This window comes from Manis pentadactyla, chromosome 4, assembly GCF_030020395.1.
Source record: "Manis pentadactyla isolate mManPen7 chromosome 4, mManPen7.hap1, whole genome shotgun sequence".
NCBI classification, from domain to species: Eukaryota; Metazoa; Chordata; class Mammalia; order Pholidota; family Manidae; genus Manis; species Manis pentadactyla.
Window position 1 is genome coordinate 148,253,582 of NC_080022.1, and position 71,906 is coordinate 148,325,487.

At 47.2% G+C, this 71,906-nt stretch overlaps 1 long non-coding RNA gene across 1 annotated transcript; it reads left to right on the forward strand.

Annotated features, from left to right (window-relative positions):
* The first annotated feature begins 6,382 nt into the window (after window positions 1-6,382).
* LOC118914678 (uncharacterized) lies at window positions 6,383-53,887 on the forward strand. Its single transcript, XR_008997254.1, has 4 exons — window positions 6,383-6,719; window positions 51,468-51,509; window positions 53,167-53,279; window positions 53,693-53,887. It is a non-coding gene; the product is annotated as an uncharacterized LOC118914678 (long non-coding RNA).
* The last annotated feature ends 18,019 nt before the right edge of the window (window positions 53,888-71,906 follow it).

Below are 71,906 nucleotides of genomic sequence, written 5' to 3' on the forward strand. Positions count from 1 at the left end.
CCTAGGACTCAGCAGGCCGGAAGTCTGCTGTCAGGTTTGTTGCTGATGACTCTCTCTTTGATCTTTGCCTTCTCTGGGCCTTACTGTCCTAACCTGTGAGTGGCCCTGTGAAGTTGATGTCCCATGGCTGCCCCCTAGTAAGGGCTCTGGTTCCCTAGTCATGACCTGACTCCTGTAGAAACGGGGGCTCAGAAGGACCCCCTTTGTCAAGGGCAGGCCAACTCTGAGGGATTTCCAGGAGAGCCCTCAACAGAGCCAGGCAGAAGCCCACTCCTGCCCTCCTGGAGGTTCCTGGGCTCAAGCAGACAGGAGTAGAGTCCAGCTGATGCAAGTGTTCTCATAGCTGGTGCTTGGGGTGAGTCCTGCACTGTGTGAGGGGTCTGAGATGCAGACACGGAGGTGACTTGTCCACTGAACACTCAGAGAACTAGTGGAGATCATCACCAATCCATGGGCACATCTTGCTTCTTTCTGGATGAGGGGTCAGGGGCTCTGACCCTGGAATCCTGGGTCCTGAAACCTGATGGGCATGGCTGTTTGGATGGAGGAAACTCAAAATTGGATGGGCCATCAGGTAACCCTGAGTCAGCTGGCTTCAGAATCTCCTCTGAAATGTCAAGAGTTCCCTGCTCTGTCCAACAATTGGTTGATGGCATCCAGTTACCAATAATTCTGACTCAGTACGGACCCATTATGTGCCAGGAACTTTTACACATGCTGCCTTATTTAAGTGTAATTGCAGCCCTGTGGTATTATTCTCCCTGCTCTGCAGATGAAGAGACTGAGGCACAGAGAGGGTAATTTACCCATGATTGTCAGGTAAATTGGTCAGGATGTTTGGAACCCAGTCAAGGCCATCCCTAGAAGGACTTGCTTTTGAATGTGTATGGAGCACTGAGTATATGCCTACCTTTGTGTTAAAACCTGAAGTGATACTCAGATCCTTGCAAACATCAACTGAGGCAAGAATGGTTCTTCCCCCTAACCAGAGGAAGAGACTGTGGCTCAGAAGGGAAGCGGTAGAACTGGGATTCAAACCCAGGACAAGCCAAGAAGAAACTGCTGTGTCAGGTCCCTGGCCTGGCTGCTGGGGTTGGCAAACGTTAGCCCCTGCTCACAACAACAGCTTTTAAGGGTTGGTTGATAGTGTTCCTGTTGGTGTGAGCGTGGGTCCTTCCTACAGACACATTCCAATTCGGTGAAAGAGCAATGGAAATGGGTCTTCGGGCTGAAGGCAGCGGAGACATCTGTCTTAAGGAAATGCTCTGCTCTCTAGTTTGCTGTCCTTGGCCAGATTTCCCCTGGGGTTCCCCTTGCTCCGTTGGCTCCCTTCCAGTAATTGCTCTGCCCACTTCTCCCCTACAGGCAGCCTTGAGGGTGCAGTGCTGTGCCCACTTGCTTATTTCCCCCACACTGGACTAACCAGGACTAGAGCATTTGGACTTGGGCTTCAGTTGCAGCAGGAGGGATTCTGGTTCGATTCTAGGAAGCAGTTCCAGGCAAATTAGGAATTGTGGGAGGGTGCATGTAGGATGGGAGTTTTTAAAGCCCAGAGACAACCGTCAGGACAGTGAGAGGGGTGTGGGTGGGGAATGGGACATGCCCTTTGACTCTGTGCTAGGGGTCACCTAGCCAGGGGTTACCTCTGCCCTCTGAGTCCCACTTACATGTGCTGGACTTGGAACCCCCTCACCGACACCCCCTCCTCGGAGCCTTTTAAACAGCCTTTGACACCCTTTTAAACAGATTTCTCCCAGCCTCAGGCCTGGGGGGTGAGGTTCAGGGTTCTAGAGACAACCCAGCAGAGACACCGCTCCCTGATACCCTTCCTGTGTTTCCAAAGAAATGTTAGCTTTCCTGAGCACAGCAACTTCCTCCCCTGACTGCCTGTGGGGGGCAGCCTTACCCCACGCACCTGCTGCAGAGCTTGGTGGAGCCCAGTTGCTCAGAGGGTTAGGTGGGGGCTCTGGGAGCAAGAGGCAGAGCTGGACGCCCTCCTTCCTTCTCCTGGGCCTGTAGGTGGGGAGCAGACAGAGGACCTTGGCCTGAGGGTAACCAGGGGTACAGCTGGGCACTTGGGTGTGGGTGTCAGGATTCTGAGGGGCACCTTAGGCTGAGCTAGGGGAGAGGTCCTCACCCATAGTCCAAGGCTCTCCAGTGCCAGGCTGTGGCCATGCTAGGCCCCCCTCTGCAGGGCCCTGGTGGGTGTTCTGAATAGGACAGGCAGTTTGGATGCGGCAATGGGGAGAGGAGGTAGAGAGCCAAGCAGCTGGCTGCCTGGCTGGGAGAGAGGGGAGCCCTGTGGCGGGGTGTAAGGCAGGGAGCGGCCTACATCCAGCCTCTGGCCGCCTCACTGTCACCCTGCAGGGTGTCCAGTCCCAGGCACCCAGAAATGCAGGGGGTGGCAGGGTCTTTGGGCTCAGGAAGACTAGGCTAGGGTGGAGCGCAAGTAGCAGGGAGAGGGGAACAAAAGGCGGAGCTCTAATCCTTACCAGCCAGGAGACCTTGGGCTTGCTGGCCCTCCATCCCCTGGGGTGCCAGTGCATGTGAGGATGCCTGTCCCCTGGGGCTGCTGAATTAAGTGAGAAGTGAGGAAAGTGCTGGACACATAGTAGGTGCTCACCAGGGGCAGCTCCCCCAGGCTATCTTGTCTGGAAAGGCCTACTTCCTCATCTCCATTCTCTCCCTCCTGTGCTTCCATGGTTAGAGCAGAGCAGCACACAAGCTTCTGTCCTGCTTCACAGGCCTGCTGCAGCCACCCACCAGCTGGATGTTCTCAGGCAACTTATATAACTTCCCTGTGCCTTACTCTTTTCATCTGTAAAATGGGGCAATCATGGTTCACACTTCAGAAGGTTGTTCTGAGGAAAAAATAAGCTTTAATATACATAATGCGCTTAGAACAGTGTGTGCCCCATGTGAGCACTCTAGGGTGTATACCATTGTCACTATTAACTGTCATAGTCCCATACATCTGCACAACCCTCACCTCCTTGGAGCTGCTTGAGTTCCCCACAGCAGCCTCTCAGACTACCAGGAGTCCCACCCATTTTATGGGTGAGCAGATGGAAGCTCAGAAGATGAAGTGACTTGCTCAAGATCACACTGTCCCCTTCCTGTAAAAATGACACGTAAGTCCTTTTCAGTGTGTGTGTGGACTTGAGTACCCTCCAGCTCACGTTCAACCTGGGGCCTCTGATGAGCCCAGGCCCTGAGGTCTGGGCCAGTGAGGATGGCTCTTCTTCCTCCCAGTTGCCCAGGGGTGGGGCTCTCAGTGCCTGCAGACTTGGTGAAACGGTGGTGGTGGGGGCTTGGTGGCTGGAGCAAGAGGTCAGGGTGAAGTGCACTGCGGGGCAGTGTTGGGAGTTCCAGCTGCCCCTGAGGCCCTGGGCTTCCTTTTCATTATCACTTACAGGTAGCTGGGCACCCGCCTGGGACGAGGCTTTCATGACAGGTGAGGCTTAGCTCTGGAGGCCGAGAACTGACTCTGTAATTGACCAGGATGTTTCACCTTTGATGGTGTCCCCTGGCGGTCTGAGTCCCCATGTGAGGGTGCAGCAGGGCCCTATTGGTGTCAGGCAAGCTTCTGGTCCTTTGAGTCATGGACTCACACAGAGCCTCAAACCCACATAACGGGGCTGGGGGGGGGGGTCACTTCATGGTGGAGGTGGGGTGTGAAAGCCCAGGCAACAGGTGTGGATAAGAACCTGTACTCTAGAGTCAGGCAGGCCTGATTTGAGTACCAGCTCTGCCACTTAATAACTGTGTCACCCTGGTCACCTTCATTAACCCCTCTGATCTTCCATTTCCCTGTTGGAAAATGGGGCTAATGGTATCCTTGTGACATAGTCATCATGAGGAGTAAATAGGACAATGGGTGTAAAATCTTGGTGCAGCTCCCTGCACCCTTGTAAGTGGCTGATTAAAGGTTGGCTACCCACAGCCTATGAATGTGCTGGGCTCTGAGTACCCAGACAGTGCCCGGCTCCAAGGTGATTCTGCCCTTGGCCGCTTTGCAGTGCTCGATCTACAAAGGCTCGAGAACCACCCTTTCTGGGGGCTCCTACCCCAGTGAGAGGGAAAACCGCTTCTCCACCCAACTTGAGCACCACTGTGTGCTGGCACTGTGCATGCCACACTGAGTAAGACCCTGCTCTGCCAGCAAGGAGCTCAGTCTCCTGAGCCTACAGCTATATCACAAGGTGATGGGGATGGCAAAAGAGGGGCCTCAGAGGGCACTGAGTGGGGAATGATGAGCCCCAGGGGTGGTTGTAACTTAACGGAGCCATGAAGCCATCCACATTTGTGCTGTGGATTGAAGTGTTAAGAGAGATTTTGGGGTAGGGTGTGTGGAGTGGCTTTCCCAAAGACGAAACAGCATTTACAAAGACCTGGAGGTAGAGAGTCTAGGCAGGTCCTCCTCTTTCCCAAGAACACTCAGAAAGGCTCCACCTACAGCACAGGGACACATCCCGGGCTGGGGCGTGCAGAGCTGGGTGGGGCTGTTCCGGGAAGGCCCCTTTTCTTCAAGAGGCAGTGGAAGGCCAGGTTTGACAAGACTGGTAACGGGATCAGAGAGCTTGGGGAGGGGCTCTTCTGTTTGGCAGAAGGAGGTTTTTTAAACAAAACAGAAACAGGAACTTGTGGGCAGAGGGGGAAAGCAAGTCCAGTCTCTGCCCCCTCCTCCTGTGCTGGGTCAGAGGGTGAGGACTAAGGGGGGTACCTAGCTCCTTACCTCTGGTTGGGCTGCAACCCTGGGGATGAGGGTGTGCAAGATGCTGAGATACTCACCTCATGTGGCAGAGGGGCACCTGCCAACCTGAGCCTGGGAGCCCAGTGTTCAGGGGAGTGAAGGACCCGCTCCTGGAGCTGGGAGGGCCTTTTAATTAGCTTTACAAGAGGCCTCCATCTCCACATCTCTCTCCTCACCAAGATTCCCTGGGGAAAGAAAGTATGGAGGGGAGACACCTGCAGCTATCCAGAGACTTCCTCCAGATTCTCCCGCTTGCAGCATTTGCCTAGGTCCTGCTTTCTCACCTTGCCTCTTGTCTCCCCTGGAATGAGACCCTCAGGACCAGAGCTGTGGGGAGGAAGAGGAAGTAGGGGTAGGGTGCCTGCCTGCCAACTGCAGAAGCTGGATGTTTGTGTGGAGGGGATGCTGGGTGGCAGGAAGCATGAGGACAGGTTGCCATATACTTCCTAACATGGCCACTTACTAGCTGGTAGAGATCTGGGCATGGCCATCAAGCCTCTGAGCCTCAGTTTTGGAATCTACAAAATGGGATAATAGTGCTCACTATCCAGAGTCATTTCAAGGATAAAACAAGGTGTAGCTAAGGCATCTAGCAGAGTCCAGTCTTCAGCTTTGACTCATGCTGGCCTAGATGATGTCTAGAAGTGTCAGGTGAGGGGTTGGCCCTTGAGAGCTCTGTTAACAGGTGAATGTGTTACTAGATAAGGCCACCAGCCTTTAGAGTATATGTATCAGTTTTCAAATCAGCAAAATAGGATTAATAGTACTACCTGCCTCATAAGGTTGTGTGGATGAAATTAATTATATGTAACAGTGTCAGGCTCATAGTTCTTAATAAATATTTGCCATTGTTACTGACTTTATTATTACTGTTAGTTAGCTATTGAGGCAAACTTATGGAGCCTAAGGATTTGGCTGAAGATATCAGAATCGGATCTGGAATAGGACTTGGCCTCAAGGAGGCAGGAGGCCACAGAGACCATTAACTGGAGCAGGCATCCAGAACTTCCGGGTTGTGCAAAGGCCAGGATGGGTTGTCAGGTCTGGGGTTGGTGTGCATGGGGCTGGACTGTGGCTCACCAAAATTCCCTCCCGTGCCCTCAGAGTTCTGCCAATGTATTTCCTTCTCATCTTGGGTTCCAGCCAGAAGGGGCAGGTTAAGGTGCCCATGCCAGGGACATCTGTATCCAGGCATCTCCACACTGGGCTCCCTCTTGTCTGGGCTCAGAGGAGCAGGCCCAGCTCTGGGGGGAGAGGTGATGTCAGAGAAGTGGACCTTTCATCCCATCTAGGACTTTACTTTTTCCCCACTCGAGGCCGCTCCCCTTCTCATTTTAGGGGCTGTGCTGGGAGAGGCCGCTGGTGGCTGCCAGTCAGGACTTGGGAGGGAGACAGCAGCCTCTGGGTCAGCTGAGGCTCAGATCTAGCTGGCGTTTGTGATAATGACCCTTCTTACACTAAGCATCTGTTTGCATTCTTTCATTTATGGAACAGTAAGACTTTGTGTGGGTGGGGGGGTCACCCAAACCCTTAACTCTGTCCACAATTGTGGATAATTCAGAGTTGTGTCTGCTGGACCAGTGGAAGGGGCAGTGGAAGCCAGGATGCTGGGGGCAGTGGGGTCCCTGAGAGAGAATTCATCACAGGGGCTGAACAGGTCTGCTCCTGTGGTCTGGCTGCTGCAACATGCTTGATGGCCCGAGGGCAGTGGTTCTTGAACAGGTGTGTGGCTCGTCCTCAAACCCTGCTAAACCCAATGACGTTATAGCCTGAGTGCCTACAGACAGAAAAAATCAAGAGTGTTGACTGAAAAAATCATTTTATTTATTCTCTAACCCTTTGCAGCCCAAGCAACACTTTGGTGGGACCCCTCCTACTGGCACCTGAGCATAACATGAATGAAGGGAACATTCTTCCAGCCTTGGAGGAGAATGCTGAGCTCTTAAAGCACAGTGCCTGCTATGAAGTAGGTGCTCAAACTTACTTGGTTAAAATAGTGATAAGATTTAAAAAAACCCACCTCATTCAGCAAAGTGTTTGTCATAGCAAATGTACAGAGCAGTTGAGAGAGTGGAAACCCAGACCTGTCCACAAGTGAGACACTCCTTGGAGCTCCCAGATGCGGCAGGGAGTTTGCAGAGGACTGAGATCCCGAGTGGCAGATAGCTGTTAAGAACTAGCAATATCTGGATATTGTTGGTGCCACTCACCCTCATAGGCTGGTGAAGAAGGGCCCTCTGAGTGTTTTCGGAATGAAGGAAAAGGGTGGCTTGCCAAGAGGAGAGTTGGAATCTAGGTGGGGGAAATGCAAATCATTTGGTAATGCTGATGGAAGCATTACATCTTTGTGATCCCCTTGTTTATGAACTCTTCCTTTCTCTTTCCTGCTAGGCTCGCTGATACACTAGCCTAAGTGTGTTCATGTGGCTCTTGATATCTGGTTCATTGGTCCCCCGGTGAGGGAGGATCACAGGCTATCCAGGGGCCAGCCTATGGGAATCATCTCTGATGGAGACTTGCAAGTCCAAATAGGCCAGAAAAGAGTTATTTCCCATCTTCCTTTCTCATCTTCTGGTATCCCAGTGCCCTCATCATCTTCTCCCTCTCCTTCTGCTCAGCAATATGATATCAAAGACTGTGAATTATTCATTCACAGTTGAGTGGAATGCATTTCAAAGTCAGGGCTGCTGGGAATCTCCTCTCAGAGGTGCCAAAGGTGAAGGCCCCACTGTTGGGTCCACCAGCTCTGTCCTGAACCTTCCCACTGCCGATTTCCTCCCTGACTTTTGCCTGATCAGATTTGCCTGCCGCACCGTACCCCAGAGGGAGCCTAGTATCAGTGTCACCACCTCCTGGTCATGTAGGAGTGGCTGTGGGCTCCAGGGCTGCTGTTGCCCAGGAACCCTGGCTGTTTCTTCCAGTGGGAGCAGGCAGTCTACACTTTTGAGAGGCGTGCCTAAGATGTGCCAAGCTTTGGACATGTAGTAGAGCTAACAGCTGCTACAACAAACTTGGGAGGGAGACAGTGTGTTCTGTGTGTCAGGCATTCTTCTTAGTATTTTATGTGTTATGTCTCTACCACAATAACTGTATGGGGCAGGTACTGTTTCTGTCTGATTTTATAGATGAGGAGAATGAAGCTCAGAGAGGATGGATGACTTTCCCAAGGCCACACAGCCTACTAGTAGTCAAGCTGCGATTTGAATTCAAGCAGTCTGATGCCCGAATCTGCACAGTGTACCACTCTTGTTAAAACATATGCTAATTCATGTGTCCTTACAATGACCCCACGTACAGATGAGGAAACTAAGGTCTTGAGAAGAAAAGTGACTCATTCCAGGTCATGTGGCTAATGAGTGACAGAGCCAAGATCTGAATCCAAGACCTTCTAATTCAGAATCCATGTTCTTTCTACCACCTTCCCTGAAACGGATGAATAAGCTGACATTCTAGACATCCCTTATGAGGGGAGGAATGGAAGAAACACTTGCAGACCCAGGGAGCTTCAATCTATGTACTGGTCTGTGGTGGGGGGTGGCAGGCAGCAGGGAGCCATGGCTGATGGACCCAGGCTCTTTGGAATTTGAAATGAATTTTAGTATATGGATCTGTGATATGGATTCAGTCTTAACACCACCACCATTTAAAGGTTCAGAAGAACTGACAAAGGAGAAAAACATAATACACTTTCTATCTGAGCTGTTGCTTACCATTAAGAGTTTATCTCTAAGTTGCAGAGTAATCATAACACATAACACCCATGTGTGGCTGATTCACTTTAAGTTTTATTTGATCACAGCATGAAAATATGTGTTATGTCTTAGGGTGCAGCTATATGGCTGCTTGCTTACAATTGAAAAAATAGAATTAGAGGACCAGTATGGCCCAGGAGCATCAGATAATGAGGTTGGTGCTTTAAGAGCCTGTTAATCAGCAGAGGCCATTTGTGTGGCCCCTTCCAGTGTGCGAAGCCACTCTCCGCATCATCTTAACAGCCATTGCAGCAACCGGGGACTCTCTTCCGATGGCGGCAGTGGTCAACAGTTTTGGCCATTTAAAGGATGGGGAGGAAGGGGAGCAGGATGGAGACAGTGTTTGGTTTATATAAAAACTGTGAATCTGTGAATGTGGGAGTAAGAGGGTATGTGTTTGATTTTTTAAGACAAATTAAAAAACCTAATCTTACGTTGTGCCTGAATTTGAATAATACTAATCTTATTTATGTTTATTTTGGGGGCGTGAAGGGGTGCTTACTATGTGCTAGGCACTGTGCCAAGTGTTTACAGAGCAACCTTATCAATTAGGGAAAATTATTAGCCTCATTTTACAGATGAGAAAAGAGGCTAGGAGAGGCAAAGTGTACTCTTAGTGAGAGAAAGAGCTTGGCAGTCCGATTCTGGAGCCTGTCTTTCTTGCTAGACTGCCGTGCAGCAGAGCCTCTCTCAGTGGCACCGACTTCCCCCCGCAAGAGCCCAGTGGGCAGTGGGAAGGAGGGGTCCTCTGACGGGGTGGGACCTGGCTATGGCGGCCTTGCTGTCCCACTTAGCTTCCCTGGGGCTTCCAGAGGGGAGCAAATGATGCTTGTCCCAGACCATGTGTCACGCAGTGTCTCTAAGACACACTCTCCTCATCACTAAAATGTCTTCCGGGTCTGTCTCATAGGGCTATTGTGGAAAACTCCTTGTCAGCTGTGAAGTGCTGTTGAGCTATGCATGGGTAGGAGGTAGCAGTGAGCAGGGCAGAGAGAAACCCTCCCAAGGAGAAATAGGCTGGGACAAGGTGGGGAGCAGGCAGCCTGAGACCTATGGCACAGGGGCCTTTGCACATGCTGTTCCCGTTTCAGAAATGGTCTCCCCTCTCCTCTTCCCATGACTGAGTCTTTTAAAACTTTCAGCTGTCAGCTTAAATGTCATCTTCTCAGAAGGACACTTTCCCCTCCCACCCTGGTGGACTAGCCTGAGCCCCTGCCTCTGTCGGCCCTGGGGGCTTTCGCTCATTTTTCTACTTCATCCCAAACTTGTCTACAAGACCCAGACCTATCTGTGTATGAATTATTCAGGCAGAAGCTGAGGGCCCATTTTGGGGATAAATATGCCAGCAAGAGGCGGAGCCAACATGGCGGCGTGAGTAGGACAGTGGGAATCTCCTCCCAAAAACATATATACTTTTGAAAATACAACAAACACAACTAGCCCTAAAAGAGAGACCAGAAGACGCAGGACAGTGGCCAGACTGCAGCTACACCAGCGAGAACCCAGCGCCTCGCGAAGGGGGTAAGATACAAGCCCCGGCCCTGCGGGACGCGAGCGCCCTTCCCCCCAGCTCCCGGCGGGAGAACAATAGGCAGAGCGGGAGGGAGACGGAGCCCAGGACTGCCGAACACCCAGCCCCAGCCATCCGGGCCAGAGCGCAGACACAGTATATGCCCAGGGGGCCCTGGATACTGGGAGAACAGGGGGTAGACCTCAGAGCGGGTGCTGAAGCTGATGCCCCTGTGACAAAGAAAAGCGGGGGCTTTTTTGAAAGTCTTAAAGGGACAGGGACTTAACAGCTTGACGGAAACAACCCAGGTCACAGTACAGCAGCTGGAAATTACAGGGAAAACCGGGTGCACTAACCCCCTGGGCAACAGCTCTGAGACCCCTCACGGAGGCAAACAGTCAAGCAGCCCCCCCATCCATCACCCCACCGGGCGCTGCGAAAGCAGAGAAGCAGCCTGAGACAAATTCCGCCCACAGAAAGGGAAATTTCTCCCTTCCGGCCAGGCAAGACACAAAGACCCACTCTACACGCAATTACCCAACACAAGCCACTAGGGGTCGCAGTTGCCCCAGTAAAGAAAGGCCAGTAGTAAGTGAAAATTTTGGCCCTCCCAGCTGACAGTCAATAGCACCTGTCAACATGAAAAGGCAAAAAAATATGATTCAGACAAGACTAACCCAGACAGCTTCGGCATCTGCTACATCTTCCCCTGAGAAGGAATCTGGGGAGATAGATTTAGCCAGTCTACCTGAAAAAGAATTCAAAACAAAAGTCATAACCATGCTGATGGACTTGCAGAGAAATATGCAAGAACTAAGGAAGGAGAATTCAGAAATAAAACAAGCTCTGGAAGGACTTCAAAACAGAATGGACGAGATGCAAGAGACCATTAATGGACTAGAAAACAGAGAACAGGAACGCAGAGAAGCTGATGCAGAGAGAGATAAAAGGATCTCCAGGAATGAAAGAATTTTAAGAGAGCTGAGTGATCAATATAAAAGAAATAATTTAAGAATCATAGGCATTCCAGAAGAAGTAGAGAGAGAAAAGGGGATAGAAAATGTCTTTGAAGAAATAATTGCTGAAAATTTCCCCAAACTAGGGGAAGAAATGGCCTCTCAGACCACAGAGGTACACAGAACTCCCATGACAAGGGATCCAAGGAGGGCAACACCAAGACACATAATAATTAAAATGGCAAAGATCAAAGACAAGGACAAAGTATTACAAGCAGCCAGAGAGAAAAAAAAGGTTACCTACAAAGGAAAACCCATCAGGCTATCATCAGACTTCTCAACAGAAACCCTACAGGCCAGAAGAGAATGGCATGATATACTTAATGCAATGAAACAGAAGGGCCTCGAACCAAGACTACTGTATCCAGCACGAATATCATTTAAATATGAAGGAGGGATTAAACAATTCCCAGACAAGCAAAAGTTGAGGGAATTTGCCTCCCACAAACCACCTCTACAGGGCATCCTACAGGGACTGCTCTAGATGGGAGCACTCCTAAAAAGAGCACACAACAAAACACCCAACATATGAAGAAGGGAGGAGGAGGAATAAGAAGGGAGAGAAATAAAGAATCATCAGATTGTGTTTATAATAGCTCAACAAGCGAGTTAAGTTAGACAGTAAGACAGTAAAGAAGCTAACCCTAAACCTTTGGTAACCACAAACTTAAAGCCTGCAATGGCAATAAATTCATACCTTTCAATAATCACCCTAAATGTAAATGGACTGAATGCACCAATCAAAAGACACAGAGTAATAGAATGGATAAAAAAGCAAGATCCATCCATATGCTGCTTACAAGAGACTCACCTCAAACCCAAAGACGCGCACAGACTTAAAGTCAAGGGATGGAAAAAGATATTTCAAGCAAACAACAGAGAGAAGAAAGCAGGTGTTGCAATTCTGGTATCAGACAAAACAGACTTCAAAATAAAGAAAGTAAAAAAAGACAAAGAAGGACATTACATAATGATAAAGGGCTCAGTCCATCAAGAGGATATAACCATTATAAATATATATGCACCCAATACAGGAGCACCAACATACCTGAAACAAATATTAACAGAACTAAAGGAGGAAATAGAATGCAATGCATTCATTCTAGGAGACTTCAACACACCACTCACTCCAAAGGACAGATCCACCAGACAGAAAATAAGTAAGGACACAGAGGCACTGAACAACACACTAGAACAGATGGACCTAATAGACATCTACAGAACTCTACATCCAAAAGCAACAGGATACACGTTCTTCTCAAGTGCACATGGAACATTCTCCAGAATAGACCACATACTAGGACACAAAAAGAGCCTCAGTAAATTCCAAAAGATTGAAATCCTACCAACCAACTTTTCAGACCACAAAGGCATTAAACTAGAAATAAACTGTTCAAAGAAAGCAAAAAGGCTCACAAACACATGGAGGCTAAACAACACGCTCCTAAATAATCAATGGATCAATGACCAAATCAAAATGGAGATCCAGCAATATATGGAAACAAATGACAACAACAACACTAAGCCCCAACTTCTGTGGGACGCAGCAAAAGCAGTCTTAAGAGGAAAGTATATAGCACTCCAAGCATATTTAAAAAAGGAAGAGCAATCCCAAATGAACGGTCTAATGTCACAACTATCAAAATTGGAAAAAGAAGAACAAATGAGGCCTAAGGTCAGCAGAAGGAGGGACATAATAAAGATCAGAGAAGAAATAAATAAAATTGAGAAGAATAAAACAATAGCAAAAATCAATGAAACCAAGAGCTGGTTCTTCGAGAAAATAAACAAAATAGATAAGCCTCTAGCCAGACTTATTAAGAGGAAAAGAGAGTCAACACAAATCAACAGTATCAGAAATGAGAAAGGAAAAATCACAACAGATCCCGCAGAAATACAAAGAATTATTAGAGACTACTATGAAAACCTATATGCTAACAAGCTGGGAAACCTAGGAGAAATGGACAACTTCCTAGAAAAATACAACCTTCCAAGACTGACCCAAAAAGAAACAGAAAATCTAAACAGACCAATTACCAGCAACGAAATTGAAGCGGTAATCAAAAAACTACCAAAGAACAAAACCCCCGGGCCAGATGGATTTACCTCGGAATTTTATCAGACATACAGGGAAGACATAATACCCATTCTCCTTAAAGTTTTCCAAGAAATAGAAGAGGAGGGGATACTCCCAAACTCATTCTATGAAGCTAACATCACCCTAATACCAAAACCAGGCAAAGACACCACCAAAAAAGAAAACTATAGACCAATATCCCTGATGAACGTAGACGCAAAAATACTCAACAAAATTTTAGCAAACCGAATTCAAAAATACATCAAAACCATCGTACACCATGACCAAGTGGGATTCATCCCAGGGATGCAAGGATGGCACAACATTCGAAAGTCCATCAATATCATCCACCACATCAACAAAAAGAAAGACAAAAACCACATGATCATCTCCATAGATGCTGAAAAAGCATTTGACAAAGTTCAACATCCATTCATGATAAAAACTCTCAGCAAAATGGGAATAGAGGGCAAGTACCTCAACATAATAAAGGCCATCTATGAAAAACCCACAGCCAACATTATATTGAATAGCGAGAAGCTGAAAGCATTTCCGCTGAGATCGGGAACTAGACAGGGATGCCCACTCTCCCCACTGTTATTTAACATTGTACTAGAGGTCCTAGCCACGGCAATCAGACAAAACAAAAAAATACAAGGAATCCAGATTGGCAAAGAAGAAGTCAAACTGTCACTATTTGCAGATGACATGATACTGTACATAAAAAACCCTAAAGACTCCACCCCAGAACTACTAGAACTGATATCGGAATACAGCAAAGTTGCAGGATACAAAATCAACACACAGAAATCTGTGGCTTTCCTATATACCAACAATGAACCAACAGAAAGAGAAATCAGGAAAACAACTCCATTCACAATTGCATCAAAAAAAATAAAATACCTAGGAATAAACCTAACCAAAGAAGTGAAAGACTTAAATTCTGAAAACTACAAGTCACTCTTAAAAGAAATTAAAGGGGACACTAACAGATGGAAACGCATCCCATGCTCATGGCTAGGAAGAATTAATATCGTCAAAATGGCCATCCTGCCCAAAGCAATATACAGATTTGATGCAATCCCTATGAAACTACCAGCAACATTCTTCAATGAACTGGATCAAATAATTCAAAAATTCATATGGAACCACCAAAGACCCCGAATAGCCAAAGCAATCCTGAGAAAGAAGAATAAAGTAGGGGGGATCTCACTCCCCAACTTCAAGCTCTATTATAAAGCCATAGTAATCAAGACAATTTGGTACTGGCACAAGAACAGAGCCACAGACCAATGGAACAGACTAGAGAATCCAGACATTAACTCAGACATATATGGTCAATTAATATTTGATAAAGGAGCCATGGACATACAATGGCGAAATGACAGTCTCTTCAACAGATGGTGCTGGCAAAACTGGACAGCTACATGTAGGAGAATGAAACTGGACCATCGTCTAACCCCATATACAAAAGTAAACTCAAAATGGATCAAAGACCTGAATGTAAGTCATGAAACCATTAAACTCTTGGAAGAAAACATAGGCACAAACCTCTTAGACATAAACATGAGTGACCTCTTCTTGAACATATCTCCCCGGGCAAGGAAAACAACAGCAAAAATGAACAAGTGGGACTATATTAAGCTGAAAAGCTTCTGTACAGCAAAAGACACCATCAATAGAACAAAAAGAAACCCTACAGTATGGGAGAATATCTTTGAAAATGACACATCCGATAAAGGCTTGACGTCCAGAATATATAAAGAGCTCACACGCCTCAACAAACAAAAAACAAATAACCCAATTAAAAAATGGGCAAAGGAACTGAACAGACGGTTCTCCAAAAAAGAAATACAGATGGCCAACAGACACATGAAAAGATGCTCCACATCGCTAATTATCAGAGAAATGCAAATTAAAACTACAATGAGGTATCACCTCACACCAGTAAGGATGGCTGCCATCCAAAAGACAAACAACAACAAATGTTGGCGAGGCTGTGGAGAAAGGGGAACCCTCCTACACTGCTGGTGGGAATGTAAACTTGTTCAACCATTGTGGAAAGCAGTATGGAGGTACATCAAAATGCTCAAAACAGACTTACCATTTGACCCAGGAATTGCACTCCTAGGAATTTACCCTAAGAATGCAGCAATCAAGTATGAGAAAGATCAGTGCACCCCTATGTTTATCGCAGCACTATTTACAATAGCCAAGAATTGGAAGCAACCTAAATGTCCATCGATAGATGAATGGATAAAGAAGATGTGGTACATATACACAATGGAATACTACTCAGCCATAAGAAAAGGGCAAATCCAACCATTTGCAGCAACATGGATGGAGCTGGAGGGTATTTTGCTCAGTGAAACAAGCCAAGCAGAGAAAGAGAAATACCAAATGATTTCACTCATCTGTGGAATATAAGAACAAAGGAAAAACTGAAGGAACAAAACAGCAGCAGAATCACAGAACTCAAGAATGGACTAACAGGTACCAAAGGGAAAGGGACTGGGGAGGATGGGTGGGTAGGGAGGGATAAGGGGGGGAGAAGTAGGGGGGTATTAAGATTAGCATCCATAGCGGGGTGGGAGAAAGGGGAGGGCTGTACAACACAGAGAAGACAAGTAGTGATTCTACAACAGGTTGCTACGCTGATGGACAGTGACTGTAAAGGAGTATATAGGGGGGACCTGGTATAGGGGAGAGCCTAGTAAACAAAGTATTCGTAAGTATTCGTCATGTAAGTGTAGATTAATGATTAAAAAAAAAAAAAAATGCAGTTCCTATGTGGTGACCTCTAATGAGTTCTACACAATAATATAAAGGACATATAAAAGTGTAGGCAAAGGGTCTGTTTGTGTTTATACAGAGGATCAAAGCCTAATTTGGCTACCCCGAAAATGAACTAAGAAACGATATGAAAGAGAACTTCCAACATCAGCACTCTCGGGAAGACTCATGCCAGAAGATGATCATCAAAAAACCCCAACAAAGATCCACGCACTGCTACAGCTGTAGATGCACTCATCCCACCAGTTCCTGGACTTGCCATGGGAATGAAGGAGATATCTAAGCTGGCCTGTGCATACAGTAAAACAACAAATTTGACTGGATCTATACTGTTGGAACTCAACCAATAATTAGGAGAAGTGCAAATTGTAGCGCTCCAAAATCTTACAACTACAGACTATTTACTGTTAAAAGAACATATGGGATGTGAACAGTGCCCAGGAATGGGTTGTTTTAATTTGTCTGATTTTTCTCAAACTATTCAAATTCAGTTAGATAATAACCATCATATCATTGATAAGTTTTCACAAATGCCTAGGGTGCCTAACTGGTTTTCTTGGTTTCACTGGAGATGGCTGGTAATTACAGGTATGCTTTGGTTATGTAACTATACTCCTATTATGTTAATGTGTGTGCGCAATTTAAGTAGTAGCTTAAAATATATACATGCTGAAGTTACTCTACAAGAAGATATGTCAAAGAAATAATCAATCTTCCCATGTTTTCTCCCGCCTGCTACTTCTATAGCTTTTCTTCTTCCTTCCTAATTACAACGAATTCTTAAATAGAATTCGTGCCTCATATCAAATTTACCGAGTATCATAACTCCTCCAAGTGGTAAAGATACCTCAAGACAAATGCTGGGCATAGAAGCCACAGGGCATAAATATGCAAAGAAATAAAAAGCTAACCATTTCAAACAATAAGGCTTCTCTCTCACTTACCAACTTAACATTTCCCTGTGTGGCCCCGGAAGATGACTGGTTAGCCAGAGACGGGTAAGATTCCTCAAGGGAGGAACAACCTAAGACAGGCACAGTCGCTGGGGGGTCATCAGGTGAGAAATTGGGGATCAACAGAGGTGAGGCTTAGAACCTCACCCCCCCTGTACTGAGAGAAATCTTCTGCATATGTGGATGTTTTATTGCCCTTGTCTAGCTTGGATTAACACATAGTCTACAGGCACACACCTGATCATCTACATTTGCTCTCTTACAACACTAAACTATGTTTTCTACCTTTATGTTGTATCTACCTACCACTTCAGCATCTTATTAAAAATAATAAAGAGAGAAATGTGGTATCCACATATAAATCAAGTATAAAAATCAAATGTGTATTCATATTTGAACTGACTGTTTATAGTTCATAATGCATGAGCAAAACCAAAAGTTTCTGTGATGACTGCCCTTGTACTGTTCACCATGTAACTTATTCACTATGTAAGAATTTGTTCTCCATGTAAGAACTTGTTCGTTATGCTTCAGAAGATTGGAGACTGACGAAAATTAGGCTTGGGGTGGATTAATGATTGTGCATTGAGCATTGACTCCCCTATACAGAATTTTATTGTTGTTAACAACCATTTGATCAATAAAAATGAGAGATGCCCTAACAACAACAACCAAGAAAAAGTACACACTTCCAATTGTAAAATAAATAAGCAACCGGGATGTAATGTATAGCATAAGGAATATAGTCAAAATATTGTAACAACTTGGTATGGTGATAGCTGGTACTTAGAATTATCATGTATATAAATGTTGAATCACTGTGTTGTACACCTGAAACTAATGTAATGTAATACTGTGTGTCAACTACCCTTCAATAAAAAATAATTATCTAAAAAAAAAAAAAAAAAAAAAAAAAAAAAAAAAAAAAAAAAAAAAAAAATATGCCAGCAAAAGCTGTTTGGCTGGAACACAGAGAGTGGGCTGGCATTCAATGTTAGGAAGTGATTTCCTGTGGTAATTAAATGCTCACACTCCTGTGTGTGTGTGTGTGTGTGTGTGTGTGTTGGGAGATGTATTTTATCAGTGTCCCCACCCAGGGTCTAACCCAGCCTGTGTTGCACCAGAATCCTGGGTCTAAACAGAGCCCCATCTCTCCCCTGACTTGGGGGAGGAAGGGTGTTGTCAACTGATGTTTTCAATTAAAAAAAAAAAAGAGTCATGGCCTCTGTGAGGTTTCATGAGAAATGGTGGCAGCAGCAGGGTTGAGGAGAGCTGATTATGTAGCTGTGTTTAAGCTCTCAGCTGGGGACAGATGGCTTCCATAAACCCACGGAGGGCCGAGCCCCCCACTGCGTTTGCTGGTGCAGATGCAGCTAGGGGCCATTTCTCAAGTTCACGGAGGAAGGGGGCAAGCAGGTGCTCAGGATGAGGGGCTGCCCATCGGGTGGGGGTTCCCGCAGGGTGGGGAATAGTTGTGTAGAGGGCCTTTTCTCTTCTGGAGCACACGCTCAGCCTCCACCCTCTCAGGGACCAGCCTGTGGGCGCCACTTCATTGACAAATTCTCACCTGGTCTCTGCTACAAACGTGTAGCAGAGCTGGTCCTCTTGTCTTTCTGCACTTGGGTTTTCAGTCTGTAAAAATTGGAGGAAGCTTTGGAAATGGATGGTGGTAATGGTTGCACACAATTAAAAATGGTTAAAATGGTAAATTTTGTTATGTGTATTTACCACACACACACACACACACACACACACACACACACACACAATTGTAAAAGAAAAGTCAGGTATATCTGAAGTTTCCTTTTAGCCTTAATGCCCTGTGGATTGGTGATCCTGGATTCCAGGAAATGCCGGGGCCTTATCCTTATTCCAGGAACAGGCTGTGTGATGTCTGCTGCATCCATCTCTCTCTCTGCTTCCACCTCCTTTGGGGATGGCAGAGTGTCTTCTCCAGACCTGGCCACTTGCTTTCCCTCACTGTTTTCTGTGAGTTTCCTGGCATGCTCCTGATGTTTCTCCCTTCTCCAGAGGCTGGATGCCCCCCTCCTCCCTTCGGTAATCCCACAAGCACTCTTTTCAGCCTATGGTGGCTTCTCCTGGGAGCTGAGGGGCTCTGCTTGCCTGTTCACTGAGCCATTGAAAACTTCATGGATAATTCAGGAACACAAACCAAACAGGAGGCTGGAAGCTCTGGATTTATGAAGAAAGATGAGTCAAACTTGGCAATTTATGAGCAGCTCAGAATAGCAGCACAGTGAGGGTAGGGGAAGGCTGGAGGACTGGTCTGAAGGGCTGGGGGCACAGTTGGGGGAGTCAGAGGTGGAACAGGGACTGGAGAGAGTGTAGGGGGTCCACACCTTAGCACCAGACTAATAGCTTTGTGAGATGTCTATGCCCTGGGCAAACAGGGCAAGTGGAGTCCAGTAAGGGTTAGGAACTTCTCAGGCATCAGAGGAAGTAGTCAGTTCACTAATCCTAATTCCTTCTCCCTGTGGCCTGGGCCTTGGCTGGGTATCAAGGAGAAGGGAGGTGGGGGGGCCATATGTTCCAGGCTTGGGGGTCACTAGGTCAGAATTAAAAGGCTCTGCTGGCCTGAGAGAGAAGGAGAAAGAACCCCAGTTGTCCAAGAGGCTTCTTTTTGAGGCTCTTTCAGTCTTCCAAGGGGCATCCTCAATCAGAGGTGGTGGGAGACTTCACAAAAATCCAACTCTAGGAGTCCAGAGGGACATCTCCAAAGCCATCCTCAAGGTTAAAGCTCCAGAAATGTATGGGCCCCAGGAGAGGTGGGGTGGGGATCTGACTGGTTTTGTTACCATGGCTCATCAGTAGCTGCTGGTCCTTGCCACTTTCCTAGCATGGTTCCTTCTGGATAGCCCCACCTGCTGTCCAGCTTCCTTTGCTTGGGATGGGCACCAAGAAGTGCGTTTGTAGGTATGTGGGTTAATAGAAATGTCTTTGTCTGAGGATCAGGGGTGGAGAGACCAGGGATGAGCCCCATGTAGACACTGCTTGTCAGGGTGACATGGAACAAATCATATCACTTCATAGGGTTCAGTTTGCTCATCTGAAAATGGGAATAGCAGTCACTTCTATCAGCTCTTTTCATAACTTACGAAGTTGTAGTAGGTGTGATATAAAATTTTGAATGAATTTGTGCTTGGTATCCTCTAAAGTGTTATGTCAAGATTCTTCTCTTAATTTTCCATGGAAATCTACCCTAGTCACCCCTCTTTCCAGGGCTTTAGATTCTTCGTGTCTGAAATGAAGAGATTAGACCAAGTCAACTCTTGATCCCCTTCCAGCCTGACCAATATCTGACCCTATGGCTATTTAGGTATCTCAGTTCCTGATCAATACGTTCCTAGTTGAGGGTGGGGTTTCCAGGGTCTAAGGCTTGGAGGAGGCAGGACTTAGCTCAAACAGCCATTTAACAAAATGATTTCTAGGTAGGGGCCCTTGCTGCTTTCTCTTTATCTCTTCTAGGGCCCTACAAAATGTGATGGATGTGTGCATTTGAATGACTTAGATGGGTGGGCCTGTCCCTTAGAATGTATCAAACATTTACTTAGAATTTAGGTCACTCAATGAAAAACATCCCCATTTTGAGGACTGAAGGAGATACAATGTTCAGGGGCTTAAAGACTCCCAAGGTAGGGGTGAAGATATACTGTTGACTTGGGAATCATTATTTAGAGTCAACAAATAGTGGGCTCATAGTACATACCAAATGCTGTTTCAGGCACTTTCATATTCATTATTAATTTGGTTCCATAATAACCATGGGAGGAAGGTGGTGTTATTATCCTTTGGCAGATGAGGATGAGGGAACTAAGGCTGAAAGAAGTGAATTAACTGTCCAAGATCACACAGTTGGGAGTGGTGGAGCTGGAACAAAAACTAGGCCTACCTGACCTCAGAGTCAGAGCTTTCCCTGCAAAGTGTTTCTCATCCCAGGCCCACTTTTTTTTTTTGTTTGTTTGTTTTGTTTTTTTTTTAGATAATTATTTTTTATTGAAGGGTAGTTGACACACAGTATTACATTACATTAGTTTCAGGTGTACAACACAGTGATTCAACATTTATATACATGATAATTCTAAGTACCAGCTATCACCATACCAAGTTGTTACAATATTTTGACTATATTCCTTATGCTATACATTACATCCCGGTTGCTTATTTATTTTACAATTGGAAGTGTGTACTTTTTCTTGGTTGTTGTTGTTAGGGCATCTCTCATATTTATTGATCAAATGGTTGTTAACAACAATAAAATTCTGTATAGAGGGGTCAATGCTCAATGCACAATCATTAGTCCACCCCAAGCCTAATTTTCATCAGTCTCCAATCTTCTGAAGCATAACGAACAAGTTCTTACATGGAGAACAAATTCTTACATAGTGAATAAGTTACATGGTGAACAGTACAAGGGCAGTCATCACAGAAACTTTTGGTTTTGCTCATGCATTATGAACTATAAACAGTCAGTTCAAATATGAATACACATTTGATTTTTATCCAGGCCCACTTTTGTGTCCATTAAAGTCACAATGTCATTTTACTATTGGTCTCCACTGATATCTGTTTGAGTGTGGTCACATTTTCCTATTTCTTTATATGTCTAGTAATTTAGGATTATGTCTTGGACATTGTAAATTATATATTGGAGAGACTCTCTGGATTCTATTATATTCCTCTAAAGAGTGTTGCTTTTTTGCTTTTAATTTGGCTGAACTCAAGCTTCAAACTCTGTCTCCCATCTGGTGAGCAGCAGCTGAAATCTCAGTTGAGATCTTTCACTCTTACCTGGACTTTTTGGAGTCGTCTCTGTGCATGTATGTTGAAAGATCAGCCAGAGGTTTGGGCAGAGATTATGCATAGAAGTTGGGGCTTAATCTCTGTGGCTCTTTCCTTTCTGGGGTTTCTGCCATCCTGTTCCAGCTGCTGTCTTCATCCACATTTTCTCAGATTCTTTAAGCTCAGATTCTTTTTTTAAGATTCTTAAGGAATTATGATTTCAGAATTCCTATAGATTTATCTATCCTGTGTGCCACTGACTGTGGCCTGCCCTCAGGGGAAATGCTTTAAAGACATGAAATACATGCATTGTTGTTCTTTCAAGTGTCAAATCCCTTCCAATTTCTGTCTTTTTTTTTTCTCTTTCTTAACCAATACCTTTAGGTGGTTTAAAAATATTTTATGCAGAATATATACTTGTTATCTGTGGGAGGACAGGTCTGATAGGGGCCCCTTGACCATTTTGAAGGCCTTGTTCTACTTTTGAACATGCAGTTCCTCCAATAGCTCTTACCAGGTAGGTTCTGTTCTTAAACCTATATCAAGCCTAGCAGAGTCTCTAAAAATCTGGTTTTCAGTTCATAATACCAAGACAGTGATGTTGCAGTCAGCTCTAGGAAATGTGCAACTGTGTCCAGGACAACATTCTGGGTGGCTTTGCCTCACATGTGGGTCCCCTTCAGTATCGCCGTTCTTGGGAAGGAGCGCCTCTAGACTGCAAGGGGTGTCCAGCCTCAGTCACCCTTCCAGGTGCCGTGACACAGGGAGGTGGCGGGGGGGGGGGCAGGCTTTGTCCTTCTCTTAAGTATACTTTTGGCAAAGTCTCCATTGGAAGAAGAAGGTTCAGGAAGAAGGAGGCAGACTCCTCAACTTGCCAATGTCATCCAAGTGTATGTCTCTTTAAACTCTGCCTTAGGGAGGTCATCAGGTGGCCACCACCTGTTCAGGTTTCCCCAGACACTTTCTAGTGCTGCAGGTGTGTGTCAAGGGCTGGAGAAAATTGGCTCTTCCCCTAAGTTCCTTTTCTCCTTCATTGGTTATATCAGAAAGGCCAGAGCATGATGGCAAAATCCGTGTGCTTTTAAAAATGTTTCTGCTTTGTAGAGGAGTTGTTTTTCTCCTTTTCTTCTTAAAAAAATCTCTAGCGTGTCAAAGAGATGAAGCCAGAAGAGAAATGTCCCTTTGATGGCTGAGAATTATTGTTTTCAAGGCTTTATTTAAGCCGCTCTTAACAAAACTCAAACATCTGGCTTGTGGTGCCTGTGTGCCAACATTCAGCCTGAAGGGAATGTGTGAAGACGGCAGGCTCCCAGGCTGCAGGGGGGGAAGGCAAAACCTGCTGTGACTTGCTTGGCTGCTGTGGCTTCCACAGCCACTGTCTGCACTGTACCTGGTCCATGGGATGGGGCAGAGGAAGAAAACCACTTTCTTAAGCATGGCTTTATCCTAGAGTCGTTTTGCTAAGGTAAATGTATCCATGTCCATCTCTCAGCACCTGAAACCAGAAGAGAACAGCACTTGAGCATAAGGCAAGCTTGGCTGTGGGGAAAGGGAGGGAGGGTTCATTTATCTAATACATATTCTGTGCCAATATATTTCATTCATGTTACAAGGTCAATTCTTGTAACAGCTCCATCAGGTAGGTATTGATATCCTTTCATTCCAGATAAGAAAACTTGCTCAGGTTTGTGTAGTTGGCAAGAGTCAGGAGTCAGTTGCAACGCTGGTGCCTCTAGAGTCTGGGTTTCTTCTGTTATCTCTGGCTGCTTCTCAAATGAGCCCTGAAACCTGGTTCTCAGAGCAACATGCTATCATCCTCTTCTGAAATGGAGAGGACTGTTCTCCGACTTGGGTCGGGGTGGAGGGGATGAGGGGGAAGAGAGAGGAGAGGGGTTGGGCTCTCACTGCAGGTGACTTCTCTGATGATGCAAGGGCAACATATACTGTCCTGGTTGCAATTCAGGCCTTGCCCGCCAAGAGCTGTGTGCAAGTTACTTAACTTCTCAGAGCCTTAGACTTCTTAGGTAGGGATAAGACTACCCACTGGAAGGGTGCCAACTAGAAATACATGTAAAAAGCCCATGGCTGTGAGTCTGGCACAGAAGAGGTGCTCAGCAGTGTTGATTTCTCTTCTCTCAAGCTGTGAGAGGTATGAGCCCAGCCCTAGAGCTGGGAGTTGAGACGCAGAGAGCCCTAGGAAAGCAAGGGAGACTGGGATAGAGGCAGATGCCTTGAGGTGCTCCAGCTTCATTAGCTGATTGTTCAGAGGAGGCCAGTGTCCAACCTGGGTGAGAGGGCGAGAGGCTCAATGTGGGGCTGAACACAGGCGTCTCTTATCTGGTAGGCTCTAGAACTTGGAGGTCTTTCTGCTGGAAAGGCCCCTCAGAAACCATCACACCCAGCTTTCACACTTTACAGGCAGGGAAACTAAGGCCAGAGAAGGAAAGGGTTTTGGCTAAGGCTCCACAGCAGCCACAAGGCTGGGGTGGTGCTTGGCTTTAGCTCTTCAGCTGTGATCCAGGGCTGAGTGGGGGAAGATGAGTGTAAAGTGACATGGTCTGAGGGCACCAGGGCTGTAGCCCCCTTGGAAACTGGTGGCTCTTGAGCCCAGCAACCTTTACCTGACGCCAGTGGGGGTTGGGGTGGTGGTGGTGGTGGTGGTGATGGTAGAGAATGCTGGAGTGCCTCCCACTCCTGCCAATGGACCTCTGGTCTGTCTGTGAACATCTGTTTGCCTGCTCTCTGATCACTGAGGGGGCAGAATCACACCCGGGGTTTCAGCACAGCCAGGCAGTTAGGATGCCCAAGATCTTGAACTCTTGACACCACTTCTAAATGTACTCAGGAAAGCTTTCTCCTCTATTCTTGAGCCTCAGTGTTTCCAGCTGTAAGGTGGGGTTAAGACCTGCCTTGGAGGACAGGAGTGATGGAGAAATCCCTAAATGATATGTTGGAGGCCCTGGAAGTTAAAACAGATAAATATAGGGCCACCCTGTCATGAGTTGGTCATTTGATCTTTTTCTCCCCACTCTCCTTACCTTCCCTGCCCTCCTTTCTTCTTCCCTTTCTCCTTTCATCATATTTGCTCAGCACCCGAGAGGCCCGGTGAAGTGACAAAAGGCAGGGCTGGGAGGTAGGAGCGGGCAGTGGAGTTGTGCAGGTAAGGGTGAATATGTTCAGAGAATTCCTTGAGACATCCTGCAATATAATGACGACCAAATATGTATTTCCCAAGTATAATTGGTCTTCATCCACAGTTTCTGAAACTGCACAGTCTGAAAAGTGAAATGGATGTCTTGTCATGTCAATGAGAGACTTCCAGACCCCACCCCAGGGCAGGGGCTGGAGGCTGGATCGGCCAGCGGCCAATAATTTTGTCAATCATGACTATGTGATGAAGCCCTCACAACACCCCTGAGACGAGCTTATCACTCTTTTGGATCCTGCTCCTTTGTCGGGGAGAGCTTCCGTGCCTGGGGAACCAGAGGCATCCAGGCCACGGAGCGGGCCCCAACTCCAGGAGGATAGAAGCTCCTTTATTTATTTGGGACCCTGCCCTATGTCTCTTTTCATCTGGTTGTTAACTTGTATCCTTTACGGTATCCTTTATTAAACTGGTAATCATAAGTGTTCTCCTGAGTTCTGTGAGCCTCTCTAGCAAATTAATCAAACCTGGAGGGGAGGTCATTGGAACTGTCAGCCTGTAGCCAGTTGGTCAGAAGCCCAGGTAACAGCCTGGGGCTTGTGACTGGGGTCTGGAGTTGGGGGTGGAGGGCAGTCTGTAGGACAGAGCCCTTACCCTGGGGCATCTGGGGCTGTCTCTGGGCAGTTAGTGTTACCCTGCTGGTGGTTTGAGAATTGCTTGGTGTTGTGTGTGTGGGAAGATCCCCTGACCCCCAACACACACACATTGGAATCAGGCCCAGGAACCTGAAGGGAGTTGTACTATTACTACTGTGTATACTATTGTATAGAAAAATACTCTCCCAATAGCTGGGGGAGTGTGGATAAAATGAGAGTTCCTGTGGCCAGGATTCTCACCTGGTCCTGGTTGACTAGCTCACTGCACACCTGTGGGCAATACATGGCTGTTGACTCTATTAAAAGAGCTCCGCCCAGTGCTCTGGGCACCACACGGTGGCAGGGCTGCAAGGCTGCAGGAGAGCAGAGCAGGGGCTGGAGTGGTGGCAGCACCGAGGACAGAGGCCTGGAGGACGGCTGTGTGGGACAGCTGTGAGGACAGAGGGGCCCAGAGGCAGAGACTGGCTTGCTGCATACAGACTCGCTCTGAGTGAGTGGGATTCTAGTGACTGACCTGCCACCTGGGATTAAGTTGGGTATAACCCTTTCACCCCAAAGAATGTTTTGCTGTCAATTTCTTTGGTCACACTGAATCCATAACGAAGTTGCCCAGGGCTGAAACCCATTGGCAAGAGAGGGAGGCATTGGAAAGAACAAAAGAAAATTGCAGGAAAGATAAAGGTGGCCAGCAGATCAGAGCCAAGCCCCAGGAGAGGTTGGAAGAGGGGAGTTTAGGGGTCTTAACTGTGCTGAGAACCAGGCTGAGCCTGGAGAGACCCCAGTCATAGATGGGGAATTCTGTATCCCTTCCCATCAAAAAAAGACACCCAGGGGTCCTTTCGTCCAGATTTACCCTAAGGAGCCCAGGTAACAGTGGCTTCTCTAGGTCCTGCTGGTTGAGATCCTCTGTAGCGGCTGCATCATCTGTGCTCTTAGCCTGGGGGAGGGGTCCTTCCTGTTGACCTTTGGCAGGAAGCATTTTTATGGCCTAGATTCCACAGCAGCCTGTCCCAGTGGTTTTCCCCAGTGCCTGGTCCACTTGGCCCTTGGCTCTCTGTTCCCACCAGTGGGTTGATTGGGGAACTGTCTCTCCCGAAGGACTCTGAGGCCTCAAAGACAAGGACTGTGATGTTCACCTGTGGAGCCTACCCGAGGCTGATCCAAACCAAGGCTGAGGTGGTGTGGAAGAGTGGAAAGAGTAAGGACGTTCAAGTCGGTCAGATTTGTGTTAGAATTCAAGTTCTGTCCATTTCAAGCTGTGTGACTGTCATAGGTTAGGTTCCCCTACAAGTAGATTCTGTAACTTTGTGGGTGGGAGGTTCACAGTGGTGCGTGCTCACGAAAAGAATCTGTAAGGGAGGGAGAGAAGCAAGTTGGGATAGAGGGGAAGTTGAGTCAGGTGCAGCTGCAGCATCGGCCTCAGCTGATCCCACGGGAGCCCTGGGGCTTGAGTGGCCCTTGAAAGTTTTCCCACAGTGAGGGAAGGGAGCTGGACCTTTGTACTTGCACTGGCCAGTCCCGGATGTGGGCTTCCCAGGGAAGGGGTATAAGCTTTGGCAAGGTGGCTTTTGGCTGAGGGCCGTGCCTGAAGTGGGTCTCAGCTGTGAGCCTCAATAGTCAACAGTTTGGGCAGCTGGGGGAGTGAGTGCCTCAGCATTGAGGGGGCACCTGGGCAGCACACCACAGCATCCACCACAATGACCTTGAGTAAGCCATCTAAGTTAACTGAGCCTCAGTTGCCACGGTTGTGAAATGGAGACAATTGATTTATCCATTCAGCGTCTCTTTCAGCTGTTGGGAAATAGGGTGGCAAACAAGACAGACAGAGTCCCACCTTCAGGGAGCTTACATTCTAGCTGGAAAGAGCTCTGAGGGGGCTGTGTGCCATGGAGAAACCTCAGACAGTGAGGAGATAGGCACTGCTGAGTGGGGCTGATCTCTGTGTCCTGCAAGAATGCACCACGAGGCCGTCTAGGTCAAGGTTCCCCAGCCTCAGCACTCCTGGCACTTAAAATGGGAGAGTTCCTTGTTGTGGAGGCTGTGCTGTGCTTTGTAGGGTGTTTAGAAGCATCCTTGGCCTCTACCTACTAGATGCCAGAAGGACCCTCTCTCAATTAGAACAACCAAAAACGTCTCCAGAGGGTGTCAAATGTACCTTATGGGGCAAAATTGTTCTCTGCTTGAGAACTACTGGTCTAGAGGAAGAGAATTCCAGGCAGAGGGACGAGGAGGAGGAGCAAAGGCCCTGAGGGGAGGGCATGCTCAGTACAGTCAATGTGGTCAGTGTGGGTGCAGTGAGCAGTGGGGAGAGAGGGAGTGGAGGGGAACAGAGAGGTGGCAGATCATGTAGGGCCTTGTAGGTCACTGTCAGGATTTTGGCTTTGACTCCAAGTGGAAAGGAAGCCTTGGGAGGTTTTTCACAGAGCAATGATATGATCTGGCTTATATTTAAAAGGATTACTCTGGCTGCTTCTTCACAATGGTGATGGAAGATTAAAGACAAGGCTTCTGATACACAACAAGCACTCAATAAATGGGCCTGTCATCCTCAAGAGCAGGTGGAGTGTGCCCTTTGTTTGCATTTGAGGTCATTGTACAGCTTGGCAGTCGTCCCATCCTAGTTGTGTTTTTGTGACTCAGGCCTCGATGAGGACCCAAGAATGTTAAGAGCTGGAAGGGCCTTTCGGAGAGTGGAGCCCTAACCACTATTGAGAGAAAAAAACTCAGCCTAGGAACGTGAAACAGCCTGGACAAGCCACCCCTTTCAGCAGCAGCAGTGCTAGGGTTAATATCTGAACTGCTCTTCGGGAAGGGAAGTCTTTGATGATGACCTAATTTGTACTGCTTTATGTGAGTTTTTTTTTAAATTAAAAAGATCAAATTCAAAGACAAGAATGTGCTCAAGGCTGGAAGGCTTTTGCAAAAATAAGGGATTTGACTGGAAAATTAGTTGTAAAATAATAATAATTAAAAGATGGGTTTGGACCCATCTTCTTAAGGAAGGAGGCCAGGTTGCCAGGTCAGCACCCGAAAGGAGCTCCTCTGTGAAGCTGTGGAGCCACCATTTTGTCTCAGCGGAACAGGCAGAAGGAATGGTCACTGCGAGACCCACTTGTGGCCACCTTTGTGTTCTTGGGCTGGGATATTTCTCTACTGGGCGAGCCCCATTTTCTCAGATGGGAAGTGGAGGCAGAGATGACCTTGGATTTGACTGTGCTGACTGACGATGTTCACTGTGGTGTAAACAGAGACTGAGTACAGGTCCCAGGGATCTGGGCTCTATCAGGTCACCACTGTCTGGTTCTGTCACCTTGGCCAAGTCATGGATTGTACTGGCACCTCCATATCCTCATCTGTAGACCTGAGATGGTAGTTTCTCTCCTTTCCCAGGGTGATCTAAAGAGAAAAACACTTCACCTTCCAGATTCTCAGCTCAGTGCTCTTTGCATTGAATAGATGCCCGATACACATTTGTTGAAGGAATGAATATCTATAGAGAAAAAGATATGATGTGTGGGGGAAGAGAAAGTGGATCATGAAGGACTTTGTAAGAGTCTCTTAATGCTGTTGGGTGAGCTCCTGGTCTCTGGTGAGTTGTTGGGACCTAGATTGAGAGGTTCCTTTTACCCATCCCCCTGCCACAGTCTGCACTGTACAGAAACTTCCCAGCAGGTACTTTCTCTTCTACTTTGTGACCCCTTGGAGCAGACTTGTTGAATGGTGGTTCAGATATTAACATCTGGGACAGGATAGCACCATTTTTTTTGCCAGGGCCTGTTACTGTGGCTATTCCTGACTCCCATGCCCAGGAGTAGGAGTAAGCTTGGAGTCTGCACGCCTGGGTGTGAGTCTTGGCTCTGTCAGTTGTTATTATGTGTCCTTGGGTTAAAAAGCTGCTTAAAATTTGCCTCAGTTTTTCATATGTAAAATGGGGTTATTACAAGCAACAAAAGAAAAAAATGGATAAATTGGACTATCAAAATTAAAATCCTTGTGCTTCAGAGGGACGCTATCAAGAAACTTAAAGGACACCTACAGAATGGAATGAAATATTTTCAAATCATATATCTGATAGAAGACTTGTATTTAGGATATATAAAGAACTCTTAGAGCTCAATAATAAAAAGATAAATAACTCAATTAAAAATGGGCAAAAGATCTGAATAGACATTTCTCCAAAGAAGATATACAAATGGCCAATTAGCACATGAAAAGATGTTCAACATCATTAGCTCTTAGGAAAATGCAAATCCCACAATGAGGTACTACTTCACACCAGTAGGATGATTAAGATAATAAGAGAAGACAGATAATAACAACTACTGGTAAGGATGTGAAGAAATTGGAACCCTTTGACATTGATGGTGGAAGTGGCACAGCCACTGTGGAAAACAGTTTGTCAGTTCCTTAAAAAGTTAGACATGAGTTACTGTATGACTCTGCAGTTCCATTCCTGCATATATAAACAAGAGAAATGAAAACATTTGGCCACACAAAAACTTGTACACCCATGTTCACAGCAGCATTAGTCATAACACCCAAAAAGGGAAACCAAGTAAATGACCATCAAGTGATGAATGGATAAGCGAAAGGTGATACAGCCACACAATGAAATACTATTCAGCAACAAAAAGGAATGAAGTACAACATGGATCAATCTTGAAAATGTTAAAGAAGCTAGTCACAAAAAAGCACATATTTTATGATTCCATTTGTAAGAAATGTCCAGAATAGGCAAATGTATGGAGACAGAAAGTAACTAAGTAGTTGTCTAGAGCTGAGGGATGGTAGGGTTAGGGCAATGGTAACTAAAGGGTATGAGCATTTTTTTTGGTGGGGGTGGTGATAAAAATACTCTAAAATTGATTGTGGTGATGATTGCACAACTCTGAGAATATACTAAAAACCTCTGAATTGTGTACTTTAATGGGTGAATCATTTAATATGTGAATTATATCTCAACATAGCTGTTACCAAAGGAAAATGGGGTTATTAATAGGTCTCCCTCTCAGTTTTGTTGTGAGGATTGGTGAGATAAAGCACAACATCTAGTATATAGTGAGCTCCTAGTATATGCTAATTCTTTTTCTATTAACATTATCACTGGGCTATTGGAGATCATAGGCAATAGGGGCAAAGTAGTTAGCACAGTTCCTGACGCATCATGCGTGGCCACAATGTTAGTGCCCACCCCGTTCTTTGTACAGGCAAATGTGAGAGATATGGGAGACTCCCACTGAATCTAGACTGTCAGCTCACTCCTTGGAAAGGATTTTTACAGCTGCAGTTGGGAGACTTACTGTGGGAAGCAGCCAGGGGACTTGGTTTGGGCCTCGTTACAGGGTTCCTTGAAACTACAGACCTCTATGTTTCACTGGAGAAACTCAATGGGGGCATGTGCGGTTCTAGCACAGTCTGTCAACCTGTCCCTTCTTTGCCTCCCCTTATCCCCCTTCCTTGCTCAGCAATTTTGTCCTCTGTTCTGGGATTGCTCAGTAAGGAGCTGAATTATTGTTTTTTTTAATGGGTCCCCCTGAGCATTTTCAATTTGAATCCTTCCCTCTAGCCTAAGGCTCTCCCCTCAACTTCTCTTTGTAGTGCAGATTAGTTGCTTGGAAGGATATTTTAAATTATTTTGCTCCCAGGGGGCATGGAGAAGACTAGGCTGAGCTGGGATTTGTGGAGGCAGGCTTTGGTGCAAAGGTGCTAGTTTTAGCGGTTTTCATTCTATCCCCCATCTCTGGTCCAAGACAGAGCCCTGGCATTCACTCTCCTTCCCTTGCAGCCTCTCTCCCCACTATCCCATGCATCATTTCCAAATGGTAGGTGTGCCTGAGGTGGGAGGGAGTTATGCAGCTAAGGGGGAATGGCCCTATGTGGATTCCTTTATTTCCCCGCAGTAAGGTCTAATACAGAGAGAGAGTTACAGGGTCGTCGTTTCACACGGGGCATGAGAGAGAGAGAGAGAGACAGAAGAGAGAGATCGGGGGATGGGGGTGCTCTGCATCCAATGACTGTTCACTGTGCGGAGGGATGTCTCAGGGCTTAGTCCCTTCCTCAGAGCAGGAAAACTTTGAAGGGCCATCTCAGCTCCATAACTCCCTGTGGGATCTGCTGAGGCCTTTGCTGTGCCTATGTCACAGTTCCCATGACTGGGAAGGACTGGGATCCCCAGACCTGTGATTGGAGCATCTGAGTCAGTGCACTTGGATATCATGAATCTCCATACCCGCCTGGTCCCTGTGGGCCTGCTCTTCCTTGGTAAAGGCCGGCACCCTCCCTTGCTCTGCTCTTGCTGGAAGATGATGTAGAAGTAGAAGCCCCTGTCTTAGGCAACAGACACTGCCCAATAACCAGAGTTCAGTGGATGCATAACCTGGCTGGGGAAGTGCTGGGCCTGCTGTAATAGGAAAGGGACTATATACCCCAGTTGTTGCAGGACCCAGACAACACATTCCAGCAGGAGCGAGTGTGTGGGCTCAGGACTGGGTCCCTTAGTGAAGCAGGATAAGAGGCACTCATTGCCTTAGCGGCTGGTAGCTCTCAGCTGAGCTCCCCCAGGTTTACCTCAGCTGCAGAGCTACTTAGATCTCCCCAGGGAGCCTACATTCAACAACTGGCAATGGGGTGGGGGGGATAACTCTCCTGCCCCTCTCCTCCTGGTGGGACGGTGCTCAAGGGCCACGCCAAGGGTGCCTTTGGGATGCACTGAAGCCTTTGCTGCAACTGCATCGCGATTCATCTCCTTCCTCTGTCCGGTTTTGCTGCCTTCACTCTCTCCTCAGAGTTGAATCCTGGGGGCCCTTCCGTGGATTCCCTGCATGTAAACTTCTGTTTCAAAGTTCATCTCCCCAGGGAGTCTGAATTTAGAAAATGAGAAAAAAGAAGACATGGAAAGCAAGAATAATGGAAGAAAGGAGATGGAGTCCCCAAAGCTATGGGCCCCTCTCTGGAAGGCCAACCGAAGGACTTCTGTGCAGAAGCCTTGCAGGGAGCGAGATGACACACCAAGGGACATCAAAGGGCAGCTCCCCATTAACAAGTGGAAAGAGGGTGGCACTGTGGGACAAGAACAATGGGAAAACAAGTAGAATACTTAGAAATAAAAAATATTATTGTTGAAATCAAATTCAGTACAAAGATTGGGAGGTAGAGTTGAAAATTCTCAGAACATAAAACAATATCTGAGTAATAGGAGTTCCAAAACAGAAAATAGAGGGGTGAAGATTATCAAGAAACAGTGCAAGATAATTTCCTAAAGCTGAAAGACCTCAATTTACATAATGACAGGGACTATTAATATTAGACCAATTGGATAGCCACATGAAAAAGAAATGAACCTTAATCTTTATTTCATACCATACATAAAAATTCAGGATGGATCATAGAGCTAAATGTGAAAAGTAAAACAGTAAAGTTGCTAGGAAAAAGCCCCAGAGTAATAGCTTCATGTCTTTGGGGTGGGCAAGGATTTCTTAAATAGAATACAAAAACCACCAACTATAAATGAAAATATCACTCAATTTAGGCCCTGTTAAAATGAAGAACTTTTCAGTAGAGACTGATATTAGGATAGAGAAAAAGACAAGCCAAAGACATGGAGAAATATTTGTAATAAATAGGCTCAACAAAAAACATCTAGAGTATATATAGAAATCCTACAAATTCACAAAGTAAGAAACTTTTGCTTTTAAGAATACAAAAGATTTACAAAGTAAGTCAATGAAAGTACAAAAATGGTCAATAACATATTCAAAGGTACTCAGAATTGTTACTCATCCAGGGAATGCTCACTAAAACCACAATAAAAAACCAGTATATCCCTTTTAGAATGGCAAAAACAAAAGCTTTGAAAGTACTGACAAGAATGGGAAGCAACTGGAAGTGTGAGACTCTGTTGCAGGTAGTTTAAATTTATACAACCATTTTGGAAAGCTGTTTGGCAGCATCTAAAAAGCTAAATAACACGCCTACTCTGTGTTCTAAAAATTCTACTTCAAGATAAAGACTGAAGGGTTTACAAATACTTATTTTCATCAAAAGACATATGTAAGAATATTGCAGAAGTATTTTTCAACAGTAGCTCAAAACTGGGGCCAAATTCCAAATTTCCATCTAAATGAATTGTGGTATATGCTCACAGTGGAATATTATACAGCAATGAAAAAAACCAATAACCTCTACAAGGAACAACATGGGTGATGTAAGAGACATAATCTTAAACAAAAGAAGCTGGACATAGAAAGGTATATACTATCAAAGTCTGTTTATATAAAACTCAAAGAAGGCAAACTCAAAACTCAGGAGGAGGCATGAAGGAATTTGCTGGGTGCTGGAAATGTTTGTGTCTTCACATACACTTGTGTAGTTTACAATATGTAAGTCATAAAACTACATGTAAGTTCCAACATAAGCAAAATAAGAAAAGGCCCATTGAGTGCCCAACATAGTAAATGAAAAGAGTCCACAGCAATCTGCAAATCATTGTGAGTCAGAAAACCAAGAGAAAAGAACAGTCTAAAGATTTCCAAGAGGGAAATCAGGTCAATTGCAAAGGAACAAGTTTCAGACTGGCATCAGACTCTCATCAGGAGCTTCACATACCTTAAAAATTCTGAAAGAAATGATTTTTAGCCCATGATTTCTATGTCCAGCAGACCATCATTCAAGTTGCAAGGACTCAGAAAATTTTCCTCCCATAAATCCTTTTTAAGAAGCACTTTGAGGATGTGTTGAAATATGTAGGGGAGTAAACCAAGACAGGGGGAAAACTGGGAAGCTAAGAAGCTTTAGATAGAACTCAGAAGAGCAGGGATGAGTTCCAGGGGAAGAGCTGCCTGTGCCCCTGCCTAGAGGGCAACCAGCCCAGCTTGACGCAAGAGCACCAGTGGGCTAGAGTGGTGGTCGTGGTCTGAGAAGTAAAGGGGCACAAGATTAGAATATGCCTTGTAAAGACTTCTAAAAAGAATTGGGAATGTGATTAAGACAAGCATGACAAAAGAATATACATGTGCACCCACACAAATAGCTGAAAAAAACTATAATCACAGTACACCACTTGGCTCTGCAATGAATAGTCTTTACTGAAACACAATAATATAATACCTTTCAGGGATTTGCCAACTTTTAGAACCAATCTGAAAGACCTATTATGGTTACAGGATAAATGTAAATATTATCAACTTTACTAATAAAAAAGTTACGGTATGGATGACGGAAGTTAGGAGGGGTGAGTGGGAGAAGTGAGGTGAAGGGAAGGATGGGAGTCTTAATATCCTTTTTTTGCAAAGTGCAGCCCTAGAGGATAGAAGATCATAGAGGTAACCAATAAAGAACTCAAAACAGAGAGATGGCAGAAAGGGGTGGAAGTGAGGTGAGGAAGATAAATCCTCATCTATTACAGCAGTGAGTCAATAGATTGTGTATAAAATTGATGAATCAAGAAATATCAGCAGAAGTATACTATTTAGAAAAATGGAGGTAAATATATGAAGAGACACTTTAAAAAGTTAGACATGGCTGCCTCGGGGAAACAGAACTGGGAATAGGAAAGTAGTTTAGCATGGTAGTGTATGTTTCACTTTATACCTATATTATATCAAATAAAAGCAGTTTTTTGTTTATGTTTTTTTTTTAAAGACAGGCACAGGTCAGATCAAGGAGGAGATTATAAAAATCTCTGTCTTTTTCCAAGGATGATTAAGGCATCAGGGAGCCCCCTGGCAGCCCCCACATGGAACAGGACTCGAAGTCATGGCTTTGACATCTGGGGACTGAACTCATTCAGTCTTTATAGGAGCAGGGATTTGGGAACTTGAAATGTCACTAATTAACATGCCAAGCTTCTTTGTGATAAACTTCATCTTCCCCATTTCTCCCTCAAAAAATACAATTTTCAATAAATAGTAAGCTCATAAATAACTCGGGGCACCACAGCTTCTAATGAAACAGTGACAAATGTTACATCTTCCTGGGATCAGGAGAAATAACGAAGGGGAGCATGGGAGGGGCCTGGAGTCCCCAGAGTTAAAGAGATTTTATTAAAAATCCTTTAAATTTCATGTGGCCCATTAAAACGATTCTCCTGCAAAATAATTAAACATCATTCAGAAATACAGTTGCTTTATGAGGAGGACGCAGAGCCTAAGCTTTTGTAGGTGAAGAGCAGATTCCAGTCTGCCCAAGAAAGGAAAAGGGGCTGGCCTGGGTCTTCACTCTGGCTCCCCCGCTGGGGAGCCACATGGCCTGGGGGTGTCCATGATACCGCGTGGGCCTCAGTCTCTTCATATGTGACATGGGAGAGTTGGATTAAAACTGTATTCTTAATCTGTTTGGGGTGCTGGGCAGATTTCTCTCCCTCCACAAAATGCATAGCCACACATACGATTTTGTAAATGATTTTGGAGGGCTCATGGCTCCCTGCTGCCCATCTGTAACCTTCTAAAGTCATTTTAGCTTGGATAGTCCAGGATTCTCTTCTCTTTCTACTCTATCGCTTAAACAGCATACAGCAACTGGCTCCAGTTAGCTATTTTAATAATCAGATAGCTATTGTAGGGGTGAATCAGAACTCTTCATTGAAGTTCCTCACCCTCCATAGGACCACCTTTCATGAAGCACTGGCTAGTGGTATATGCAGGCTCCCGTGATTTGCAAAAAATCTGACTTAGGAACATCTTGCAGGACCAGCTAGCTGGCCAGAGCTGGACCCAGACTGAGTCCTTTCAGATTCCCTTGGAGGAGATTAGCTCCTTGGGACTGCAGATCCTTGCCTCTGTGAGAGGACGTCCTATCCTTCCTCCCAAAGCTGTGATGGGAAGGGAGCCCTGTGTGGCTTACTGACAGGATTCCTGAGCCAACATCTGCAATTTCCCTGGGTATTCTATGCCCTATTACACTGCCTTGAGAATCCAACTAAGCAGATGACTTCCTCATAAGCAAATCTTTTCTCTCCCCAGACTGGGAAAGGCCCATGCATCTGGTCGTTTGTCCTGCACTGTGCCCAGGTCCACCTGTCTCTCTCATCAGCTCCGCATGCCTCTCCTGGTATCCAAATCTATAGACAGCGCATAGAATAATAACTACCATTTCTTGAGCACTTTCTCTATGCTGGATGCTGAGCACAGTTATCCCCATCCCTGTGGTTACAGAAGAGGAAACTGACATTCAGAGAGGTTAAGGAATGTGGCCAAGGACACACAGTAATGGCTGTGGTAAGCAGAGACAGCCTCCAGTGATCTCTGCTTCCTGGTATTCATGTCCTGAGTAATCCTCTCCCCTGCAGTGTGGCTGAAAACTGTGGGCTAGAGAGTGACTTGAGTCTAACCAAAAGAATATGGCAAAGGTGATAGGATGTCACTCTCATGATTTTATGACCAAAGCTTGTTACTGCCTTTTAAAAAAATTTTTTTATTTTTTATTATAGTATCATTGATACACAATTTTTTTTGAAAAAAAAATTGAAATACAATCTTATGAAGGTTTCAAATGAGCAATATGTTGGTTACTGCATTCCCTCCTATTATCAAGTCCCCTCCACATATCCCATTATAGTCACTGTCCATCACAGTGATATACAATCTTATGAAAGTTTCACATGAACAATATTATGGTTTCAACATTCACTTATGTTATCAAGTCCTCACCCCCGACCAAGTCACTGTCCATCAGCGTAGTAAGATACTATAGAGTCACTACTTGTCTTCTCCATGCTGTACTGCCTTCCCCGTGACCTACCTATATTGTGATTGAAAATTATAGTGCCCCTTAATTCCCTTCTCCCTCCCCACCCACCCTTCCCAACTCCTTCCTTTTGGTAACCGCTCATCCCTTCTTGGACTCTGTGAGTCTGTTGCTGTTTTTTTCCTTCAGTTTTGCTTTGTTGTTAAATTCTGCAAATGAGTGAAATCATTTGGTACTTGTCTTTCTCTGTCTGGCTTATTTCACTGAGCATAATACCCTCTAGCTCTTTCCATGTTGCTGCAAATGGTAGGATTTCTTTTCTTTTTATGGCTGAATAATATTCCATTGTGTGTTACTGCCTTCTTGCTAGCTGACTCTCTTTATTGCTCTCTTGGCTTGCATGCTTTGATGACACAAGTCACCAGGTAGAGAGGCCCATGTAGTAAGGAACTGAAGCCCTCATTGCAATAGCCTGCAAGAACCTGAATCTTGCCAACAGCCATGTGAGTAAGCTTGGAAGTGGATTTTTCCCCAATCAAACCATCAGATGATACTGCAGGCCCTGGACTGATACCTCAGTTGTAGCTTTGTGAGAAGCCATGGCTTGCAGAGGACCAAGTTAAGCTGCACCCAAATTTCTGACCCATAGAACCTGTGGAAAATAAGTTTTATTGAGCTGCTAAATTTTGGAGTTAATTGTTTTATAGCAACAGACAACTAACATAATGGCTAAGCTGGGATTTGAATCCAGGTCTATCTGGTGCTAATATTCTGGGTTGATTCTGTTGTGCCAGGCTGCCTCGCTTTGCCTTTGCCCTTTAGCACCAGTGTGGAGGAGCTGTTGGCAGTTGGCAGGCCTTGAAGCACCTCTGCTTCCAGCTCCAGGGCTCACCATGCAGTGGAGGGTTTGGGGGACAGTTACAGAGCTCAGCCTGGAGTCTGGAGGGATGGTTAGAGAGCACTAGACTAGGACCCAGAGATTCACATCTTAGCTGAGCTTTATCCTAATGAACTCTGTGACCTGGGATAGGCCTTCCATTGTTTGGGCCTCTGTTTCTCTGTGTGTCAGCAAGGTTGTTGGGTGAGAACATCTTCTTTTATATTTTATTTTATTAAATGTCCATCACAGTGGTTCAGCAATCCCCCTTCTCCACCCACCTCCCACTCCCTTCCCCTTGGTAACCAGTAGTCACTTCTCAGTGTCTGTGAGTCGAATGCTGTTTTGTTCCTTCTGTTTTGCTTTGCTTTTATATTCCACAAATAAGTGAAATCATATGGTATTTGTCTTTCTCCACCTGGCTTATTTCTCTGAGCATAATACCCTCTTGATCCATCCATGTTGTTGCAAATGGCTGGATTTTTTCTTTTAATGGCTGAATAATATTCCATTGTGTGTATGTACCACATATTTTCCATTCATGTATTGATGCACTCTCAGGTTGCTTCCACATCTTGGCTTTTGCAAGCAGTGCTGTGATGAACATAGGGTGCGTATATCTTTTTGAATCAGGATTTTTTTCTTTGGGTAAATTCCTAGGAGTGGAATTACTAGGTCAAATGGTATTTCTATTTTTAGTTTTTTGAGGAACCTCCATACTGCTTTCCACAGAGGTTGCACCAATTTGCAGTCCCACCAACAGTGTAGGAGGGTTCCTGTTTCTCTGCACCCTCGCCAGCATTTGTTATTTCTTATCTTTTGGATAGTGGCCATTCTGACTGGTGTGAGGTGACATCTTATTGGGGTTTTGCTTTGCATTTCCCTGATGATTAGCGATGTGGAGCATCTTTTTTCATGCGCCTGTTGGCCATTTGTATTTCTTCTTTGGAGAAGGGTCTGTTCAGGTCCTCTGCCCATTTTTTGATCAGGTTATTGGTTTTTTGGGTGTCGAGGTGTATGAGTTCTTTGTATATTTTGGATGTTAACCCCTTATCAGATGAGTTGTTTATGCATATTTTCTCCCAGGGTGAGAACATCTTTGAGTCTAATTCCCACCTTACTCTTCTGAGTTAAAAATGAATCCTGTGGCTGCAGGAGGCCCTTCCAGGGTTAGTGTTGCCTCATCTGGAGGGGTTTGAGGGTTGGACAGAGGCTATGGGAAGCTGTCCTGTTTGCTTTTAGGAAAGGGTTAGTTCTGACATGAGTTCCTACTGGTGCTGAAATTCCTGGGGGCCTTTCAGTGACTTTTGGGTGGGGGGAAAGCTCTTTGGAGAGCAAAGGGCAGGGGTGGTGGCACTGTGTGGGTGTTGAAAAGAGTGCTAACTTACTGAACTTTAAGAGGGGCATTTATTATGTGCAGGGGGATGTGACAAATATTTTGGGGCCCCTATTCCCTCTGTGTTATTTTGGTTTCCTGGCCTTGGGTGATTTATGCAGCTGCATTTGTGGTCCAGGGAGGCTAAAACTGAAAAGTTACTAAACTTCTTTCTTCCTTTTTTCTCTGGCTCCTTTCCATGTCTAGACAGGGGCAGGGGTGAGAGGAGTTTTTTCTTTCTTTCTTTCTTTTCTTATCATTTCCTATAAATTACAGCTGTGGGTACACACACAGGCTTCTCCAATGTCTTTGAGCTGCATAAAATCCTTGGGGTTCAGAGAGAACTCTTAATGCTCTAAGGAAGCAGAAAAGCAGAGGGCTGAGGCGTGCAGGCTTGGAGGCAGACCACTATGTTTGAATTCTGATTCCACCACTTACTAGCTGTGTGACCTGAGGCAAGATACTTAACCTCTCTGAGCCTCAGTTTCCTCATTCTGTAAAATGAGGACAGTAGTAAAACTTACCTCACAGAGCTGTTGTAAGTACTGAATGTGACAGCGTATGTAAGGTGCTCAGCATGGTGCTGGCACAGTCAGTAAATCCTAATGGTGATGACTATTCCTATTCATGGTTCTGAGATGTGACTAGCCTTAAGTCTGCTGACCTTTAACTCTGCTTCTTCCAGGAGACTGTTACCAGCTGCTTCTCTGTTGAGTTTTGTTGCTCCTGTTAAGATGGCCCTTTGGTTCTAATTTGACCTTGTTTTCCTGCTGCTTATTGAGTGTGCCTTCAGTCTTTTCTCGGAAGCAGCAGAAGGAGGAAGAGATGGTGGGGAGAGACAAGAGAGTCTCTGGAACCCAGAGGCAGGAGGCCTGGCTTCTAAAGCCCATCTTTGTGTATTTATTTAGAATTCGCCAAAAGTTTTCACTTTCATCACCTCCTTTTTTCCCCATCTGTAGAATGGTTGTTATCAGTGTGAGGTTTTATTCTCACTTGATAGAAGAGAAAAACTAAGACTCAGAGAGATAAAGTGGCTTGCGGAGGGTCACATGGGTAGAAAGAATGAGAGCTGAATTCAAATGCTGATATTTGGGCCCCTATCTAGGATCTTTCCCATTTTCCCAGGGCTTCAGGCTCCAGATGACCCTCAGTGAGTCCCCTTCTCTGGCCCTCAGTTCTCCTGCCTGGAAACAATCTGATGGGCCCAGATCATCCCAGACAGCCCTTCCAGCCTGGACTTCTTGCCCCCAGGTGGAGCCCAGGTCTGTCTGGTCCTCAGATGGGAGGAGTGAACTTCTCAGACTCTTTCTACCTTGGTTGCTGATGGAAAATTTCTGCCTCAGCTCCGCTGTGTCTTTTGGAGACTTGGGCCCTGGAAGCTGAGGGTTGTACTTAATTATTCAGAAACCCATATATCCTTTGTAAGCAAGAAATCCACTCTGACAGGCAAGAAATGCCACAATTGTTTATTGCTCTTTGCTTCAAACCTGGAGTGGGAAGCAGAGGTTGGGAAGCGTCTCTGGCTGCTGGAGGCAAATCTCTGTTCACTTTTGGGTGTAAATGCTCCTATCTTATCCAGCTGTTAGGGCAGGGTGGCTCATGTGTTAAGGACAGGGGAGGCAGTCCATGACCTAGGTTCCCATTCTCCCATAAACCTGCTGAGTGGCATTTGGAGAGCAATCATTGCTTCAGGGCTTCAGCTTTCTCATCTGAAAAATGGGTTTATACACACCCAGCGAGGTTGTGAAGATCACTTAGGACCTGCGAGAATTCCTGCGTTCATGGTTAAGTACTGTCGATGAAGGGGTTCATCTGGTCCCTTTTGTGACCTGGGGACTGGGCAAGGAGAGGAGTGCAGAAAGCAACAGGAGAGTGGGCAGAGATTGCTCTCGTTTCAGAAGTTTTCAGAGAAGCAGGATGCCCAGCTACCTCTCCCCGGATTTCCAATATTTTTTTTTCCGTGAGCTCTTGGAGAGATTCCACACCATCTCTACGTGGGGTTTTCGGATCAAGATGGTAGTAAGTCACTGTTGAAGATCCAGCCAGATGTGTCAGGCTGTGGACTTCTGCCTGAGTTTATTCTCCTCCAGCAACTTTGTCTGACATGGATTATTTATCCATTTTACAATGAAGAAATTGAGGCTTAGCAAAATTGTCACTTGCACTGGGACATGTATTGGCAAGTTGCAGACCAAAGATGTGGACTGAAGTATGTGTGTCCCTTGGTGTCCTTTCCCAACGAATCATGGAGCATCATCAAGAAAGTCAAATTCTGAGATGGAAAATAACTTGAATGGCATCCCGGAACCCTGGATGTATCTCAGAGCCAACCGATGGTCCTTGGCCATTCAACCCTGTCATGGTCCCTCGTCTCTGGTCAGGTGTGGATCCCTGGTCTCCAAGTCAGAGCTCCAAGAGGAGGGATGAATGCCCCTGGTGGTGGTGGTGGTGTGTGCACTCCATGCAGCCTCTCGCCATCATGGACACCTCTACTATACCTCTGCCTTTCTTCCCGCCAGGCCAGCAGAGTCCTGGCCTCATGTGCCCATTGGCCCAAAGAATTTCTCAAACTGGGATCATGGAACCACTCACTGCTCAATTCATTCATTCAGTCCCTGGGGCTTGCTTTTGACTAGCATGTAGTAAGCCTGACTGATTCAGGCTCTGGGCTCAGCTCTGGGAAGTGTGTGTGTAGCACTAAGACATGGCTAAGACTCAGTCCTCCAGGGGAGGAAGCCTTGCACTAGGGGCTGTGGTAGCAGCCTACACTGGGCAGAGCAAGACTGCCAGGGAGGGCATGATCTGTTCTTCATTATAAATAGTAAAGAGGGGCTATCAGGGAAGCTAGCGCTCCCCTCCCTGCAAAGTGTATCTGGGGTTCATTTCAAATGCAGCAAAATTCACTGAGCACCTACTGTGTACAGATCCTGCCTTAGGCACTGAGTGAAGATTGAAGATAATCCAGACCTGATGCTCTTGGCCTTTGTGCAGTCAGGGATGCCCCCAGACATCAGCAAGCTGTCCTTCCTGGTGGAGGGGATACTTTTCCAACCCATTCTTTGCTGTGTGAATGAAGGTGTGAAGGTGGAATGTACTTCTGTCTGGAGATGGGGGATATGTCAGATGGGGAGAAAGCCAGACAGGAGGAGAGCAGTTAGGTGGCTGCTGTGTTTGTTCAGGCAAGTGATGACAGAGCTCCAGGGCCTGAGCAGGGAGGCAGGCTTTGGCAATGCCCTGCCCATGCCCCACTGGCATTTGCTGTTGCAGACCGCTGGCTGCTAACTGGCAGCTTGCAAACCAGATTCTGCCACAAGGCTTTCTCTGGCTGCTGAAACCTCTCAGACATCTCAGCGGGATGAGTGAGCACCCTCAGCTGTTTACTGACAGGAATTGGTGGGCAAAACCCCAGCTCCCTCATTCACTGGGCAGGATTGCCTTTGGTGTGTTCTACACTGTCCCTGGAGGCCTTCAGGTGTAATCTGCTCATAACACATTCTCCGTTGGCTTTACTCCTTCCCTGTTTCAAAGCTCCACTTTCCTACTGATGCTTCCTGGGGTCACTTCCTAAATATACATCTGGCACTCAGATCTTAGGATCTGCTTTGGGGGGAGTCCAACCCAAGACAATATGGCAGTGAAGACAATGGGACTTGTAGGTCTGGGTTGAGGTCTGCCGTCACCACGTAATCACGGTATGATCTTGGGCACGTCACTCAACCCCCTGACTGCCAGTGCTCTCCCCTGTGAGCTGGGGGTGGTAGTAATGCTGTGGGGGGGTTGTGAGAATTAAATGAGCAAGTGCTCCTGACCCACGATAGATGCAGAATAAATGGGAGCTCTTCTGATTATTCTCTAATTGTGAAAAAGCGGAAAACAAGCTAGAAAGCCAATTATTAGTACCGCAGTGTCAGTGGGGATGGAGATGGGGTGTTGGATGGAGGGGGGATGGGAGCTCTTTTAAGACAAGTCAGAGAGAACCAGATGTGAGTGTGGAGGAAGAGGACATCTGCCTAGGCTTTTGGATTCAGGCCCCACTGGATTTTGGGGTAGTTTGGATCCTGGAAGGAGGTTCTTGATTTCTCAGAAATGGTGGTGAGGCTGGTGGTGGAGCTGTGGTGTCACCCTGGCTGACAGTCCTGAAGGAGTTTCCCGTCACACTGTGAGCACCCCCAGTTCCAGGGTTCTGCTCTCCCTGAGGTTTGGGTTTGCTCAGCCTCTAAGTCTACCTGCTGTGGACCTGAAACCCCGACACACAGTCACGGAGCCTCATCTCTTGGTTGCTCACCCCATCCCCCTTCTGCGCCCAGGCTTCATGGGGAAGTATTTATTACACATCAATGTGATAAATGAAAAGTCATATTTTACTGTGAATTATCCCCAGCTCATGCGAAGCACAGATCTGTAGCCTGGAGAGTTATTAAGTGCTTACCTCGGAATGCTGTAAAAGCCTCATCATTTTCCCCAGGGGCCTCTCCCACCAGGGAATGGGGAGGAGAGAGGACTGGGGAGAGAAGGAGTGGCTGCCTCAGTTGTGGGAGGGGGGAAATGGGAGCATGGCAGGGGCCAGTCGGATTGCTCTGCTCAGGGAAGGTGCCCTGGGGGTGGGGTCCTGGGCTTTCTGTCCTGTGTTTGGCTGTGACCCTGGGTAAGGTTCTGGGAGGCCTCAGTTTCCCTGTTTGTAGATAGCAGTCATGGGCAGGAATGGTTTTGGAAATTGTGAGCCACAAGTCACATCTGATAACAGCTGATAACATAAAGTTTAGTACTATAATGAAATAAAGCTGACGACAAAGTGAATCTGACTCACATTTCATGGAACTGCTGAAATAATTGTATGATGTAGAGAGGCCATGTAGTTTAATTTTTTGTTTGATTAGGAACCCCACTGTATCAGCCAGGATCCCAGCAGGAACCAGATGGCGCACTCACATTAGGATCATTCTGGGAGGGTTTTAATAAAGGAACAATTTACAAGGTGCGGGCAGGGGGCAGGGAAACCACAGGGGTGGTGCAGCATCTCAGGGCTAGTAACAGCTACTCCCCGCCTGAGCCCCTCCCGGGGCCCCTGCTGGGTGAGAGGAGAGCCGAAGCCAGAAGCCAGCAGTAGCCGGGCTGTGTGGTGCAGCTGCTGAGCTCTGCCCAGAGGTCCTGAGGCCCGAGGTGGTCCTGCTGGGACCTCCCATTGGGCTGGGAGGTCCTGCCGGGGCTCCCATTGGCCAGACCCATCCAGAAAGCAGAGAGAACCCAGCAGGTGATGGGTCCCTGCTGGCCATCCTCCAGGGGCGAGGGCAGGGTGAGGGTGGAACGTGGGACTGACGGGTGAATGGAAGGGACCCAGCCCGCTGTCTGCTGCCGCTGCTTGAGTACTTCAGGATGTGGAGCTCGTGGCCTCTCTGAGCAACAGGTCCTGCTGCTGTGCTGCCCTAATTACTGGGAAATTCTTCCTTTGAGCAAGCCCAAATCTGTTTCCCTACAAATCCTCCCCATTTAACAACAAATATGATAGTTATTAGGCCACAGATGAGAGGTAAATGATAAATAGTCAGTATAACTACAGTTAGTATCAGTTGTTTGCATTGCACGACCTACCCACATTTTTATAGCTGCTTCTCTTTATCTGTGTTGATTTTCCTGTATCTATAAACAATGCTGACGCTGATGTTTCCACTAATTCCGTGCGCCACTGAAGGCTCACAGAATGTCCCGCTGTCACCGCGGTGCACTTGCTGAAACACTAATGCAGGAGAACCTGTATTTCACTTTGTGAAGTTCCCTGTAGTTTTGTGAGCTGCTTCCCTTTACACCCGGCACGTTTTCTCCTCTTGAGCCCTGAACCCAAACAACACGTCCAGCAAGGCTGACCACAGACACCCAGTTCCCCTGAGGCAGGAGGCAGGGTGCATAGGGAAGGGGACCTTTTCCAGAACCTGGGGTCCCTGCCAACCATGCCTGCAGACAGACAGGTTTTTCCTTCAGACACTGTTAGGACCAGGGAGGGGAATGGTGACTATCTTCTTTTTAGCCAGGAATCTTCTTCCCAGCCATTGCTGCCTAAAACTCCACATTCAGAGGATCTGAGGAATAGGAGGGACCTCAGAGGTCTGACCCTCTTTTTGATGCATACCACTTGAGAGCAGGGCAGGATGGTGGCCGGTTTCTGTTTGAATACCTCCAGGACAGGAATCTTGCTACCTTTAAAGTTAGCCTATGGATCTTTTAGAAGCTCTGATTATTATCCAGTCAAGGAGAGTCCTGGCTGTTTTAAGGATTTTACTGCCAGTGATGGAGGGGAAACAGATGTGGGCCCAGAGAATAACAAACACGTAAGTGACCCAGGCTGCCACTATCGTGGCTTCTGCTCAGTCCTTCCTATCTTGCTCTTGAAGGGCAGTTTACCTTCCACGCCCTCCCCAGCCTGGACCTCATCAAACTCCCTCTCTTCTAGCATAAGCCTCCCAGGCTCCCCCCCACCTGCCCCCAGTGAGCACTAAAGCTCCCGTGGGGCACAGCACTCGGTGGTGATCTGGCTTTACCATCTAGGCTGCCTCTGCCAGCACCCTGGGCCACCAGCTCCACAGCAGACCCGCTTTCGTCTCCGAGGCCTGCCTTCCTCTCACAGCACCCAAGTCTAGCCCTCCAAACGTGCATCTCTCCCAGGACTCCCAGCTGCTCCACCTACTCCCTTCTGCCTTTTATCAGGCAGCTGGGGGCTTCCAGACTGGACCCTTCACTTCTGGGGACTGGGAAGCCTTCTGGGCCCTCAGGAGACCCAACCCGCCCCCATCCAGACTGAGCTTTCCCAACGCCTGCACCCAGGTGACTGGCCCATCTCTTCTGCCTACACCGCCCTGCCAAAATCCTTGATATATTTACCTCATTAAAAAAAAAAACTTAACAATTACACAGATAATGCCTGTTATTGTAGAATAATTAGAAATAAGTAAAGAAGGTGAAAGTCCACCGCAGTTTACTGCCCAGAGATAACCACTGTTGAAATTTTGGGTATACAGATGAAAATTCAACTTAAAATTTTTTGACTTTACAATGGTACAAAAGCAATACACCTTCAGTAGAAACCATACTTCAAATTTTGAATGTGGATCTTTTCCCGGGCTAGTGACACGTGCTCCGATTGTCTTGTGATGCTGGGCAGTGGCAGTGAGCCGAGCTGAGCCGAAGCTCCCAGTGATCACGGGGTCCCTGACAGCCATTCTGCACCCAGATGACCATTCTGTTTTTCACTTTCAGTGAAATTCAATAAATTATATGAGATATTCAACACTTTATTATAAAATTGGCTTTGTGTTAGGTGATTCTTGCCAACTGCAGACTAATGTAAGTGTTCTGAACACATGTAAGGTAGGCTAGGCCAAGCTATGATGTTCAGTAGGTTAGGTGTATTGAATGCATTTTGACTTAAGATATTTTCAACTCACAATGAGTTTATCTGGACCTAACCACATTGTAAGTTGAGGAAGATCTATATATCCTCCTAGATTTAAATAAAGATATTTTTCTCCCTCCAAGAATGGCATCATACCCTACATATTATTTTGCAACCTGCCTTTTCACTTGAAATATATGTGACCACTCTTCCATGTCAATAAATATCCTCCCCAAATTGTACTTCATGGCTTCCCAGTGTTCCATGTGTGCGTGAGTCACAGTTGGGGTTTAAATTCTTAGGGTGCTGTGGGTACAGTGTGGAGACTGCCCTCTCTTGCCCTGTAGGCAGCATATCCTCCTCCCTGGTCTGTGGGCAACCACCCTGCTGTCTCCTGGGGTTTCCCTCCTGCCCCAATTCTAGAAGCTTGGCCAGGACTTGTTTTGGGAAGTGTTTTTATTTGCCCTGCCTCCCCCCTTCCACTTTGCCACTCACCCTTCCTGCACTACTCCGAGGCTGGCCCGGGTTCTGCCCCTCTCCTGGGGCCAGGGGTGGTGTTTTGGCAGAGTGACAAGTACTATTGGAATTTTCAGTTAATAGAAGTTCTCATTGTCCCTTCCCTAAATGTTTGCATGTCCAAATTGCCTGTCTTTCCAAGGCTCATATCAGAAGCCACCTCCTCTAGGAAGCCTTCCCTCTCCTGAATACCCACAGTATTTTGTCTTTACTTTTATTGTTGCTCTGCTACTTACTAGCTATATGGCCTTGGGCAAATTAATGAACCTCTCTTGAGTCTCAGTTTCTTCATCTGTAAAATGGGGATAACACTAGTGTCCATTTCATAGGGTTTTGCTTGGTAAACAGTAGGTGCTCCATAGCTGTTAGTATTATTACAAATCTTACCTTCTCTACTATTCAAGCACCCTGAGTTTTTCTTTTATCTTCTGGTCTCACCTGTGCTCCCCATTCCCAGACATAACATGGATCATCTGTTGCATAAATGAGTGAGTCTAACCAAATCCTGATTCACAGAAAAAGGAAACTGAGGCCCAGAGAGGGGCATGACTTACCAGAGTCACACAGCAAGCTGGTGGTGGGCCTAGGGGTCCCGCCTTTTGGGCCAGTGCCATTCCCACTGACTCTTCTCTGCCTGGCTGGCCTCTGCACTGACGGACCCCCTCTCCTTTCAGCAGGGGTTAAGCTGTGTACAGAGCTATTTGAGAATATTCTGTCTGAAGAATCTGGTGGCTGGAGAGCTCCTTCTAAGAGCCTGACTCTGCAGTCCCAGGAGGCTAGGCACCCTTCCCCACCCTGGCAACCCCTCTGCCCCCTATTTCCCTGGTCTTTAAATTTCTTGTCATCCCCCTGACACCCCCAGTTGTCTGCAGGTACAGGAATGGGATGGAGCCCTTGCCCCTTCCTTGATTCAGCTCCCTGCCCCCTGTCCCCCAGCCTCTGCACCTGTCTCCTGACGACTGAGGGCTGCCATCAGGGGATGCAATTAGACTGCACACTTCATTACACAGGGTGGCCATGAGTCAGGCAGCCATGGGGTCGGGAGCCCAGGAAGGCTGTGGACAAAGCATGGTGTGGCAAAGCTGGGGCAGCAGGGAGACACTGTGCTGCTGGCCCCAGAGGTGTCTGATTGCTGGCCTCCCAGGTGTCTGGCTCAGAGCTGAGGGGAACAAGGGTGGCTGGGCTCTAAAAGCCTCCTGGGAGTAGGGCAGGTGTGGTGTGGTGTGAGAGGTGTGGGGCCCTATCTCAGCACACCTTGGGCAGTGACTGCTCATCTAGTTCCTTGAAGAGGAGCCCTGGCTAGGCTGTGTCCTGGGATCTCTGAGCCTGTTGCCAGAGGCTCCCATCATGGATTAATTCCATGGAAAAACATACACTTTGAAGCTCAAATGTTGGCCCTGCCATTTCCTTGCTGTGTCATCTTGGGCAGGTCATTTGACCTCTCTGAACCTCAGTTTTCTCATGTATAAAATGGGGGTAACAATAGTACTAATTGCACAGGGCTGTGGGGATTGAATGCAGTTAGACATGTGCCCAGCAAAGCCTCCGAAAACCTTTGTTTCCCTTCCATGTCCTTTTAACTTTTTGGTGCTTCCCTTCCTTTTCAGCAGAGTGAGCCAAGAGGGCCCAAAGGAGATCACAGGACTGCCAGGTTCTCAGGACCCTATCTACAGCCTACCCAGCAAGTTTCACCAGCCATACCCTCCCCTCAGCCAGATGAGGGCCCGAGTTTAACCCCCTTTGCGCATCTCTCTGCCTGTACTTCGCCAGAGCAATTAAAGGTTCCTCTTGAAGGCAAATACCCAGTTTGAGGAGTGTTGGCTCACATCCTGGGGTCAGACTAGTTATTCTAAGGTGGAGAAAAGGCTCTGAGATGATCCCTAAGCCCAGGCCCTCTCTGTGGTATAGACCCCCAACCAAGACCCACGATGTGATCAGCCCTCAGGTGGCCAAGCCCCTCCTTTTACAAAAGGAGAGATTGGGGGCCAGAGTGGCTTGAATAGCGCAGTGGAGGCTGGGACCTAGGACTAGTTTTCCCGATTCCCAGCCTCCAGCCTTCCTGCTTCTTCATCCAACATCCTCTTTGGTCTCCAGACCCTGGGGGGTTGGGCAACAGGCTCACCGCCTCAACTTTGACCCCTTGCTTTGGGGTATATGGCTTTCAGGGCTGTGCGTGGGCTGTGGTTCGTGGGGCTATGCTCTGAAGTGGGTGTGGGGTCTATGGGTGCCACCTGAGATTTGGGGTCAGATTTGGGGGCTGATGGCTTTTCAAAGGTGGTGGTAGTGGGGTTTCTTGGGAGTCCTTAAGTCTTTCCTTCACCAGAGTACTTCAGGGGCCCTCCTGGCTTCTGAGAGTGGAGATAGGGTAGGGACAGGGAGGGGTGGGTGTTTGGAAAAGAAGGTGCTCAGTGGGTCCAAAACCCAGAGGATCCCAGCTGCTATTATAGAGTTTCGTCCTCTGTGTCTTGTTCCAGTTCAGAAAACCTGAAAAATAGCCCCACCTCCTTTGCTTCTGCCCAGGCTGGGGAAGCAGATGTTTCCAGGGGACAGACTTAGCCTAATTCCCCACCTGCTTGTCTGCTTCAGGGACTGGGAGTGTTCTATTTCTCCATCTCCATCCTCGGAGCCACCAGCACTAATCTTTTCTACATAGCTGGCCTAGTACAGGGCTCACCCTTTGAGAAGACTTCGCATGTGCTAAGGGCATCAACCGAAAATGAGATGTTGAGGTACATGAACTTGTATATCATGGAAGCTTTGTGTTTTAGAGTTCAGAGCTGTTTTTATTTTGAATCACAGATGGTGGGTGTGGGTAGGGCAGTACCCCAGTCCTTTGAGGGCTTGGTGCTTCCGGACGTCTTAGTCTGGCTCTGAACAGATGCATTTGAGGATCATTTGAAAAACCCTTTCTCCAGAAAATTGCAAGCATGTGCAAACATTTAGCATGGTTGAGACCTTCAGACTTCACAGCGTCTCCCCTTGTCAGAACCCTTCCGTTAGAATGTGCAGCCACATTGCTTCCCCTGCTTTCTAAAGCAGAGTGACTTGACCTGCCAAAGGGATAGAGTTAGGAAAGCATGATTTCTGTCCTTAGGAGTGCTGGGTTGCTGGGAGAGAGGTGTTCTGCCCTGGGGGAGCCCCTGGTCTGATGGGGAAGGCAGGCAGTACCCCCTAACTCTCTAGGGATTCCTGGACCAGTGTTCATGCAATGAAGAGAAAGAAACATTTATGGAATGACCTGAACTCACTGGGGGCTGAAGAGGGGCCAGAGCTTGAGTGGGAAACAGATGAGCTTAATCTGGGAAGGCTTCCTGGAGAAGGGGTTGAAGCTGATTCAAAGTGAGGTAAGAGGTAGGGAATTCAAAGGGAGGTGGTAGGATGGGTATGCGTCATTACACATCCCAGGTGTTGCTGCAGAAACCAAACCCAGCTGAGTTGCCAAAAATGGCACGAATGCACCAACACAGCTGCACTGATTTATAAGGTTCACCTTTAGGAACATCTGTTCATTTTCTCCCCTGATAAAGGAAAATAGTTTCAAACATAAATCCCTGAATGGCTTGGATGGATTTTTCCACTCCCCTTTCCCTGACTGTGGGCCTGAGGGTATAGGAAATGTGTTGTCTTGTGTTTATCACAACTAAGCAGAGCCTGGGGCGGCAGGCCTGACAGCCGGGTCAGGTGGAGGTGCAATGCGGAGGTTTAGGAGAGGGCCCCAGAGAGGAAACTTGGCATTCGTCCTTCAGACACAAAGTCACACTCTTTATTTATTTATTTGCTGCTTGGGGATAGCTTGCTCACAGCTCCGCTGTGGGGGCATGAAGCATAGGCACCAGGAGAGGGCGAGGGTGGGGGCCTGCCCACCAAGGCATCCCCAAGACGGGGCAGCCAGTGGCTCCCCTTGTAGCTTAGGCCTTGATGGCCTAGCAGACAGATGACCCCATTCTCCTGGCTTTTTTTTTTTTTCCTGAACTTGCTGTTGTTTTAAGATTCCTGTGACTCTGGAATTGTGTGCTGCTGTGGACTCCATGGTAATTGCTAAGGTCTCTGATTTAAGACTGAGACAATCTAGAATTATTTCCTAACTCAAGGAGTTTGGATTAAAGAAAAAAATAGTTCTGTAGGATTCTTTCATGCCATAACAATGAGAAAGGATCCAGTTCTTTTCCTCATTCTAGAGCCCTTCCAGAAGGGAGAAGGAAACCTCCTTACCCTAGAAGGTAAGAGTTACTGCTAAGAAGTGAACTTAATTTTCCTTTAATAGCCACTTGATAGAAGGAGCCCCTGAGTAAACCCATATTCAAACACTGTCTTCTCAGTTCTGAAATTGGTCGCATGATTCTGTGGTCACTAGATGCATTTTCTTCTTTGTAACTTACCTGAAAACTCCCCTCTGAGTACCTACCTCTCACTCTCTGCCGTGGTTTCCCATTGTCGCGGCTGCTCATAGATTGCTGGTGCATTAAGCTTGGTTTTAAGCTCCCCACTTAAAGGTTAAGGGGAGCACGGTGGGAGGGCCTTGGGAGGATCACTCATCTCATGACTGAGCCAGCCTCATTGTTAGAAGGTCTACTCCCTCTTGCTATAGTATACTCTTTTATTACTACTGTGTAGCAGTTGCTCCCTAAATCCGTTATTTCAAAAACCCATCATATGAGTACTTCAGCAAAAATTACTCTGTGACACAAGAGCGGCCAGTTTATGCTGTGGTAACAATAGCCTGCAAACCATAATGGCATAACACAGCCAAGGTTTACTTCCTGCCTTTGCAAAATTTGCTGCGCATGTTCTCTGACAGACGTTTTTGTATCATGGCAATCTGGGCTGCTTCTGTCTCAGCGCAATTCTACCAACTCACAACAAAACCTCCTTAGCCACAGCACAGGAAAAGACCGTGGGTGGTCATGTACTCGCTTTTATATGATTTGCCCCGGAAGTGCCGCACATCACTTCTGCCCACAGCCCATTGGCCAGAACTAGTCATGTGGCCTCATCTAAATGCGTGGAAGTTGGGAAGTGCAGGGTTCCAGGTGCAATGTTTGGTGAGCACTACTGCCTCTGCCCATCTCCCTCCACCCTTTCTCTCCCTTAGGCAACCAGTAATGCCCCCCAGGGAACTGGGGCAAACAGCCCAGGCATTGAAGGAGAACCTACCACGGAATAATTAAAGCACAGTAGGGGTGGTGGGAGCTGGAAGGACCCTAGAGAGCAGCTAGACCCACCTCCTCCTCTCCCTCATTTTATAGATGATTGAAGTGCAGCTTAGAGACGTTCAGGGGCCAAGTCGTGGTTGCACAGCAAGTCAGAGGCAGGGCTGGCCCCAGCCAGGGGCCCCGGGACCAACTAGTTCAGCACTCCTATCCCAATACCCATTCATGTCATGGTCCTGTGGGTCAGCTTGGGAAGCAGGTGGAGGACCAGGAGCTCACTGGGGCTGCACAGCTCAGGGTTCTAGGCCCAGGTCCTGGCCAGCCTCCATCCTCTGACTCCATTCATCCTGGGCACGATGGCCAATTAGTCAGCACACACCATTATACTGCCTTAACAACTACTTTCGATGCAGCCAGCACGGGTGTTGTGTGGCAGCTGCGATGGACAGCAGCAGTTGTAATTAGCAGAGAAATCAGGGAAGGACAAATGTGAGGCTTTTATAGTCAAGCAAACCTCAGAATTGAAATAACTGCTAATTGTGCTTCGTGTGCTTATTAACCTGACTTCAGTTAGTAAATAATGCCCCCATCTGCAAGTCTGTCCCCCCCATTGCCTTTGGGGGCTGAGAATAAGATTGAAAACAGCTAGACCTTATTTATTGACCACCTACTATGTGCCAGGCGCTCTGTTGACTGCACTGTGTGTCAATTCATTTGTTTCTCACAGGAAACTGAGGCACTGGATGTGGGGTTTCCTGCCCAAGATTCTGCAGCAGTGGTGGAACAAGCAGTCTGGCTTTGATGCAGCACTTTGAGAACAGAACCAGGTCTTTGTGGGAGGTGGGTGCTTCTCTCCTTGCATCCTGTAGATCTGGGGGCAATGTGGGGGGGATTCTGGGGGTTCATGAGCTCTTAAAAAACCACATCTTTATTTTCACTAACCTTTAACTGCAATGAATATTTCCCTTTATTATAAATCTAGGCAACAAACTACAGTGGGGTCAGCAGTACTTGGGATTTGTCACCAATAGAATTCGTAGGCATTTTCATATCATGTTACAGTTGTTTTAATATCTTGAAAAACAATATTTGCTCAGCACTACCTCCTGCCACTAGATCTTGTCACTTAATGCATTGAGAAAGAGGTGTATATATTACTGTGAACACACATATATTTATAGAAATCTTTGGATGGTAACTTCTTTGCTATAATTGGTTTCCTTTGTAATTCTATATACTTTATGCTTTAAAAGGTGGGGTCCCATGGGCTTCACCAGACTGCTGGAGGCAGCCACAGTGTGAAGGTCATGGACCCCTTTGAGAGGGTCTCTCTTAGCTTCACTCAGCCCAGAAACCATTTCACCTGGGGGTAAGTTAGATCCTGGTTGGAGCTACTGGCAGTTCCTTGAAAGCACTGAGCTTTCTCTTTTCCATACCTTTGTGCGAACTGTTCCCCCTGCCTGATCTGCTCCCCCCGACCCCCACCCCCTCACTTGGCTCCTTGGGTTCACTCCAGACAGCTGGAGTGCAGCGCCTCGTCCCCTCTCTGGGGACACCCCCTGGTCCTCCAGGCTGGGTGAGGTGGGCCCACTGTGCTTCCCCAGAGTGAGCTCCAGGGCAGTATTTATCACATTAGATTGGCTTTAAAAAATGTTTATTAATTGAGCACTTTGGAGAGGCAGGCTTTTGGAATACCAATTTGCTCTCCAGAGGCTTGGTTTGGGGACACCTGGGCACCTACCCTGCTTTCTCTCCTGGATGAGGATGTGGCCTATTAGGGCTGTGTTAGTTTTAAAAAGAATCTGGAGTGTCTGATTTCCTGAAACAGGAGTGAACAAGGTCAGGATCAAGTGTCTGGAAGGTGCTATAGCCCCCAGGTATGAAAGGGCAAGTGCTGGCATGGGGGGACTACCCGCGTGAAGAAGGGCTTGTAGTTGTGTGGCTCTGGGGCCCCAGGGGTCATGCAGAGCTCTTTTTCACCTGCTTCTGCTCTAGGCAGCTGTTCATGTTCCCCAAAGTGTGAGTGTCAAACTCCCTTTCCTGCTGACGCAGGTCCGGGTCCCAAGAGGTGCTGCACATGCCCCCTGCGGCAGTGGTTGCAGATCCTTTTCTGAGCACAGGGCATGGAACAATGCACTTAGTCCTCAGAAGCCCACTAGAGGGAGGCACAGAGAGGCACAGTGCCATGTTCAAGATCACACAGTGGTGGAGCCTTGGAGTAAGAATCCCCGTACTCTGATTCTGCAGCCGGAACTCTGAACATCAGACTTGTGTGTGAGACACACACTCCAGATTGCCTTATATAGTTCAGAACTGGCATCATTTAAGACAACTCCTGACAGAGGTTGGTAGGTGTTTCTTTTTATCACTCAAAGTGACATTGCCGTACAGAGAGCATGCAAACAGTTTACAATTCTTCAGGCCTGCCAGCTTCAACATTCTTCAAGCTTAAAAAGATAGTTCATTGCACATTATTTCAAATATTGCATATAAAATGAGCCTTTATTAATATATTTATATCACAGTGTCTGATTCATATAATGCAAAATCTCATAAAACATGAGGACATTATACTGCCGAGTAACTTGGATTTTGATCTGTTGAGGGAGGCTGGACTGTGAGCTGCTCTGGGGAAGGCATGTCTTTATTCACAGGTGTCCCTGTGCCTAGCACAGTGTCTAGCACCCAGCAGGTGCTCAACAAAGGGCTGTTAGGTGAATACAGTCTAATTCAAAGCAATATACTTCTGTCAGTTATGATTCTTTTTTGATGGGGAGCTACCTTTAGGGTTATACTTTTCATAAGTTCACTCAGGATTTACCACCTCCTTCTTTTCAGTCTTTCAAAAGGGGAAGAGAAAGAGGAAACATCAGTAAGTGATAACGAAAAGGGGCAGGGATAGGAAAACCCAAGGATGAGCAACAGGGCAAGTGTGCCACCCTGAAGAACAGGGCTTATATGTTCAGGATGTGAGCGTGGCTTATGTCTCATTCAGGGTGTCAGGTTGCAGCAATGGAAACCAGTTATGGGTAACTTAACAGAAGGGTATTCAACTTTAGGTTCATGGGGCCTCCCTGGGTCCCAGTGAGCTGGGGAAGCTAGTCTTGGGGACAGTGGGAACCCAGGGACTACCACTGAGCAGGAAGTAGCAAGAGGACCATTGTAGGCCAGGATGGTCAGGGTGCTCCACCAGAGGGGACCCTCCACCCTTGCCCCCGGGTACACACAGTTGGGGGTTTCCTAACAGTGAGGTTGGGTGCTAATGGGAAGGGGTTGTGGGTGCTGATGTGCCAAAGAGGATGCATTGTCAGACAATCAGGCTGGAGAGGACCACGAAGGTCATCGACTCTCTCCTCCCTGTGTCAAAGTTGAGGGCACTGAGTCCTTGGCTTCACTTCTAGTTGGTGTCAAAGCAGGACCAGAGTCCTCTCTCCTGGGTGCTCGCCCTAGCGGAGGGACAGAAATGTTTTTACACTTTTAAAGGGCCTTCAAAGCAGCATCAGTCTTTATCATGATGGACCAAAGGCCCTCCCACCAATATGTCTGATGGGGCCTCCCTCCCTCCCACCCCAATCTTTCTTAACCCGGAGGATGGAGGGTCTGGGATAACCCTGGCAACTCAGGTACAGACTCCTGATCAGCTCTAGAGTGTGGGTGACACCGTCACCGCTGGGTGTGTGTGTGTGTGGAGCTGGGGATTCAGCCATGGTGGCCCCCTAACCAAGTCCACCCCTGCCATTTTCCTAGGTGAGCAAAAATTAAGATGGGAGGAAAGCCTCAAAGGACAAAATAAGGGAAAACATCTGAGAAATGTATAAACCCTACATTCATATAGGAGGGGAATGTGGGGGGCATTTTTATGTCACTTTGTGTACTACCTGTTGTGAATGTATGAACCTCAGTTAACTTTACTGCCAGAAGTATATGACCAGTGCCTGCTTCTGCCAATTCACTGGGCTTTATCCTGGGTGAGGACAGCGGGAGGAGAGGGACCCTGAGATTAATTGAATACCATGTGCCAGACCTTTTCTTAGGTAATCTCCCCATATCCAGTATTTGTCCCAGTCCCACAGGGTGGTTATGATGGCCTCATCTGATAGGTGAGGAAGCCAAGGGTCAGGCCTGTTAAGCGACCCGTGAAAGCCCCTGACTGAGAAAGAACAGAGCCCAGGGCTTGCACAGTGACTTCAACGTACCTGATCCTCAAGTAGGTGTGCACAATGGTCAGTTTTCTCCAGGGAAACAGAACCAATAGGATGGAGATTATATATATATATAATGAATGAATAATACAAGTTTAATTAATTGACTAATTAATTATAAGAAATTGGCTCATGTGATCATGGTGGCTGAGAAGTCCCAAGATCTGCAGCTGGCAAGCTGGAGATCCAGGAGCGCCAGCGGTGTGGTTCCAGTGCACATCCAAAGACCTGAGAGCCAGGGGGCTGATGGTGGGAGTTCTCTTCTGCAAGCTGCCGGGCTTCAGACCCAAAAGTGGATAATTTTAGCGTGAAGGCTGGAAAAGACCCGTGTCCCAACTCCCCAGTCAGGCAGGCAGAGTTCTTACTCAGCCTTTTCGTTCTGTTCAGGTCTCAGCTATTGGGTGAGCCCATCTGCATTAGGGAGGCAATTCACTTTACTCAGTCTACCAGTTCAGGTGTTAATCTCACCCAGAAACACCCTCACAGACACACCCAGAGGAATGCTTTGCCAAATGTCTAGGAAGCTGGTGGCCCATTCAAGTTAACACACAAAATTACCCATCACAGTGTGGCACCAGGGGAAGTTGGCGGGGGGAGCCTTGGACCCCAGATTTATCCCCTCTCTACAGAGAAGTTTCTGGGAGGGAGGAGTCAGTGACAGAGGAGGGGGCCCAATTCTTCTCTTTGCTCTTGCAGAAAAGGACACTTAAACATTCCCAGCACACAGATAGATCAGCCCCACAAGTGGAAGCCAGATAATTCTTGGAGATTAGTTGCCTGTGAGACCCCCTGCCTGGCGATGACTTCTTACAGCCAGAAATATCAGCCAAGTCTGGTGAGGAAGGAGTCAGCTGGGGACCCATAATTTCTCATCCGGGAACGACACCAAGCCCATAGCTCCTGTCTCTATCACCCTGGCAGTGCTGCCACAGGCCCAGTGCTTGGCCTGGGAGCTGAGCCTGGCTGGTTTCTGCCATAGAGACTGTGGAACTCCTACGTGCATTCTCTCTTCTTTCTCTGCAAAAACCTTGTCTATGGCCACCCAAAAGAGAAACTACATTTTCCCACTTCCCTGCAACTAGATGTGGCCATATGACCAACTTTTAGACAATGGAATGGAAGCAGAAATGATAGGTGCAACTCCTTGGAAGTGTCCTTAAAGGGAGGAGTGGCCTTCCCTTTCCCTGTTTTTTCTTTCCTGCTGGCTGCAATGCAGGTATAATTACTAGCACTGAGCAGCCACTTTGGGTCATGGAGTGGATTTAGGAGAGGCTATGGAGCAACAAGGTAGATGGAACTTAGGTCCCCGACAGTAAGGCACTGTAATAACCCTAGACTCCCACCTGGAAGGTTACAGCTAAACTCAGTTTTAATTTTTATAGCCTCTCCCTTGCAGTGTGACTTGGGGCAGTGGCTTAGCCTCTTTGGACCTCTGCTGATTGTTGATAGTGATAGTTGCACATGATGTTACCTCCTGTGCAGGTGACTGGACAACAAGGGGATTTCAACTCTAAGAGGGTAGAACATGGTAAGGCCTGGGGCCTCAGTCCCTGTAACAAGGCCAGCTCAGTATTAGCTGTTTGGGAAGAAGCTGGGGCAGTGAAAGGGGAGGCATCTTGGGGCGGGGTAAACTCTTGGCTTTGCTATTTGGAAGTCAGGTGACCTTGGGCAAGTTGCTCTTTTTGAACCATAATGACCTAATCTAAAATAGGGAGAATGACACCTACTTCACAGATTGTGTAAGAATCAGAAACAGTGTATGTAGACAATGCTCTGTGAGTGATAGTTATAATTTTTATCATTGGTTTTAGGGTTCACAATGGGTATGCTATTATGACTCATTTAACTCTCCAGACCTCAGTTTACTCATTGCGGAATGAGGGGGAGGGATGGTGATGGACTGCATGAACTCTGAGGTGCTTGCAGTCCTGACAGTCAACCTCGTCTTCCCCGCCCACATCCTAGTAAACCTGGGGCTTACTGTGACAGAGACAGCTCATGGGGACCCCCTTCCATAATGTGGAGTTACTGTGGGGAAGCAGCTGTCCCATCAGGACTGCATTTCCCAGTCTGCTTCGCATCGATGGAATGTGGGCTCACGGTATGTGAATCACCTCTGAGCTGAGGTTATTAAGGCATGGATGGATAGATCTTTTTCATCCATCTTGGACATTTGGACAGAAGAGCCAGCCGGAAGTCCAAGCCCAGGGTAGCCTTGGAAGCTACATATTGAAGATGGCAGAACCTCTTTCTGCTTGGCCCCTCAGGGACTGTAGGGAGCACAGGGCACTCTCCCCTCCCCATCCCAGGGCTGCTTTGGCCTTTATGTGAACAAGATAACATGACCCTGAGATGGCAGGGTTTACCCGTCACAGCAGCTAGTGTTATCTTAACTAATACACCCAAGAGATAGAGTGACTTGTCCAGCCATTACGCCTTCTTTCTGATTTTTGGTGGCATCCTATGTGACAGTCTAGTCTTCTTGATTAGTTTGCTAGTACCCTGAGAGTCAGGACAGTGGCTCACACTGCTGCAGGCTCATGACACCCGCACTGTTTGCTTTGCATACACCCCCAGGGATGACCTGCTGGGACCAAGCACAATAAACACTTGCTGATTAGAGCTGAGCATCTGCAGGGTACGCACCTGAGTCCTACCAAGCTGAGAGCTGACCCCTCAGATCAGATGCTGTATGCCTTCCATATCCCTGGAGGCCCGAGGGTGTGGGAACCCCAGGGCAAAAGGCAAGGGAGCAGTGGGGCTAGGCCCTTAGGAATGGGAAGGAATAGGGTGGGTCTGGAGAGATGTCTGTGAAGCAGGGCAATGATACTTTGTGGAACTGAGAATGGAGATCTGGGCTGTGGCCAAATCTCTTTCCGAGTCCAGCTCTGCCTCCGACTTGTGTGTGGCCCCACCAAGGTCCAAGGTCACCAGAGTTGGGGACAGGAGCGGAGACCAGAACCCAGGCTCTCCTCCAGCCATGGATGGACTCTTTGGGGAAACCACTGCCCTTTTTCTCTCTTCCCTCAAAGCCTGGGCATCCCTAATTAAGATGCTAATGGAGGGAGGGGTGTGAGGAAGTGAGAGAGCTGCAGCAGAGAAATACCGGGGGACTGGGCAGCCAGTGGCTAATTAAAGGCTCCATGTCAAAGAGGAATGCCAAGTAGGTAATTTCCATGCCATTTGAATAATGGGAAAACATTTACCGTTTCTCAAGTTTGCTTGCGGAAGCTAGAGAGGGAAAAAGAAAGAGAAGATGGTGGGGCCTGTCCTTGCTACTGGGGAAGCTGGGGAGCAGAGAGGCTCCGGGGAATTTCCTGGGAAAGACTGCATGCCAGGCCCAGGGCCCTGCGATAAAGTCCCGTGGATGAGGCAGACTCGGCCCTGCTCTCCGAGGGCATCTGAAGGGAGAGATGGGGAGGCGAAGGCATGCATCACCAAGTGCCGGGTGCTGGGGGCGGGGCAGCCTCTGCACTGTGGTTTCAAGCAGGAATTTGGCAGGTGACTAAAGGGAGGGTCATGTTCAAGGCTGAGGGAATAGCATATGCAAAGGTGTGGAGTCCCAGGAGGGCTTTTCTTGCCCAGGGAATAGTGAGAGGCCCAGTGAGAGAGGACAGTAGGGACCATGGAGTGGGAGGGGATGAGACAATACAGGTGGGCCCCGGGCAGATTGTGGAGGGCCTGAGTGCCTGCTAAGACATGTGGACCCAATCTTCAGGCTACAGGGCCCTAGGGGTGTGGCTGAGGAATGTTGGTGGGACTTAAATTGTTCTGTGGCCACAACTGCGGCTGTCTCTTTGCTGAAACCAACCCTAAGAACCCACCTTTCCAGCCTAGCTCAGGCTCCTGAGCTCCTTCAAGTCATGGGGGTCCGTGGTTAAAAAGCCAGGCCATGGTGTGGAGGGGCCCTGATGCTCTGGCCTGTAACTTCTTGCTGCAGCTACCTATTGATGCGTGACAAATTACCCCAAAACTCAGTGACTTAAAACAACAAACATTTATTATCTCACATAGTTTCTCTGGGCTAGACATTTGGAACAGCCTAGCTGGGAGCCTCTGGCTCCAGGTTTCTCCTGAAGTTATAGTCAAGATGCTGGCCCAGGGCTGCAGTCATCTGAGGGCTGGGCTGGGGATGGAGTGCCCACCCCAGGATGCCACATCCCGAGGTGGCTCACTCACAGGCCTGGGAAGTTCGTGCTGGTGTGATCCAGAGGCCTCAGTTCCATACCGCATGGACATCTTCATAGGGCTGCTTAAGTGTCCTCACAATGTGGTGGCTGTCTGTCCCCAGAGTGAGTGAGAGAGAACAAGGTAGAAATGGCATTGTCTTCAATGACCTAGCCTCAAAGTCACATACTGTCATTTTGCCACATCCCCTGGCTACCCAGTGTGGAAGAGGATTCCCCGAAGGCATGATCCAAGAGGCAAAGATCGCTGGGGGAAAATCTTGCAGGCTACACAAACCCCCTCCTCCAGGGAAGGGCAGACAGCAGCTTCTGTGGCAGAACTAAGAAAGCCAGGCTGGTGAGATAAGGGTTTTCCTGGAGAAGAAAGGCTGGGCATTCCCAGGTCATTTGGACAGGGTGGGTCTCAACTAGCTCTGCCTCCAACTTGCAGTAGAACCCTGAGCAGTTTCTCAAGCTCTTGGGCCTCTGTTGGCCATCTCTGTGATACAGGAAGAATTGTTCTGCTCTTCAGGGCTGGGGTCAGTTTCTGAGGGGTGGGTGAGCATTGCAGAACATGGAGTCTTCCCCCTTCTCATCCTTAATCCTGTCTCTTTCCTAGGAGTCTTTGCAGCATTTGCATAACTACCCAGACAAGCACCATTCTTTCCTTTAAGCTAACTCTCAGCTCTAAATTTCCAGCTGGCTTCTGTGCAGTTAAGCCAGTGTGCAGCTTCCCTTTCCTCTCCCCATGGCCACACCATGTCATGCCCTGGATGGCTAGAAGCAGAGGGAGGGCCCTGTGTCAGCTCTGCTCACGTCCCTCACATTACCACAAGCATTGTGTGGTCAAGGCCTGGGTCTCAGGACAGGCCAGCTTTCCTGTCCTGTCCTTCTCAGTTTCCCTTTGTGATTATGGTGAGGGGTAGGGGCTTGGCGGTGTGGTGCTCAGGGTGCCTCCAAAAGGGACCTTGGGGACATATCATGTAACCCCTACATTTTAAAGACAAGACTCAGAGAGGGCCAGTGAGAGTTCACGGTCATATAGCAAGTACAACACGGAACCAAGAATCAGGTCTCTCAACCCCCGTGCAGGATTCCTTCTGGTCTGACTGCCGGCACACCCAGGAAGTCCTCTGAGCATGGTTATTCTAGGTGGGCCTTGGGTCACCATAGCTGATACCCCCATGTCTCTAAGAGAGGCAGGGCAGGTGCCAGGCTTGAAGTGAGAGAGCCAGACCCACACTTACTGGACACGAAGCAGAGGATACATACAAGAGAGTAAGAGGTAGACCAAACCCTCAAAGACTCATGTTCTGTGGAGGAGCAACAGAGCAGGAAATGATCAGAAAGCTGGTGCAGAATGGCCTAGACACCATGCACCCTGAGAGGGCCCTGAAGGTTGGTTGAAGTCTGAGAAGCTCATGGGATGTGGAGGGGTTAAGCATCCAGCCTGTGGAATGCAGAGATCGGCCATGCCACAAAGAGGTGGGGAGGCAGGGAGCTATCAGGAGGCCACCCTCTGCTTTTCTCACCTTGCTGCAGATGTCACCGCAGAGCTGGAGGGCTCTGGTTCTCTGGCTCGGGCCACCATCCAGCCCTGTGGTCTCTGGCCAGTGCTTTCTCATTGGCCTCTGAGGTCCTGCAGAGGCCTCATCGTATATTCTTTCTGTTCCTTTTCCCACCCTGTGCAGTGGGTTGAAGGGTATAAGCCGGTTGACCTAGTAATTTCCAAGTCTTCAGTTTTGGTCTTTATTCTCCCCTAAGTTGCCTTCCATTGTGAGGTCAGAAAGGCAAAGTTGTTTTGATCTTGGCTTAGGTAAAGCTTCATCCCAGTGGGAAAAAAAATCTGCTAGTGCTAGGAAAATAACATCCCGGGTGCCCAAGAGCAAGATGGCTTCTGAATTATTCAAAGGCTTCATTTCTTTCCCCACAGACTAGAAACTCCCCAAGGGCAGGTCTGCGTCTGTGTCACCAGATGGCAGGGAGGAGGGCAGGAGTTCGCATGTGTTTTGGGCCTGTTTGTGCCGAGCACACCGTGCCTTTGTGTTGTAGAATGTTCCTGGTGTCCTGGAATTTCTGTCTCCATTTCATAGCCACAGAACCTAAAGACCAGAGAAGAGAGACACTTGGCTAAGTTCGCATAGCGAGTGTGTGGCAGAGGTCAGCTTGGAAGCTGGGCTTGGCGGTGCCAAAGTCCTGGAGCTTTTCCTACACTGTGCAGGCAGGTGGAGCTCCACCCCCACCCCCAAGCTCTGCAGCTGTCAGCCTTCCCAAGATCCTCAAGGACCTGGTGAGGAGAGGGGTCCCCCAAGGCAGCCAGATGTGCCATCTTCTAAAGAGAAGCACTGACACTAACTGGACAGCAGGAGCTCTGACATCTTTATTTCTTGTCTTGGCCACTCTGCCCAGCATCAGGGCTTTGTCTTAATTGGCTCACTGACAGCATCATGTCATGCTCTTTCCTCCTCCTTCAGCCTGGCTCCTTCTCAGGGCTTTCATACTCATGCCCACCCCGCAGCACACCTACCCCGCCATGTCCACTTCACACAGGATCACAAACATGAGACCTGGGGGCTGCCCAGTAAGCTGCTGGCTAAGCTGTGTGATCTTGAGCATGTTGCTTAACCTCTCTGGGTCTCAATTTCTCCACCTGCAAAATGGGGCTAGATGTTAGATCTGTTCGTTGCCAAGTTTCTGTGATGACTTCTTTTTCATCCTGATAATGGGCATTTGGGAGGATAGTGGGAATTTAAGTTCAGGGCCACTTCTCAGGCTGCAGAGATGGGGGACATCCCAAGTAGAGGTGTTTTTATCCAGTCACATTGTTGTTAGAGAGATATGCCATTTGCATATAGTTTGCACTTTCTTTTAATGTCAAAATACTCTGACAGACCCACCCCACCTTTTCCCTCCCCCTCCCACTTCCTCTCACCACCTGCTTTCTGCCCACCCCACCACACCCCTGGGCCCCATGTCAGCTCTGCCCTTTCTCGCTGGGTTGTCTTGCTCCAGGAGGATGACTGAGCTGGCTTAGAGGGCTGTGCTGGGCCTTAGCTGCACCCTTGCCTGCCTTTGCAGTGTGACTCAGTCTGGTAGAATCCATAGCATGCTTGGAACTGTGCAGCATGACCCTCGTATTCAACTCAGAGGGGCTGAGCAACTTGTCCAAAATCTAAGTGGCAGAGTCAGCCTTCAAATCTGCATCTGCCTGACTCGGGATCATGCTCTCCTCACTGCTCTAGGCTGTTCCCCTGTCTGGGGACATGCAACAGGGTAAGAGTAATGGTCTGGCTGGAGATGATGATGATGGTGATGAAGACATATTTAGACTGTTACTCCTGTGATCTGTGGACCAGGAATATGAGCATCATAGTCAGATTGTTAGAAATCAGGCCCTATGGCAGACCTACTGAATCCGGATCTGCATTTCATCAGGAGCCCCAGGAGACTGTGTGTATGCCAGAGGTGGAGAAGCACTGTTCAAGAACTCTGCCTGCCACATTGACTTCTAGATTCCAGAGCTACTAAATGCTTTCTGGAGGTAGAACACAGATATTCTGGCTTTGATACCAGAGCCAAAAAAGCCCTCAGGTGCTTTTAAGGCTGGTGGTTTCACAAGCTGTGCTCTTTGGAGCCCTGGGACTCCCAATGGTGCCTTCCTGTCTCTCTGGTGTGAGGGGTGGCAAAGTTCAGCAGGCAGGACTCCAGAACTCCTATGCTTGCTTGGATGCCTCCCCTTGAATTAGGTTTGTAAACTTCTCCTGGAATGCAATTTCACGGGAGTGAGGTGGGGTTGTTAGGGTCTATTGAGTAAAAAAAGTTTTAAACTGGCTTTATTCCATCCTTTTTTTACATGTGAAGAAATGGATACTCGGAGAGATGCAGGAACCTGTCCAAAGACACACAGACTCTGGGACCAGAATCCAGCTGTATCATTAGGATTGTTTTTGGCTGCAAGTAGCAGTAAAATTGACTAACAGAGATTAATGCAAGCAAAGAACTGGTTTCATGCAGCAAGGAGCTCAGGCATAAAATGCTGAGGAATGCTGTCCAGTTTAATGATGCATCAGTGGCCCAGGCTCTTCCTGTTTTCCATCCCCTCCCCCCCCACCAGCTTGGGGCCTTTATCCTCACGGCTGAAGGTAGCAGCTACTGCTCTGGATCTTACATCCATGTTCCAGATGGGAAGTAGAGGGAAGGATGAAGGGGCAGAGGGCATTCTTTTAGTTTTGTCTTTTTATTCAGGGAAGGATGCCCTCCCCTGAGGCTTCTACCTTTTAATTTAGTCCAGAACTGGGTTACAGGGCCACCCCTAGCTGAAGAGTTAGCCCGGTGAAGGGGAGTAGGGCATGGACCTGGGTCAAACAGTCTGATAGTGAATGCCTTTCCGTCTAGGGATCCTATCCTGGTATCCTGAGATTCTTCAGGGTCCCAGAATTGCAGCCTTTGGGATGGGATGGGATGTATTTGAATCAGAGAGGCACCTGCTCAAGCCTTGGGGCTTGACTCTCCCCCCATTATAATGGTCCTTTATGGAAACCACTTGATGTGGGAGCAGAAGCTTTGCTAAACAAAGACCTACATACTTGGGGGCTTGGGGAAGGAGAAACTGGATTAGAGTGAAAACCACGAGGGCTAATTCTAATTCTCTGACTATTTCTATTGCTCACAACCCTTAATGAAAACATGTGTAAGAAACCCGCAGGGTTAATTTTGCCGAAAAAATTCCAATAAAGCTCCATTAGATTTTCACGTTAAATTAATGTAATGGATGCTTAAAAGCCATGCTAATTAGGCTTCGTTATTAACAGGAATGTCAGGTGGTTGGGATCTGGCCTGGAGCTGACATTTTTTTCTGTCCACCTATGGGAGGTGGATTTTTCAGTGGTCGGGAGGTGCCATGCCATCTGGCCCCAGCACCGCAGCTCCTGCTCATGTGTTGGACTGCCTTTAGTCATTCAAGTTCCTTTTCCTGGGACTGGAATATACTCTTTGTCAAGATTACAGACAACAAACTATGTTTTCGGTTGGTTTTTATTTTCGTATTTTGGACATTTCCAAATTTTCCCTTCCAAGAACCATCCTAATGTCTCTGATAGGTACATGGCTCTGATGTGTCACTCCCTTGCTCAGAAACCTTTAATAGCTCCCTGTTGCCTATCAGATAAATTTAGGGTCCCTGACTTGGCATTCAAAGCCTTCTGGGATTTGGCCTCAATTCACCTTCCAAGCCCCCCCATTCCGCTCACAGTGGGCTGAGGCTGGCTCCTCCCTGAACTGGGCCTTCTCAGTTTCCCTTGATTTTGGCTATGACCCCTAAACCCCGTCATCTCAGCCTTCCAACACTTGTGTTATTCTTCCCATGTAATAGATTAAGAGACTGACTCTTAGGCTGTCAGACCCTGGATCACTCAGACTCCCTTACAGAAAGGACCTGGCATGTTTTAGATACTCAAAAAATTCCCATGTCCCATGTTTCTCCCTGGTGGGGTGGTTGTTTTATTTGTCCTGCACCAGGGTTTGGTAGCTGGGAATTCTAAAGGCCACATGGCATTTGGGAAGAGGCTCTGTTTGGGAAAGGGGAAATGTACCAAGCTAGGATGAGAAAGAGAAGGCAAAGACAGGGCCCCTGCTTCTTTCATTATTCTGGGCCGTTTGGGCCCAGGCTACATGCTGGCACTGAAGGAGATATGTATGTCCTAGGGAGACATTGACCCTCCCCCTCAGGCTCATCTACTTGTTTGCAGAGAGAAAACCTAGACAGCTGGGCTCCAGGCAGTGTGGACAGGAAGGAGTGGCTGTGCAACAGCTGGAGCCTTGGGGCCTGTGGGATGTTGCAGTAGGGGTGGAGTGGGGGAGCCACAGCCCCACAGGAAGCTGAGCCTGAGTGTATCCACCCATGGACAGAGGGGGCCCAGGGTCGCTTTCCAAGGGTCCTATTCCTGTGTCACAGTCCACGCCTGCCTCTGGAGGCCCGAGGATGTAGACTTCCTCCCCTGGGCGCTGGCCTCTCCAGATCTGGGCGAGGATGAGAGAAGGTCGTTCACACCTCTTCCTTCCCTGTTCTTTGGGATCTGGCATGTCTATGTCCACTCCATGGGGTGGGCCATTCCCTCTGGGAGGTGAGTTGGATTCTCCCTCTGGGGTCATCACCTGCCAGGCCCCCAGGTTTGGGGTGAATCCCATGGCATCTGATGGGAGGGCTGGTGGGAGGGTGAATCTGGCATGGTTAGGGTTGGCAGGAAGGCAGAGGGCATGGATCTTGGGAGCTTCTTCTGTCATCCAGATGCCTGGTTTTTGAGCCCCAAGAACTCAGAACAAGGAGGAAGGGATGAAAGAGCCCCACACTCTCCAAGAGGCAGCTAGAGAAGCTTAATACTTGAGAAACCACCCAGAGGCTTTTTGAGGAAAACCCAGTAGTGATAGGGCTGTGACAGCACAGGGAAAGAAAATGGGGCTCCCCTGGGCCAAAGCCAGCAGGACTGGAGGAATTGCTTGAGGCTGAAATGTTTGTTTCCTTCCAGGCAGCTGAGTAAAGTCAAAGGACCAGCAGTGTTTGTGCAATGTAAAGAGTTAACACAGGGCTTCCCACTGTAGGTGGAAGAGAACATTCTTTCTCTCTCTTGCACAATAGACGTTTCCCCAAGACAACCTATCACAACATTGCCTGAAATGCAAACCTACACTGGCTGTTAGAGATGGCCTGGCGCTAGTGCCTCAGGGGGCATGGTGGTGGGAAAGAGATCCAGGCCTTCCCTCGATGACTCCATGTATCCTTTCCCTCCCCCCTTGCCCTCCATAACTCTTCTTCCTTGGTGAAGGCCATGTGGCCTTTTAGAGCTTACCCCTGAGTCTTTGTATGACAGGTGGGTACCCAGATGGACTCCACTTTGCCTGATACCCTTCCCCCCAAACCTTCTTTAAATGTCTGGGTAACCTCTCTGCTTCACACACCCTGCCCAGATGGCAGGATGGAAGTACTGGAAAAAGTGCATGAACTCAGATGGCCAGAGTCTAAAAGAAATGAAGAGAGAGAGAGAATGTGTATGTGTGTGTGAGAGAGTGGGAGAGCAAGTGTGATCTCTGTGGGAACCTGGAAGCAGAGGGATAGAGGGGTGGGAGAGACCCCATGTACCAGGACATGCCCTGTCCAGCCTGACGCAGGCCATCTGCACTACCGTTTTGGTGCCGGCTTTTGACGCAGGTGGGCACAGTTCTGAGCACCTCTCAGAAAGGGTGGCCAGTTGGTCCAGGCCACTGCCTGGGGCTGCTCAGCCCTTCACTCCTTGGTGCACAGCTCATGGCTTGGGAGGTTACTGAATGGGAAGGCAAGAGGACCAGGACTAAGGAGGCAGCCCTGCATGGGGATGTCCAGGAAACCTTTGTCTTTCTGGGGTGGGCTGTGGGTAGGGGGAGAGAGGACCAAATCCAGAGGGTCTCCAGAGGGATCTGTGCTTAAGCTATGGGTTAATTAGAGGTCAGGCTGCTGGGGGCAGTGAACCCTTACCTTGGCCCCTCCTGCTCTCTTGCAGCAACAAGAGGCAATAGGATGTTTAAGAGGGATAAAGAAGGTGGACTCTCTATTTCCTAGACCTCAGGGGTTAGGAGTCTCTGTGTGACCAATGGGTTAGGAATTCTAAAATTGCCATCCCTACTGCTTTCTTGCATTAGAATTCAGATACTAGCAGCCATATTTTTCAGGATATGCTGGGACCCTCCCTGTACCAGGAGTAAATCCTGATTAATCAAAGCCAGTGTGATAATCCTGTTCCTTTGCTGGTGATTGTTCATGCATGGGCATGTCATGCAATTCTGGCCAATGACAACTAAGGAGAAGATTATTTGTGGAGAAGGGATGCCTTCTGAGAAAGGCCTTCTGAGACCTGAAAAATGGACTTACCAGAAGCAGCAGCTACTCCTGCCTACCACCTTTGGATGTTGTTAGGTGAGGGTGTGATGCCTGATGCTTTAGCAGCCATATTAAGATCATGAGGGAAGTAAAGATGCTGAGAAGAGGACAAAGAGAGAAGGAATCTGGGTCCTGGATAGTATCTCAGAACCCAGCTGAGTTAACCAAACTTGGAGTTGCCTTACCTCTGGACTTCTTGTTATGAGAAATAATGAACTTTTTATTTTAAAACTACTCATAAGTGAGTTTTCTTTTGGTTACTGCTGAAAGCAGCCAACCTGATCAAATTTCTGAAGTCATGATAAAATATTTAGGTTGTCTGCTATGATTCTCTCCTTGGAGGCAATGAAACAGTCTCTGAGCTCACTGGAAGCCTCGCTTTACTATAACTGCCCCTTTTCACTCTGGTCAAAAATTGCTGAAGAGTTTGGGTTTGGGGACTGGAAGAACTGGGTTCAAATCCCACCCTTTAATGCAGGTACCATAGGACTTTGTTAGTTATTTAAACAAGGGATTGGCAAACTTACTGGAAAGCACCAGATAGTGATTATTTTAGACTTGGTGGGCCATATGGTCACTGTTGCAACTATTCAACTCTGTTATTTTAGTTCAAAAGCAAGCTATGGATAACACATGAATGAATGGGCATGGCTGTGTTCCAGTAAAACTTTATTTATAAAAACCGGTGGCAGGCTGGGTTTAGCCTGAAGGCCATAGTAAATCAGCCTCTGATAAGAATTTCAGCTTTCTTTTGTGAAAAATGGGGCTAATGATTTCTGTTGTCCTCATGGGACAAATCTCAGCATCAAATGAGTTGACTTTAAACTATAGCTACATAAAATATAATATGCACATGGCTCTCCTTTCTTATAAGAACCAAAGGTCTTGGCATCACAGTGCTTTACTTTACCACCTACAAGAGCTGTGTAATTTTGGGAAAGTCACCTAACTTCTCTAAGTGTTGCTTTTCTCTTCTCAAAGTGGGTATGCCAAGACCTAGTTCATACAGGGTTGCAAGGATTAAGTGAATACAGGCATATCTTGTTTTATTGTGCTTCCTAGATTTGCATATTTTACAAATTAAAGGTTTGTGGCAACCCTACTTCCAGCAAGTATCAGCACTGTTTTTCCAGCAGCATTTGCTTACATTGTATCTCCCTGTCACATTTTGGTAATTCTTATAATTACCAAGAACCTTATTTCAAACTTTAAAATTATTGTTATATAATATATCTGTGATCTCCTTAGATGTTGCTATTGTAATTGTTTTGGGGTGCCCAATCCATGCCCATATAAGGTGGTGAATTTAATTAATAAAAGTTGTATGTGTTCTGACAGGCTGTTCCCCTGGGTCCCTCCCTCTCCTCAGGCCCCCCTATTCCTTAAGACACAACAAAGGATTTAGAATACTCCATAACTTAGTTGATAAAATAGCAGCAAGGTTTGAGAGGATTGATTCCAGTTAATAACCCTGCAGTGGCCTCTAAGTGTTCAAATGAAAGGAAGAGCTGCATGTCTCTCACTTTAAATCAAAAGGAAGATATGATTGAACTTGGTGAGAAGGCATGTCAAATCCAGGATGGGCCGAAGGCTAGGCCTCTTGTGCCAAACACTAGCCAAGCTGTGAATGCAAAGGGAAAGTTCTTGAAGGAAATTTAAAGTTACTCCAGTGAACACGTGAATGATAAGAAAGCAAAACAGCCTTATTTCTGATGTAAAGAAAGTTTTAGTGTTCTTGATAAAAGATCAAACCAGCCACAACATCCCCTTAAACCAAAGCTTAATCCAGAGCAAAAACCCTAATTCTCTTCAATCCTATGAAGGCTGAGAGGTGAGGAAGCTGCAGGAGAAAAGTTTGAAGCCAGCAGAGGGTGGCTCATGAGGTATCAGGAAAGAAGCCACCTGCATATCAGAAAAGTTCAAGGGGAGGCAGCAAGTGCTGATGGAGAAGCTGCGGTAAATTATCCAGAAGATCAAGCTAAGATAATAAATGAAGATGGCTATGCTAAACAACAGATTTTCAATGCAGATTAAACAGCTTTCTATTGGAAGAAGATGCCATCCAGGACTTTAATAGCTATAGAGAGCAGTAGTCAATGACTGGCTTCAGAGCTTTAGAGGCAGCTGACTCTCTTGTTAGGGGCTGTGCAGTTGAAGACTTTAAGTTGAATCCAGTGCTCATTGACCATTCTGAAAATCCTAGGGTCCCTAAGAATTGTGCTATATCTAGTCTGCCTGTGCTCTATACATGGAACAACAAGGCCTGGATGACAGCACATCTGTTCATAACATGGTTTACTGAATATTTTAAGCCCACTTTTGAGAACTGCTGCCCAGAAAAAAGGTTCAAAATATTACTGCTCATTGACAATGCACCTGGTCACCCAAGAGCTCTGATGGAGATGTGCGATGAGATTAGTGTTGTTTTCACACCTACTAAAACAATATCCATTCTGCAGCCCATGGATCAAGGAGTCATTTCAGCTTTCAAGTCTTACTATTTAAGAAATACATTTAATAATGCTATAATTGCCATAGATAGTGATTCCTGTGATGGATCTGGGCGAAGTAAACTGAAAACCTTCTGGAAAGGATTCCCCATTCTAGATGCCATTATGAACATTTGTGCTTCATGGGAAGAGGTCAAAATATCAACATTAAAAGGAGCTTGGAAGAAGTGGATTCCAACCCTCATGGATGACTTTGAGGGATTCAGGACTTAAGTGGAGGAAGTAACTGCAGATGTGGTGGAGATAGAAAAGTCGAATTAGAAGTGGTTCTTAAAGATGTGAATTGCTACAATCTCATGATATAACTGAAATGGATGAAGAGTTGCTTCTTATGGATGAACAAAGAAAGTGGTTTCTTGAGATGAAATCTACTGGAGAAGGTGCTCTGAGGATTACTGAAATGACAACAAAGGATTTAGAATATTCCGTAACTTAGTTGATAAAACAGCAGCAAGGTTTGAGAAGACTGACTCCAATTTTGAAAGAAGCTCTACTGTGGGCAAAATGCCATTAAATAACATCACATGCTACAAAGAAATCGTTTGTGAAAGGAAGAGTCAGTTGATGTGGCAAATGTCATTGTATTATTTTAAGAAATTGCCACAGCCACCCCAGCCTTCAGCACCCACCACCCTGATCAGTCGGCAGCCATCAACACTGAAGCAAAACCCTCCAGCAGC